The sequence below is a fragment of the Daphnia pulicaria genome, chromosome 1 (genome assembly GCF_021234035.1).
Source record: "Daphnia pulicaria isolate SC F1-1A chromosome 1, SC_F0-13Bv2, whole genome shotgun sequence".
NCBI lineage: Eukaryota > Metazoa > Arthropoda > Branchiopoda > Diplostraca > Daphniidae > Daphnia > Daphnia pulicaria.
In genome coordinates, this window is record NC_060913.1 from 39,121,657 (window position 1) to 39,182,604 (window position 60,948).

A 60,948-nucleotide genomic window follows, 5' to 3' on the forward strand; every position below is an offset into this window, starting at 1 on the left:
AAAAATGCTATGAAAATATAACTTGCATTTCGTCTGCTGTTATTGAGCCCAATTGTTGCATGAAAAAAGGGGGCACGTATGGTGTTCCCCGTATGTCGGTAAACCAACAAAATACACACACACACACACACACACCACCGAAAACTACACACACACTTTGTGTTTGTCATTGTTTGAACAGGACCGTTGAAACAAGAAACACACTACCCCCAACAAATCCTCCGGAATCGCCTTCCATCAACACACACGCAAATATTCACCAAAATATTTCAGTTGGAACGCCTTCCATAAACACACACACACACTAATTAGTTTGTCGACACACACAAAATTTAAAATAAGAGATAATAAAAAAACGACCGGCAGCAGTTCCTTCTCGCAACTTCGCCAACACGCGACTGATGGCCGCTATCTCAGCGTGGTGTGGTGGCGCTGGTATAGACTAGACTCATCTTCAAAGACGTTGCCACATAAATACGATTTCTAATTGTGTATAAATTTTTATCTCGTTTTATAAACGGCACGATAAGCGTTTATAAATCAGCTTGAGCAACATGAAATAAACAGCGTTTTCCATTCTCTAGTGAAACGAAGTTTTAAACGCGTTTGACAAGATAAAAGTAAAACTGCACTGATGTGTATTTTAGACGTTTAAACTTTCAGTCACAAGATACTTTTATTACGTTTTTGGGCCGTTCGATTCCAAAAACGGAAACCTAGAAGGAAGACAGCTTGTAGGGAAAGCACTATGATATGGACTAACCATTTTTCGGCATGGTAGTGGATTAAAGGCTCTGCGTTCCCCATCGCCGTGTCAACCCTGAGCTTGTTTACCGAACACCATTGGTTCTTAATTAGCAAGGACAGCATCCTAGAGGAACTGCTACTTCACACCACCACCTCTCCGATGCCTTGTTGGGTCATCTTCTATATTGGAAAACGCTTGAGTTTGCTGATGCTTGTTTTAGCTTACGTCTTATCTTACCCCCAAAATGCAAGATATTTTATTTTTAACAACTCGGCAAGCATTTTTGCCTAACACCCAATCCTGTCTATTTAAACAGATTCAGCCTAATTTAAGGAAGAGTATGGCTAGTGTAAATTTCGTCTTAATCTGATTCCAAATTACGACCGTCATTACCAGACAATATTCCAAGGACACTCTTATTTTGCTCAAACATTTTTCCGGCGAAAATGACTTTCAAAAGACCGACATAAAGTCCCGCTCTTACTGTTTAACTAGATTCATTTGAACACATTCCATGTCGTCTATTATCACCCAATGGTACGACGAAGGTGATCGCACCAAACAACTAAATGTTTCGATCCCAAATTTTCTTTTTCGCTGGACTCAACATATTTACACATGCAGTGTTAAATCAAAAGGAAGTATCTGAACGATTTGCCATAACGAAAATGTCTTGAGCGGAAAGTTTTTCTCATCTCCTTAAGCAAACAACATCCCAAACACAAACCTACCTTCCACGTTCAGTTAAGCAATTTACGAGTTCTATCCTCGATGACAATTTTCAGAGTTGAAGTCTCGATGAAATTTATCGAGTCCAATCCTCGAAGTATTCCGATTTTTAAAACATTGATGACTGTATTCCGAGTTCAAAACTCGATGACTGTATTCCGAGTTCAAACCTCGATGACTTTTTTCCGAGTTCAAACCTCGATGACTGTATTCCGAGTTCAAACCTCGATGGCTGTATTGCGACTTCAAACGTCGATGACTGTATTCTGAGTTCAAACCTCGATGACTGTATTCTGAGTTCAAACCTCGATTACTGTATTCTGAGTTCAAACCTCGATTACTGTAATCCGAGTTTGAACCTCGATGAAAATTTTATTGGATCATGTAAACGAATTTAAATGTCGTTTTTTACTTGTCCCAAGTGTAAATAAAATTCCAATAATTCTTTTATAAGTCCAAATGTAGGCGACCATAGGTGCTGAATCAATTTCTGCCGCCGTGGATCCAAACAAAAGTAACAAAATAGCTGTTATTATCATACATTTCCCCCCTGTACGCTTCGAACGAGAATGGGAGCAGGAATGATCGTTGAAGAACTTCATCGACACGTAGCATTGACTAACTACGCTCCAGGGAGAGCAGTATATACTACAAACTGAGCCTCGTTTAAGGGATGAGAGAGTATGCATTAAACGTCGTCTTCATTCACTACAGAATAACGACAGCCAATCCCAGAGAATCTCGAAGTCGCTCGTGGCACAAATATTCGAAATTTCTTTCTTTTCATACATTCTAAACTTGCTAAATTTGTTAATAGCTATTTTCTGATAAGCAGTCCTATATGAAACAGGCCATCCACCAGTTACTTCTGGTTTTCAGTTTAGTGCATGACTTTATTTTGCTGACACAGACTCTGAAGAAGACACAAGGAAGTCTTCAAAAACTCTATTGATTCTTACTACCTACTACATGGGAATACCTATCATCTTGTAAATCACAACCCGGCGTAAACGACAAAGACGATCGAACTTCAAAATATTCTTCCCCACATTCAATATTCTGTTTGAGGGAGAGTGTTGGAAATCATATTCAATCCAGATATTGAATGTACATATCTTCTTAATGATGAACCCTATAAGTGTAATCTGTAATCATATATGTTGTATTGTAACAGCCACCAGATGGCGCTGATTGTGAAGGTGAGGCAACCTATCTATAGTCTTCTTCGGTTGCTGTTTAGTAACACTTTCACTCTGACTTGACAGTTCTGATTTACAATGTACGTGTTTTTGTATCTCCTCGAATACTTCATGCAAGTTTAAACACTATCAACACTTTGTTAATTCTCTAACTTCAACAGTTTCTTCCACGCGCGGAAGACTAGGACTGCATGCGAAAAATGGAAAGAAATTAGACATTTGCACTAGAAAAGAAATGAAAACAAATGAAACCTATGACATCATCTGGATGCAAAGGCTCCTTAATGTTTCGCCCATGTTTTGCCACTTGGTTTATGAGTTTTCTTCCTCTGAGGTATTTGGCATCGAATAAGGTCTTCATCACCTCGGAAATGAAGGCGCTGGTCGTGTAAGTCTGGTTGTTCTTGAGAAAGTTGTGTGGAACCTTTTGCTTTGGATTTTTTCTCTGCCACGTTGCCATGGCTGCTATCAAGCGTTTTATTTCTTCCTTAGCACGCTCCTCGCACTCCCTAATGATCTCCATATCTGGCCGGAAGTGAGTGTCGGCCTAGAACAAATTTAGGAAAATGGAGTCACGATAACGTTTACATTGAACATGTCAAAATGCTTACCTTGCTTCCAGTGGGAGTGTGCTCCAATTCGGAAAGGGAAGATTGCGACCCAGATCTCGCCGAAACCTTTCTTCCGGAAGCCTTAGAATTTGACGATGCGGCCCGAGACACATGGGAGAAGCAACTGTCAGACGAGGTGGGCGAAGATGGCCGTAACAATTCCTTCTGCTCCGTACTCGTCTTACCATCCGCTGCCACACCTGAGTCGCTCGGCAATTCTTCACCAGCCGATGCCGCACCTGACTCTCTCGCCAATTTTTCACTGGCCTTTCCGGCGTTGGCCATTGGTGTTTTGGATGAACCGCGCCGTGGTGACAAGCTTGCGTTATCAGACGAGAAGCCATGATAACGGTAATTGCTAAGTTCGCTGTCGGCAGAAAGCTCTGGAGACGATCGGCGGCGCCTTTTCTTTGACACCTGCAAAGGTTAATAAAATGAAATGCAATTAGAAAACCAACGATAAAGAAAGTATAATCAAACTCACCCTTTCCAACAACTTTTCTAATCTATTTTCCAGACGGGCAATTTTACTATTTCTTTCTTGTTTGAATTTCTTGAACTCATCTTCGCATACCTGAAGCTTCTTCTTAAGCTCACTATTTTCTTAGTTGGCTGAGCTGGAACGACCCAGTCTTCTTTTGGAACGGAGTCTTCATGTTCCTGTGGTAGTTGGCCAGCTGGAAGAGAAACTGAAACAGTAGCCAAGGGATCACTTTCCTGAATAACTAGCTCTGCATTGCTAATTAGGGGTTGAGGGTCCGTAGACTTTGGTGGTCTCCCTCTTGGTCTATTTGTGGTCCCAGCCTGCGATGCAACAGCAGTCTTGTCTTTTGCTATGGTTTTTTTAGACTTTTGGCTGGCGCCCAGATGTATTCTTCTTCGGTTCGGTAGTTGCCGAGCCCTTCTTATGTTCCATTCGGTAAAATTTGAGATGAAAAGACAGGAAACGAAAAAAAGACGTACCATAAAGACCAATCAACCGGCAATAATAAAAGAGAGACACGCTACAACTATACGTGGAATATTCGACGTTACAACTGTACGATAGAAAGTTCTGTGGCTGCAGACGACCGACGCCACGCTACAGTGAGTATCGATATTTAAGAAACGAAATCGATGCGACATTGATTTGTAAAATAATTTATGAATTGTGTTATTTAAAATTCACTTTTAACTAAATCATTCAAAATCATACGAATTTGTAAACAATTTGATTTCGTCCCAATATCTCATTTTTGGAAACGCAGCGAAAGTGCCCCGCCCATTTCTTGTATGACTATTCAATTGCAACAATGCAAATGTTTATTAATATCAGTCCAGAAAGTAAAATTGATAGAAAAGTATAACTAAATAGGAGAGAAAGAATAGGGAATGAGAGACAGTACCTTTACTCAGTTGTAGTTGACGAGTTGCACAACACAATTATCACACACAATTGAAAGAGAGTTATTACTTGCACGGAATCGGAAACACCCGATCGGTCAAACTACAGAAAGGATCTGCGCCCAGAAGAGAAGAATATCGCACCCTTTTATACGAAAAGAGGAAGGTTGCGACATTGTATAAAGAAAACGATAGGAAAAGTATCCCATGGAAAACCCACCACCGAGTGAGTCGACAGTTCTGTCAACTCACTTAATTGAGGTTTAAAGAGCATTTAAATGGGGAAAAAGGGGTTTGAAATATGCGTGGAGGACGCGTAATTTAAGCGTGAAGATGCAATCTAGAAAGGGTCAAGAACCCGGCGACGGCAGAAAAGGAAAAGAGGTTGCACCGGAAGCTGTACAGGTGTGATGAGTCATCATAGCCGTAGGCCAAATGACGCACACGCCGTTCTATTACATGGCTCCGGGGCCCCTTGGATTACGTCCCGTAATCTACTAAATTGGTTGGTTGTTCAACGGAGAAAGAAGATCTTGAAGTGCTACCGCTGGCGATGAATCCAAAACCCCTTCACGGCGTCGGCGACAAACGCGGGATGAATGAAGTCGCGGGCGAGGCTTGCAGCACATGGCGAAGATAAGCGCGAAAATTCCAAAGTATCGTAAAAAGGCGATGAGACAGGCGAAAACGAATACCAAACTGGTGATGAATAAAATCAGTTTGAATGTTTTCCACCAACTCATTTGTCCAGATACGTGAGTTTTTTGGCCGCCGTCATGATGATTGTTTGTACGGGCGTAAGTGGAGTAATTTCTTGTACTCCACCCGAGTGAATGGATTGCTCTGCCATAGCTGCTGTCATATCCGCCATGATGTTCATTGGGCTGGTGATGAAAGCTTTATATCCGGGGTTTGTCGATGGTTGATATTTGTAGCTGTTGTCGTCGATGTAACGAAATGAGACCGGAAAATCTTTCTCCATTGGAATAACGGTTGCTTCTGCCAGCTTCCAGGTGTCTCTGCGGTACACGTAATGTTTACCGTTGAAGTTTACGTAATGGTCGGACCAGTAACAAGGCTGGGAGGTTGTAAGCTCCCATCCGTTTTGTGATATTGTAGAATTTTCATACCTGGGTTGAGGGCCGCAGGTAATAGTCTCAGTAGTGAAAGTTATTTTTTCGGCGCTGCATTCTTTCATTAAAACGGTCATCCCTTTTGCCTACAGGGTGACGCAGGTAGGCAATCCCAATATACTGGCTGCTAACCAGCCGTCATATTGTGCTGCCGCAACTGCCAACGAATGTTTTATCCTCGTTATTTACAATTCATGTCGTGGGCAGCGCGTAGAATTTCATTCTGGTGATCAAAGTTTTGTCCTTCAAATACTGCACATGAGATTGAAATAATTTGAGAAGAGCCATTTTTTTGTCTTCAGGATAGCTATAATAGTCTGATGTAATCGAGCTCTTATTTTGTAGGTTTGCTGGCCGTACGGTCGAGAATAAGGTCAGATGTTTTATTGCCTTCGCTTCCCAATTTGAGAATGACGATGAATAAATGTTTGTCACCAGCTACTGCGAAAGTATTGTTAGTAGATTCGCAGTTTACCATGATACAACGGTCAGTATGCGTGATGTGATATGCTAGTTGATTGGAGTCGTCTAACAATTTGAAAGTTGTTGCTGTAGATGTTTGAGTGATTGTTGCCTTGCCTTATTGTGTGAGAAGCACCGGTGTGTGTGCGATGCGATCTGCATCGGCCACATCCCAGATTAAAGTCATGTGGTTATGCGTGTGCACGCCATCTGAGATGTTGGCTCGTCCCAATGGAGTGTCAATCAAATCGTTTTCTTCTTGTATAATTATAGTGTCTTCCACCATGCAGTTCAATACTTGAGTCGATATAGTGCGCATCCACGCACCATTTTCCGATGGTTCCGGCACGTAAAGCCATTTGCCGTCGGAAAATTTCATCGGCATTTCTTCACAACGTTTGGTTTGTGCCATGATCTTACATTCGGCTTCCGTTGTGTCGACTGCACGTTTGTCGGGCACTACGATTTGTTGAAGAAAAAGATTTGTAGAGATGTGATTAATTTGTTCCCATCGGCTGCATACATAACCGCGCACTTTCAATCCATCTTTTCTATCGGTCCAAACAGCGTAGTCTGCGTTGCGTTGAGTCGGGCGACGAATTGGCTGACAATGGTCGTCATCGATGCGTAGATGTTCTTGTCGTATCGGATTTTTGCAGTTACAAATAATAGTCTCGAAGGTGACCGCGTAGACGCTCAGCAGTAGGAGGATATAGATAGTCATCCTTATTATTTTGTCTGCAACGGAAAGATTTTATAGAGGTAGGTCGCTGGGCACAACAAAATAAAAAAAGGATTTGGTTTGGGTAACATTGAAAGTGGCGAAACATCGGCTGAATGGCGCAATCTGGGTTGAATTGGTGTAGTCAACTCCACCATGTTGTCAATCTTCTTTTATTTAGTTGTCGAAATGGTGGCTGTTGTTTCAGTTCGAGTTTATTAGTCGAAATGGAGCCTTCGCAGAAACATACTCTTGAACTCGTGCTGCGATATTTTTATATTCCATACGATGTTCATTTGACTGTTACCGATCGTCTCCGTTTTGATTGGTTACTGCAGCAGCCGTTAGCGAGCTGGCAGTTCCTAACGTTGCAGGAATTCCGATCTCGGGATTTGGTTCCTCCTAATATGTTCGAGCGTCTTTACGAGTAAGTATTTTTGTCATGTGTTTTTTTGTTTTTTTCTTGTAATGTTTGTTGCAATGTTTGATCCTTTTTGTTTTCGAACTAATTATTTTTTTTTTCTGTATTATTTTTTGTTCATTTTAGGCAATATCCTGGTTATGCTAGGTATCGGGAACATTTCGATATCCGGTCAGCTCGTTTCTTATGGTATTGTGAGTCGGGAGTTGATGTGTTCTTCCCCGACGGAATTATCTTCGCTGGAGAAGAATTGGAGTTTATTGATATAAGCCGGCTTCACCTCGGCGATTGATATTTCTTGTAATGTGTCGATTTATTCCATCAATTCGTGTTTTTGTGTTTGAAAATACAATGTGGAATCATAGTTTGTGTCTTGTTTGTTTGTTTTTTCATTAACAGGAACATTAGGAGAAAAACTTATTACTACGAGTAGCCAAATAGGGGGGGAAAATATATGGTCAAATTGTATTACGGAAAGTGAAAGTATGTTGAATGGCGGGTAAAATAATAATTCCTAGTTGCTAATCGGGAGAGAAAATGAATGATAGAAAACGAAAATACGCTTGAATTGCGGGGGAAATCATAGAATAAAGGTTTTTTTTTTTACTTTACTCGACTGAAGAAAATGGATGGTTTTATGATATATTTAGGTTATTTTTTATTTGTAATATGATTAAATTTTGTATGGGAAAGGTTGAGTTTATTTCTACTTGCTGGTGCTGGTCATTTAAGGAAGGAGAGAAAATTTGACAATAAACTGCTATATGGCGGGGTGGTTTTTACTTTTTAGCGCTAGATGGCGAAGGTGTTCACTTCCCTGTGATAGTTTGGTTCGGGCAACGCTTTCACTTTCGTTAAGGTTTGTATATTGCCAGCGGGGTCATTGACTCAGTTTTGATTGCAAGTATAGAGAATTATTGAACTGTAGGCCTATGCCTAACGGAAAACGACTGTTTAACAAAATTGGGTTTTTATTGAATTGATTCGCTTGTTAGTTTTGATTTGTTCTTAATTTAGTTTACTGTCCATCCGGTTTTAGTTTTATGCACGTCGATTGAATTGTGCTTATTTTTCTATTTACTCTTGTATTTTATGCTATTATTTTAGTCATTCCCGCCGCATTTTATTTTCTTTATCCAGCCAAATAAAAGTTTTGACAACCAATTCGGAAATACTAAAAAACGAAAGAAAGGAGAGGGAAAATGAATACTAAGACAAGAATTCTAAAGTAAACGCTCTATAAGAAAAAGAAGTAATGTGAAAGAAACATAAACGATACGACAGGCGTTGGGCACGGAAAATAATCAGATACTCGTTGACAACACGTAGTACATGAAAACGAGAAAATCAAAACAGGTATCAATTACGAGGAAAAATAATGAAAAAAATGCAAATCTGGACGATAAGGCTAACTAAAAGTTTTAAAAGATTTCGAGAAGAAAGATTATAAAGTACTGGCAAAATAATGTTGTTTAAGATTAGCAGAAAAGAACAATAAAAAGGAATACGACATAAAAGATATGAAACGAGAAAAATTAAAAAGACGAGAAAATAATAAAAGAGACGAAAAATATTAAAGACAAAATATAAGGTAAGGAGTGATTAATAAAACGACGTGAAGATAGTAAGGAACGCGGCGAATGCCATATAAAAATAGAATGGAATTTGAGACGAGAAATAAAAATAAAAGACGAAAAAATGCACATTGAAAAAGAAAAAAAACTGGGACCATAACGATTTCAAGTTGGACACAAATCATCATTGGGGCAAAAATTGGTCCAGAGAATAATTGTTGGTGTGTTGGTCTTCCGGGGAAAAAGAATCAATTGGATAGCTTATTACTTCAGGGTTCATGCGGAATGTGTGTACTATACCATATGCTACGTACCCTCACATAAAAGTCATGAACATAACCCAAATGCTTAACAAAACTAACATACAACGATTTGAAAGAAGGTCGAATTCGCTGTGCTTGGAGTAGCTAGACGGGACGATTGAGGCCGGCCGGAACGAGTGAAGAACGACGTCCGGAAGTTCACACGGCTCCGTTTTGACACAGTTTAAGTGAGGTACCAACAGAAACGGGACCTGGTCAGACGCCAGCTTAGCAGTGGTTCTTCCGGAAGACCTGCTGCTTCCCCGACTTCTTGGTTCGCCGTCGTTTGCGTCTCGTCCGTCTCCCAAATTTTTTAAATCCCAGTACAGAGAAGCGTCGCTCGTACTATCAGTTTCACTCGTGTCTTCCTCTTCTGTGCTGTCATACTGCGGCACACACGAATCAAAAGATCTTTTACCACTACTGGATAAGTCCTTGTGATACTTTGGAGGCGACACCGAAAAAAGTTCTTGTGACCCCATAAAATGTGGGTAGTTCAGCACTTTTTGTCTCATTTCTTGTAGCGTAAACAAAACTCTAGGGGGAATTTGCGTGTCCATTTGTTGGTCACATTCGCGCATTTGACACATTTCTTCTTCCAAAATGCCATAAAACGAATGTTCCACTCGCGGACGACGATCGACACTTGCGCGTTGTGGCTTTGAAGCAGACATTTGCAGTACGAAAAATGAAATCAAGACACAGAATTAGAACTGTCCGTTTACAGTGTCCTGCTGGACGTTAGTAAAAAGATTGGACCGTCCGCTAAAAACGGGCGTCCTTTTAACCTTTTGGCTAATACGAATCACTTAGGAAGAGATGGTGGCTTGTGGACCCCCCAAATTGACTCTATAGTTTAAATCTGATACTCATCCCCTATGTCTAAATTTTGTCTTGGGTGTTCTTGTGTTTTTTTTTTTTTTTTTCTCTTTTGTTTTTCTACTTGTCTGTCTTTCTTTGATATTTTGTTCGATTTTACTATTTTTATGTTTCTTTAATTGCTGAGATTTTTTCAATTTTTTTTAAACACGGTTTTCGTGTGCAAGAGAAATATCAGATATGGTCCTTAAAACAAAATGTCGTTTCTTGTTTTAGGCTGGTAGGAAGAGAAAACAAATTTAAGGAACTGCTTATTCTTTTTCCTCTATAAGCCTTGTTGGAGCCTTTATAAGCCTTCTACTCCTTTCCATTCGGTTTTGCGGGGAAAGTTCTTCATTTGCTACCTTGTCAGGTATTGTTTCAACCGTTGGGTGGTCGCTTTCGCTTGCTTCCCACCCATGAAAAGGGGCAAGTTGCTCCATGTTTCCGTCACCAATACGGGTGATGGCATCCTCCTGTTCTGGCGTTGGATTGTTCACATATTCCTCTCCAATTTCCTCTATTGCCTGATCTTCCACGTCAGTTGGGACTGGTGGATCCGGAAAAATTATTGGATCTTAAAGATAAGGACAAAATTCGTCTCGCCAGACCGTGGTGTCGTAAAGTGGCCGGACACGTCTTTTAAAACTAATTCGTCTGGAAGATTTCCCTGTCTCCGGTTATCCAATTCCGAGTCTACCGATACTCTCTTTGAACTTTCTTCAAAAACTAATCCGTCCGGAAGATTTCGTGCTTCAAGATAGCGTCTATCCCAAAAATGCACAATTCCGTTATACCATTTGTAACAATAAACTCTTGTTCCAAATTTTTTTCACCGTATGTAATCCACAACGTGACTTTACCTAAATTACTTAACCGCCAATTCTGAACATCAAATAACGCTACTGAGGTCTCTGCGCTGGCCAGCTGCATATTCGGTGGTAGTGACCTATACACTTTCTCGTGTAACTTAAACTTCTCGCAGCAACCGTATCAAACAGTGCTTTTGTTTCGTTTCCGTTTATCCGTATCATTACTCGAGGGGCCGTGCTATTGTTCAACTGAGTTACATAAGCTACCTGCTGGGGTTTTAAAATTTCCGAGGCATCCATACCAACTGACCCAAAGCCGCAGTTGGTGTCTAAGCGTTTCCCTGTCGTAATGTAGGGGCAGGTATATTAGCCCCTTTATTTGGACAAGTATTTGAACGATGGCCTACTACTCCGCAGGTATAACAAGTCAACATTCTTTGTCTTTCATCCGTAGCAGCAGGCACTTTTGCGTATTCTGCTTGTCTTTGCCCGCATTCACTCCGATATTGCCCCTTGTTGCCGCACATGTAACAAGTTATTGATGAAAGTGGGGGCCTATCTGGAGGGTAACTAGCTTGTTGCGGAAGAATCTGGCGTGGTTGAGTTGGCGGCCCATACTGATTTCGAAACGATGGATAAGCTTGTCGCTGTTGATAACAACATGTCCTCTCCGACTTAAGACAAGGCTTTGTCTGAAACTTTTTCATGTAACAGACAAAGATATGTCTTAAGTTTTCCTTATTTTTATTACATTGCCTCCTTATATTTGTTATACATTTATTTTATCCCTTTTCAATTCACAGCATAAACGTCCAAACGTTTATATTCCCTTTCATAATTTTATAAAAAAAATTCTGTTTTAATGGTATGGGTGACATAAAAAATTTCAGACAAAGACATGTCTTAAGTTTTCCTTATTTTTATTACATTGCCTCCTTATATTTGTTATACATTTATTTTATCCCTTTTCAATTCACAGCATAAACGTCCAAACGTTTATATTCCCATTCATAATTTTCTAAAAAATTTTCTGTTTTAATAGTATGGGTGACATAAAAAATTTCAGACAAAGCCATGTCTTAAGTTTTCCTTATTTTTATTACATTGCCTCCTTATATTTGTTATACATTTATTTTATCCCTTTTCAATTTACAGCATAAACGTCTAAACGTTTATATTCCCTTTCATAATTTTATAAAAAAAATTCTGTTTTAATGGTATGGATGACATAAAAAATTTCAGACACAGCCTTATCTTAAGTCGCAGAGCATTTTGAGGGTTGCACATTTTGAGAATTTTTTTTCTTTTTATCTTAGCATTTCTTTAAAAAACTTAAACCTTAGCGTAAAGCAATTATCAAGTTTACTTCAAGATTTGAAAAAAACATTTTTTGAAAATTCTTCCCATTTTCATTGTTGGAGCTTGGATACGTTGCTTAAAAAGTCGGTAAATTTTTAATGTGTAGATATTCACACATGGCCTCCGGCGGTAAAATTTGCAGGGTAGAGGTTTTGTTATATTGACTCCGGCGGTAAATTTGCAGGATGGAGGATATTAACGCTTTGCCTCCGGCGGTAAATTAGTAGTGTAGAATTTTTCACGCATTGCTTCCGGCTGTTTTTTTTTCAATATGTATATTCTTTAATTTTACTGTTTAGTTTTGTGTAAATTTTTTTTTTTTTCGCGAAATTTTGACTTGTCTGAGTCATGGCTAACAAAAGCATCCGTAAAAAAAAATTATCCTTATAAAAAGGAAAGACTTTAACTGAAATTGAACCATCAATCTCTTTTTTACTAAGCCGGTGCTATAATCATTATGCTATTACAGATTACAAATTTTATCATTTAAAAAATAAATATATTGTTTTGCGTCAACACCGTGTTTTTTACGTGAAAAATTTTCTATCACGATATATCGTCGGTACCACATCTTGGCTGCGCGTACCCATCCCCTGAAACGCCGTTATTCACGATAAATTATGTAGGCGGGAGTGGGCTTGAACCACCATACTTGACATTTTATAACCAGAGCCATAGCCACTACACCGTCAGCTGCTATGATTATGTAACCTTTGCTAGATTCAATTGGCCTCCGGCGGTAAATTTGTAGGGTAGAGATTTTCACGCATTGCCTGACATAGGATATTCACGCACGATTGAATTAAACGGACGCGAAAACGAATACGATTGCGGTCACGGGGCAGACGAGTAGCGCACGATCGTTCATTATTTTAGTGCTTATTGCGGGTCCGTCCGTTATTTTAGCGCTAAGCGAAATCCGTCATCTGTTTTAAGCGGCTCGCACAGCAATAAACAGTTTCGTTGAATATTTTGTGCTAGATCTAGCACTAATCTAAGCGTGCGTGGCGATAATGATTGAATTTTGTTTAACTTTTGTGAATTGCGCTAAACGTAGCGCAATTAAGTTCATTGATAGCATTTACGAAACGAGGAGAACCAGCTAAAATAAAATTTTCAGCGAAAAATCGATAAGTCAAATATTTCGTGCTAGATCTAGCGCTATGTAAGCGCGCTTGTCGAAAATGATTTAATTGAGATTAACGCACGCGCGATGCGCTAAATTCTGTGCAATACATTTCACATATAATTTACGAAACGCTTAGCGCCACTTAACGCACATCGCATTTAAGTAAAATGAACGGGCGCACTTCTCGTAAATTTTGGCTTGAAATTAATGGCGCTAAATTTTGCGCATCTTGCAGACGCATACACATAGGCTAAAAGAGCGCCTGTAATTTGATCTATTGGCCTGTATAGAAATGTACAGTCACGCGCATGTCTATTTTTAGCGATTATTGCGGGCCAGTTCGCCATTTTAGCGCTAAGTACCGCCTGTCTACTGTTTTGGGCGGCTCGCTCTAAACAAATAATTAATTTAATAATATCGCGCTAGATCTATAGCGCTACTAAGCGCGCATTGCGCCAATTTTTTTCCTCTTAATAACTTACGCGTGATTAAAAAAATTTTGTGCGCTTCTTAACGCGCATCACACTAAACGAGCTCTCTCATCAATTTTCATATGAAATTTATCCCGCTAATATTTAAACTATAAAATTCACTTGCTGGCGACGACACGTACACAGATTAGTCCGATTATGGGTTTCACGACGGTCGATCTGTCCCGGTTGATCGGCTACCCGTCGTTGACGGCTTTTCTTTACGGCCGAGAGACCTCGCTACTCAATAAATAAAACAAATTATAATTTAAAACCAAAATTTGCGAGAAGCGCGCTTGTTGAATTTACTTAAATGCGATGTGCGTTAGCCTTAAGTAGCGCAGAATATTTAATTTAGCGCTTGCGCGTTTCGCTAATAAAATAATGAAAATAACCGCGCTAAATTTCGCTTATCGTGCACAAGTTTATCACAAGTAAATGACAAGCGCAATGCGAGCTTACATCGCGCAAGATCCAGTCTAGATCTAGCGCGAAATATTTGACTAATCTATATTTCGCGCTAAATATTTTTTTACCTGGATATCCGGGTTTCGTAAATTATATAATGAACTTGATAGCGCTACGTCTAGCGCATCCCGCAAAAGTTAAGCACAAATAAATCATTAGCGCCATGAGCGCTAAGAAAGATAGCCCTAATTCTTGCTCGAAATAATTGACTTCGTTATTTTTCGTGCAGTGAGCCGCCAAGAACGGGATGGGCGACGATTACGCTTAAATAACGGACGGGTGCGTGTGCTACTCGTCTGACCGCTGTCGCCACAATCGTTTTCCTTGTCTCGCCTGTTTAATAAATTTTTGTGCGATGCGCGTTAGGTAGTGCAATAACATATTTATTTAATCGCTTTCGCGTTTCGTAATAAATCTGACGAAATGGATTTTCGATAAAGTATAGCGCATCCGGCATCGCGTACTATAGTGAAGCGCAAGTAAATTATTAGAAGCCTACTACGCGTTTAAAAGTGTATGCTGTTATTTCCGCTTTGCCAGCAGCCTGAAATAGCGGACAGGCGACATAGCGCTAGATCTAGCACGAATTATTTGACTTTTTTAGCGCTAATGTCCATTTCTGAGCGAAGAACCACCTGTCTATACTGTTTTAGGCGGCTCACTCCGCGCAAATAATTAATTGAAAAATATCGTGCTAGATCTAGCTCATAAGCGCGCATTGCACTAATGATCTGGATAACTTGCTTGCGATAAGCTAAATAGCGCACGATAAATATCATCATAAAATTTAAGAAACGAGCAAGTGCTAAAAATAATATTTTACCCTTAAATTCCGTGCTGGCCAGACTAGTGAGACTACCGCTTGCTTGCAACGACACACATGTGGTTCATGTAGTCGCAAAGGGGCAGTACTGCAATCCCGGAATTAAACAGCGAAATATTACCGCAATAAATTTCAGCCCAAACTTTGCGGGATGTGCTTCCGTTGTATTTACTTTAATTCGAAGCGCGTTAAGTAGCTATATGAATTAATTTTTTTAATAGAATTGAATTTTTTCTTTAATATTATGATAAAATTCATGGCGAAGAATAATAAATAACAATAAATAGCAAATTGTGCGTAAGTTAATCTTAATTAAATCATAAGCGTCATGCACGCTTATTAGCGAGAAATCTAGCGCGAAATATTTAACGTAATTATTTTCATGGAGCGAGCTTCTGAAACAGTGGACAGGCGACGCTTAGCGATAAAGTAACGTGTGATGCTCAAAATTTGGCGCAATTTATTTCAGCCGGAAATTTGCCAGAAGTGCGACAGTTCAATTTAGCCTACTTGATTATGATGCGCGGTAAGCAGCGTTAAATATTTATTTCAGTGCTTGCGCGTTTCATAAATAATAGGATGAAATAAATTAGAATAAATTTAGCGCAACGTGCGCAAGTTAATCAAAAAAACATTAGCACAATTCGCGCTTACATAGCACTGGATCTAGCACGAATTAGCCTATTTGACTTCGTAATTTTTCGAGCTCAAGATTTATTATAGCGGTTTATCTTCGTTTCATAAATTATACTATATTAAACTTGATTGCGATTAATTTATCGCATCCCTCAAAAGTTAAGGAAAAATTTATCGTTATTAGCGCCATGCTCGCTTAGATAGCAATATAGATCTAGCGCGAAATATTTGACTTTGTTTTTTTTTGTTCACTGAGCAGACGGGCGGCACTTAGCGCTAAAATAATGGGTGGCCGGATCCGTGATAAGCACTAAAATAACGGACAAGCGTTCGGTACTCGTCCGACAAGTCACCGCAATCGTTTTCATTGTCGCGCCCATTTAATAATATTTGATACGATGCGCGTTTATTAGCGCAAACTATTTATTTCAGCGCTTGTGCGTTTCGTAAATTTACGAATTTAGCGCTTCGTTCACAAGTTAAGTACAAATAAATTATTAGAGCAATTGACTTGATTGCGATGCGCGTTATGTTTGTATGATATGTAGCGCTAAATATTTATTTTAGCGCTTATATCGCTCTTTTATAATATGATGGAATTAATTGCGCGTAATTTAGATCATCGCGCGAAAAATAATTTCAATTTATTTTTTAGCGCCATGCGCGCTTAATATACAGTACCCACCAAACTATTAGGTACACCCCCCTATTTTCAATGCATTCTTATGGCACTACGTGTACTAGAAAAATGCAATAACTCTTGAACCGCTTTGGCTAGATTTTTTTCCTTTTGGCCCTGAGTAGATCTAATGATGATCTACATTTTTTCTACACATGAAGTTGTCGTAGGATTAACCCCCACGGCGCTACGGTATCGTTCAGTTTATTAGGTACACCCGTTTTCCCCCCATATGTGCCGTGTTAAATACGGCGTTTTCAAAAATTTACAAAAAATACTAAAAATCAAGCTAAAATCTTTTTCTTTGTGCCAAAAGATGCAAAATTCTTCACTCTATACGAATATAAAGAATGATTTACAATCAAACCAACTCAGAGAACCCTTCCCTATACCCTAAAGTTTTCCACTTCAAAATTTGTACTTTTTACTACACACTTGCACTGTCGCCCCCATAGGCATTAGAAATTTCGACAAATTTTGAAGTGGAAAACTTTGAGGTATAGGGAAGGGTTCTCTGAGAAAATAGGGGGGTGTACCTAATAGTTTGGTGGGTACTGTATAGCGCTAGATCTAAAACGAATATATATATCTAAAACAACTTTCAGCATTCAAAAATTTTCTCATAAATAAAATATATCTAAAAAAAATCTGACTGGAAATAAAATATATCGCACATATGTAATCTTCGCGTTTACCTTTCGCTTAGTAGCGCTATATATAATAGTCCCTTGTCTATAAAGCGCAAAGGGCTAAAATGGGGAGGAGTTTGTTTGTGTATCTGTCTGTTTGTTTGTCTGTAGGTGTGAGCGCACGCTGTGATTGGTCGAGCTTACCACCGGAGGCAATACGTCATCACATCTATCTTACAAGGATACCGCCGGAGGCTATGCCACTCTACCCTGCGAATTTACCGCCGGAGGCCGTGCGGGATTTCTCTACCCTACAAATTTACCGCCGGAAGCCAAGCGTGAATATCCTATGTCAGGCAATGCGTGAACATCTCTACCCTACAAATTTACCGCCGGAGGCCAATTGAATCTAGCAAAGGTTACACAATTTTAGCAGCTGACGGTGTAATGGCTATGGCTCTGGCTTTAAGATGTCAAGTATGGTGGCAAGCCCACTCCCGTTTAAATCGTTTATCGTGAATAACGGCGTTTCAGGGGATGGATACGTGCAGCCAAGGTGCGGTGCCGACGATATATCGTGATAGAAAATTTTTCACGCAAAAAACACGGCGTTGACGCAAAACAATATATTTATTTTTTAAATGATAAAATTTGTAATCTGTAATAGCATAATGATTATAGCACCGGCTTAGTAAAAAAGAGATTGATGGTTCAATTTCAGTTAAAGTCTTTCCTTTTTATAAGGATAAATTTTTTTTACGGATGCTTTTGTTAGCCATGACTCAGACAAGTCAAAATTTGGCGAAAACAAAAATTTTTACACAAAACTAAACAGTAAAATAAAAGAATATACATATTGAAAAAAAAAACAGCCGGAAGCAATGCGTGAAAAATTCTACACTACTAATTTACCGCCGGAGGCAAAACGTTAATATCCTCTATCCTGCAAATTTACCGCCGGAGTCAATATAACACAACCTCTACCCTGCAAATTTACCGCCGGAGGCCATGTGTGAATATCTACACATTAAAAATTTACCGACTTTTTAAGCAGCGTATCCAAGCTCCAACAATGAAAATGGGAAGAATTTTCAAAAAATGTTTTTTTTCAAATCTTGAAGTAAACTTGATAATTGCTTTACGCTAAGGTTTAAGTTTTTTAAAGAAATGCTAAGATAAAAAGAAAAAAAATTCTCAAAATGTGCAACCCTCAACATATGCTCTGCGACTTAAGATAAGGCTGTGTCTGAAATTTTTTATGTCACCCATACCATTAAAACAGAAAATTTTTTAGAAAATTATGAAAGGAAATATAAACGTTTGGACGTTTATGCTGTGAATTGAAAAGGGATAAAATAAATGTATAACAAATATAAGGAGGCAATGTAATAAAAATAAGGAAAACTTAAGACATGTCTTTGTCTGTTACATGAAAAAGTTTCAGACAAAGCCTTGTCTTAAGTCGGAGAGGACATGTTGGTTGATAAGGAGGTCCTTTTGGCCGTTGCTGATTGATTATTGATTAGACAAAGCGATGGCAACTTTTTGAGTGATATCGTCCTGTAGGCCTACTGCTGGGGGTGCAACGCTTTCATTTGCTTGTGGAACTATCCGGGAGCCCGTCGTGATGGCATTTATAACCTCATTTTGCTTTTCAATCGCTGTCCAGATAAGCTGTGTGTCGGACGATGATTTTGCCGTTGTAATTGCATTAACAAATTCTTTCTTGCTACTTTCCTCTTTCTCCGCTTCTAATCGACGATTGTATTTATCTGTCTCACGTACAAGGTCTTCATAGTCTTTAAATTCTTTATAACTTACTCTATTTTTAAGCTTAAGATCAAGTCCCGACAGAAAATTTTGCCTTAACATTTGCCGACAAGTAGCTTCTTCCGCTTTTGACGAAAGTTTATTTTTCGGATACCCATATCAAAAATATTTTTCAATCGAAATCCGTACGCAATTATATTTTCGCCTAATTGACGTTCAACTTCTTCTAATTGTGCTTGAAAATAATCTTTATTTTCATTCCCGTGAAATCGCTCGTGTAATAATTTTTTAATTTCTTGATAATCTTTTGTAACGCTGTCTAAAATATTTTGAAGCATCTCGTGAGCTGGCCCCGTTAGCTTAGTTATTAAAATATTAACCGTTTCGTCGTCTGTCCAATTTGACATGGCTACTATATTGTCAAATAATTTTATCCATCTATCAAAACGAATAGACGTCGGCCCTCCACTAAAATTTGGTAGCTGTAAGAGCATCGTGAGTGCACGATTGCCTTTTTGTAAATCATTTAAATCACCCAACGCCATAACGTTAGCGATGGTTAATAAATTAACTGGAGAGTCCATGGCTACTGATCTTAATCCTGGGTTAGGGCTTGAGCAAGTTGTTCTAGCGTGACTTGGAGGCGTCTTAGGCTTACTGCAATCCTTATCAACTCGTGCTGTTGTACGTGGCGCGTTTCCTGAATTTGGTTTTTCCGGAGGTGTATTGTCCCAACCGTGTTCCGGAATTTCGTCCCAGATATCAACGAGGTCGCCGATTGAGGGGGCAAGGGGAGAGTGTCTCCTGGGCTGCGACGGACGAAGGGGGCTGCTGTGGCGCGAAGGTGCAACTGGGTGGTTCTATTTACTGGGCGCCTCTGGCCGTTTAACCTTTTCTGTACTCCCTCCAACTCCTTTCCCTTTCTGCGTATTCCTCCCCGCGGTTGTGATGGTTCGATGTTTGTTCTATCGGACGGGTCGCGTCGATCGCGGCTTGCGGTGGCGGTGGCTGTGAAAAAGGTAGTGGTGGTGGCTGTAAGAGGGGTTGTGGTGGTGGCGGTGGCGGTGGAGACGGCGGGTACGGTGGCGGTGTAACCGGTGAAAGCAAGGGTGTTACCGTCCCCGAGAGTCTGGCTGCAATACGTCGTAAATCTATTAGAAACAAGATGAGTCACTGCCAAGAGGGGCGACGGAATGTCTAGGTTCTGCTCTTTTCACCTCACTGGACGGAGGGTGCGAGAATAAACGGTCATTGAAACTGCTTTCAGGCTCAAGAAATCGCGGATGTCTACTATCGTCTTTGGTAGCCGACGAATAAATTGCTTCCCGTGCTGGAGATATACATAGACTTTCTGACTGCTCGTTGGACAGTTGGCGAAGGAGTCCGTGCAGAGTTTCGTCTCGAGAAAATTTTTCGTGAATGCTCACGAAGTGAAATTCAGGTTTCCGGTTTTTCACTAATTGGACGAAACGATTCACTTCTTCCAGGTAGGCTATGATAGTAATGGGTGCTTGAAGGTCGTTTCTGACGTGAATATTCAAATTCGCCAGAAAACGTTCGAGCAAGTTCTGCGTAGCGAGTGTCAACTAAGTCTTGTCGTAAGACGGACGCGTTTTTATCGCTGATATCGTTTCTTTTGCAAGACGGACACGGTTGGGTGGTGCAGGGTATATCTGAGCCTTTAAAAATGGGGATGCAAGTACTAGCTTTTTCTGGGTAATTAATGACTTGTATTCCGGATGCTGTGTCCCCTTTCCCGTATTCTGGTAAGCAGATACTGCGGTTCTCAACTCCCACAAATTGTTTTATTAGTTGTTTACTTGAACGGAATCGGAAACAACCGATCGGTCAAACTACAGAAAGGATCTGCGCCCAGAATAGAAGAATATCGCACCCTATACGAAAAGAGGAAGGTTACGAAATTGTATAAAGAAAACGATAGGAAAAGTATTCCATGTAAAAACCCACCACCGAGTGAGTTGACAGTTCTGTCAACTCACTTAATTGAGGTTTAAAGAGCATTTAAATGGGAAAAAGGGGGTTTGAAATATGCGTGGAGGACACGTAATTTATGCGTGAAGATGCAATCTAGAAAGGGTCAAGAACCTGGCGATGGCAGAAAAGAAAAAGGGGTTGCACCGGAAGCACACGCCGTTCTATTACATGAGTCAATTTTATGTTTTAACAACACAACATTACTTCACTACAATACGACACTAAACTACTACAATACCACAATACGTTTTAACACTACAACATCACCGGACCGTTCGATATCTCAGAAACGTAACGTGATAATGTGATTTTGCGCCAATTTTACACTACATTGTTACACTACATTATTACACTACATTGTTACGTTACGTTTCTTAGTTACTTCCCCACCCAAAACCCCATGTTTTAATCGAGCTACGAAAACGATCGTTAACGAAAACTTCGTTAACACTACCTCTTTCACATCGCGAATAGCCGAAGGAACTGGAGTAGCCGGAGGAGGCGGTTTCTTATGTACTCTGATATTAATTGAATGGCAACTGAAACTCGGTGATTCCCCATTAATTGTCTTAAGGATCCCGTACGCAAATGTAACATTGCATTGCTTACCATCTCCCATGATACCACAGCGTACATATGAAAAGTTAATTACTGAACCTTAGCCGACGTGCACTTATATAAGTAACTGAATTATATAAACTTATATATAGACACTATATAACACTTATATATAGACTGCTGACATGGAGAATACTCACCGACTTAAAAAACGGCACCTTCTTCATTGGTGTCATCAGAATAGTGGATATTGAGAGAGAATGCTGGAAAACAATGCTGAATTTGAAACAATGTATCATCAGCGTGTTCCGTTGCGTGTTCCGTATCTTCACCGGAATCTTCAGGCTCCCTTTAGTTAGAGATTCCAGATTAAGCTCCGTGTGGTTGTAAAAAGGGATTTGGTAGAGACTGCTGGTCATCAGATTGAGAAGAGTGAAGATGTAGAGATGAAGCCTCCTCTACTTCAGATGCAGTATTTTCATTGGAAACTTCAGGCTCCTAGAGGAATGGATATGTTACCATCAACTCAACTGGTGCACGTTGGATTTTTGGAAGCTGTAACATATAACAAGGTACATAATAGCTGAGGTTAAAATAATAATAAAAAAAACACTTACTCTTCCATGAATTTTCTCATTAGGTAACAACATCCTTCGCCCACATCTTTGTAAAATGTCCAAGTTGCTTCGTACCCAAGCCACTTGAGAAGGTACCACGTTTTGCCTTTTGGACATATTCTACAATAGTTAAACATAATGAAACTTAAATGGTATTTTAATTTATAAATATTGAAAGAAACTGACCCAGTATAAAGAATTGTCTCAACGTCGTAATCCTCATTATTGTCCATTGTTTGTTTATAACATGTGCAAATTTGAATGGTATAAAAAAAAAAATTTTATCTTGTCCCAGTTGGACGCTAACTGATCGCCTCGTTCGTTATTTTGTCAAACCCGTATCAATGAAAACCGAAAAAGTCAACACACTCAATCTCGTGTTCGTCGACGAGACTGGCGAAATTCGCGTCGAGGCCTGGCGTGATATTTCGGCAAAATGGATCGACAAACTTCCAGTAACAAAACACATGTTAGAAAAATAATAATAAAAAAATACTCGCGTTTTTCTTTTAAAAAGGTGGGCAGCATCTACAAATTAACGGCGTGTACTATGAAACAAGTTGAAGAACATTACAAACAATTCATTCGTTTATCGCATCCCTTTAAAATCTACATCAACGAAAAATCGCACATCGACATCGTCAAAATGGACCAAAAGGCGAAAGACGCATTTGCCAACCTACGTTTCCAATTCCAGGACTTCAGCCTCAACAGGAACTGTAACTGGTAAGAAAATTTTCGCTCCAATACTCCTTAAAACAAACTATTTATACTTTCCTTTTAACCCAAGATGTCTACGGATTGATATGCAATTTATCTCTCCACTCGGAACAGCAATCCATAGTGATCCGACAACGCAATTCCGATATCAATGTAACTTTCGTCAAATTTTCAAATTACAATTCCATTCAAACACTTAATTATTACCAGATCCTTGTCAAAGACATCCATTGGATGTTTAATGATGCTACCATCAAAGATACTCCCCAACATCATCCATACCAAGTTATATGAAGATTCAAGTTTCATGGTGAGCAACATACCTGTTTAAAAGAAAAAAATTTAAAATCACTAATATCACTTGTTTTCACCACCTAGATCAATCCGAGAAACAAGGGAATACTCCCAGCAGTCATGGATGACTGGATTGATGAAATTCTAAGCAGCGACACAGATGAAGACTCGAAAGATGAAGAGAACCAACCTGAAACAAAACCATCATGTTCAAGCAATGTCCAAAATTAATCAAGCTATAATCAAAACCTGCAAAGAAAAATGATTGTTGTTCTTACCTTCAAGAAAACAATTCAGAAATTTATCGATGACTTAACTCATTGCTCTACATTTTCTCTCTGCTTAATATTTTCACAAACTTTCACTAGAAAATGTTTGATTTCCCCAATTCACTAAAAAAATTTGTAAACAAGAAATCAGTCTTCAAAAAGAATACAAAAACAATCTTCTTTATTCCATAAACAAGATAGACCTATCCCCATTACTTACTGAATTTCTTCATTTAAATCAGAAGGTGACTTTCACTGTAAACTTGAACGAAAACATTTTTTTTAACATCCCTAAAATAAAAACTAAACAAAAAATGGAAAAGTTCCCTTCTACTTTTGTCAGCCAGCCCTTTTACTAATTGTCAGCTACTTGCTAACGCAGGTAGCTGCCAATTTGTTTATAACATGTGCAAATTTGAATGGTAAACAAAACTTTTAGTCTAAACTAAATTTTAAACAAATTAAATATTATTAACGTTAGATGGCATTAAAATCGTGTTTTTTTTTCAGTCGACGGCGAGGACTAAAACCAACCTTTTCAAAGATGTTTCTGGTATTATTTTACTTTGGTGAAATTATGTAGGTCTAGAATAAAATAAACACTTGAAATTTTATCGATTCACAGCTCCAACATTGAGAACAATTAAGGAATCCTATAGTTCAGAGGAAAAAACCAAATGAGAATTTGAATTTGACGAGTCAAGGGTCTGCTCAGTGTAAGTGTACAAATTGCAATTTTTTTTATTTTTTGTTACACATCTGAAGTTTAAGGAGTGACATACCATCATTGATAAAACGTCACACTGCCATCATAAGTCTGAAACATCCCATCAACATGAGTGACAGTGGTGAAACTTGCCAAGATTTTCAGCTCTTAAACAGGCTCGTTTAGGGTAAAAAGGGTAGCAATGTAACATCCGTCCACATTAAATCTAGATTGGTACACTGATGGCATCTAACAAGTAAAAAAAATATATCAGTATATGCCTAAATTTAACGTTAAAGGACCATTTACTTTTTATGTGATGAGTCCCTTTCTTGTTTTTTCACTTACACGTTGAAGAACAGTAGAAGTAGAGTGTGACAGATCCCACAATAAAGGGGACTCAGAAGGTACACCCATCATATTCGAGTACTCAATAGCCTGTTTCTTTATTGCGCCTGCAAACTTGCTTACTTGACTTAAAATTTGATTCGTTAGATGTTCAAACAAATCGATTGTAGTTCTTCCAAGGCGTAGTAACATATTTGGATCCACCTCATATTTACTGATGAATTTTCGAATACAAAATACCAAACTGCATACATCCAGAGGCGAAAGAATGGGCGTCCTCAGTAGTTGGCCTTAGTTTCTCAAGAATGGAAATGACTTGATGTACGACATATTAACAGGGATTGGTAACTGGGCATCCATTACTCTTAAGGCTGCTGGGATTGGACGATGTAGAGAGCTGTTCCTTTTTCAGACGAATTTTTCGGCCAACTCGATGACGGCTTCATGCACTTTGTTGTGAGCTGAGGTGAAACCAGTTAAGGCGGTAGCAGTGGGCGACCAAAATTCGAAGTAAGTGCATCTGTGCAAAATACAACAGATAGCACGCAGTATAAGGCAAACATGCCATTGAAAGCGTTTTTTGAAAGCTCCATGAAAAGACTAGAAGAGTCCAATTCGATGCCCTTAAACAGTAAATAATTTTAAAAGTATGTTAGAACCACAAGGAATTATTAAAAATATTTTTGAAAATTACCTGCATCACAAAATCTAACGCATTTTCAGTCCTTTTCTGGATTCAGTGACAGTATTTGACCAATCGTTTCGTAAACTCGAAATAACTTCTCTCTAAGAAAACATATAGAATCCACTAATAGCCTACATGAAACATTGATTGGAGAGAATTGGAGTTGGCAACGAGTCCAATGGCAAAAGTTGCATTGCGATGAGGGTCATCCCACAATAACTGAAGGGAAGAGGCCATGTGACCAAAGGTTGAAATCAAGCAATCGCAAAACAGGAAGACTAAAATTCCGACAAGTGGCCCCCACCTCCGCGTCGAAGTTAAATGACGTCCGGGAAGCAAAGGTGAGTGCAATGGAGAGTTGGAGGCTTCCTGTCAACGGCCGATGGATTTCATCCTAGTCTTTCAGTCTAAAATAAGTAAATGAAGGGGAAAGCAATAAGTTGGAAACGGAAGAGAAAAAGAGGCTGCCTAGAAAAAACACCTCCTTATCGTTTATAAATGTACCTAAACTAGGCTATAATCAATATACACTTATATTAAAGAAGGATTCAAATATTTTTGTATTTCAACCGTTTTAAAGCTTTTTCTAGCTTTACAAAAAAATCAAAAGGGTAAAAGTAAAAAAACAAAACCCTTGACATAACTTTTGTTCGATACACAACAAGAATATAAATTATTGTCAAAATAACTTTAAGCTTTTCCTTCCCAAATTCTTTTAATTTTTTATGGATTCAAATTAACGGAATGACTTCAACTTTTTGTTACAGATGAGGCTTTTTTAGATTTTTCTACCTGTCAAACAATTGTCTGATTATTTTCAAGTGTTATTCAGTGATTAAAGACATAGGGGATGGGAAGCCAAAGTTGCTCCCTTCCGAAATATTAGGGGGCTGAAAGGGGATCTAGCTAGCGCACTCACTAGGAATACGCATTCTTGAAAAAAAAACAGGTTTGCGGTTTATATCAATAGTTAGTTTTGTACTAGCTAGAGAATTCATACTTCTTATGTCCTGCAAACTGATAAGCGCTATACTTACTTAAATAGAAAATGGTTTTATGCCAACACGAACTAACTTATTACTAGTTTACACGGGCATATACGTAAAATACGAACGTACAGATTTTTGTTGTTTACAAGCTTTTAACGCATTATCATACACACTGATCAAATCAGTTAATACATATTCCTGACTTGTATTAAAAAGTTTATTGCAGACTTGTTTATGGCAGCGTTAATACCAGCAATACTTTTCCAATCTTTACGCCCCATAATGACGATTGTAAACCCTAAAACAAACTCATATTGTAAGTTCAAAAATTTTATTCTGCCATCTTATTAATCAGTTTTCAAGGTATTTGTTAGGGCCTTAACAATAAAGGAAGAAAGCAAAGAAAAATATGCTCCTACTACACATTTTCTTACTATTTCATATGGCAGTATTGCTTCTTTGTCCATTATAAGGAAATAGAATAACGTATATCAGTCTTATAGATAGTTTATATTTACCACCCACATATATTTGAGAAACTTCCAAATTAACCGGACTTATACTGCCACAAATATTTCTGCTTGATTGATCATGTAACATAACCATATCTTCGATATCTAAAAAGAAACGACGTTCAGCTATTTGTCGTGAAATCACATTCATTGTCCTTTTAAAGCTCCCGGTAAGACACTTTCGCTTACAAAATTGTTATCATCGTCACTTCGCTGACGAGCTATATTTTTACACTAAGCCCACTGTCGATGCAAAAAAAACTTATAATCTAGTACTGGTGCAAAGTCACTTAACTAGCATAGATAATGCAAATAATTAATTTTTTATTGCACACAGGCAGCAGACGGTTCCAATTTCTATGTTCAGGGATGCTTTCGGAATAGAGATCATAGTTGTCTCACTTTTTGCGGGAAGTGAATCGGCTGTTTATATGCCACCATACCTTTAGTTGAATAAGTGCAAGGACTTTTTAATACGTTTTTAAATTTTCCTTCAATTAGCAATACGAAGAATGTGAAGAAGAAGAAGAAACAGATGATGTCGAAGAGAATCCGGAAGAAACAATCGGTCATGGTTGAGGTATAGATGGAGGAAAAATTTCGGAAAATACTGTGTTCAGTCAAGACGACAATCCATTAAAGCACAATGGACCTCTCGTCCTATCAAAGAGTCTCCTGAACTTTGATATAACCGAATTAAAGAAGAGATACTCCGCTCTAGTTTGCTGTTGGCAATTGGCGAAGCTATCTGGAAGACAGCTATTTTTCCTTTCTATTCATGTCATGAAAAAACTTGAAGAACTAAGATTTAAAGCGGACAGAATTGTTGGAGATAATGCAAACGTTAATGTAAAGCTGTTTAAGTTACAAGAAGAGCAACTGATAGGAAATACTTCAAAGTAACGCATACTGCAGATTCATATAGAATTTTTTTTTTTCGTTCGATCACACGCAATTTCTAAAAAATGTCAGGAATAAAATGATAGACCGTCACTTGAAAAGCAATGGGGGATTTATTGATTTGTCCTTGATGAAGTTATTGTTTGCAAATACAATAAATGATGGATTTTCTTTATGTCGATGTGACGATATCTAACCAGAAAACATGTTGATCGAACAAACTTTGATCGAATGAAAGTTACATGTGCGAGGAATCTTTTCAGGACGGAAATGGTTTCAGCATTGCGAAGTATGCATGATTCGAAGGAAGTTGGTTTCGAAAATGAACAACCGCTCGTGAATTTCCTTGAATTTGTCTGAAAACGGTACAACTACCACGAGTTTGCAACATGACTCAGAATTATCGCTAGAATGAAGCTTCGAAGAAGCCGTTTTCTGATTGCACCCAACCATTACGTCAACCTCAACGGTGTTGACACAGTGTATTAGCTCCTTCAAAGAAAACACAAATCAGTCCCTCTAGTGGCAACGCTGAGAGTTGCCCCTCTCCCTAACGGCCTATCCTCAGACCAGTTAAAGCTCTTGGTGCACACGGTCATGCCTAGCTCTACCTCTCGTTCTCGTTCTCTTGACATCGATATCCGTCGATATCGAGGCAATCCTCGTGCTTCTTTGGATTCTCGCGTTGAGAATGTGGTTCTTCCACCAGATAATATCAGTGTCGTGACTCGTTCAGTGGTTTCTTTGTCGCCAGCTCGAGATAGCCGTTCGCGTGGCCCATCTCGAAGTTGGTCGCGTGGTGGTCCATCTCAAAGCCGGTCGCGTGGTCCATCTCGTAGCCGATCGCGTGAGCCTTCTAGCTCAATTTCTTCACGAAGTTCCAGATCTCCACGGCGTAATCGACGATCGCGTTCCAGATCTTCTAGACTCAGCTACCGTTTACCTCCCAGTAATGCACGACGAAATGATCGTTCACGGTCCCCGCTTCGCAGGCGTCAGAGATCCCCCATTAGTGATCGCATTAGGGCTCCTCGTCAGTCTCTTGCATCAGATACGGCTACTGTGCTTTCCCAGCCGAAGCTAAAGCTCTTCGCGAAATTTTGAAACCGTCGTACGAAGGTTCGTTCACGTTTCAATGCCCTATTTTTGACGAATCTATGGGTCGTACATTGAAGAGGTTGAAAGTTTCCTCTGGCTCTGTGATCGACTTCGTCGAGAAGACTTGGCTTTCGACCCACTACAAAATTTTTGACATTGCTCGTCCCTTAATTCAACTTTGGAGCTCATTGCCGCCGAACTATCCTCATCTACAACATGTCGAATCAGCCCTTCGTTTGTGGGGAGTAGCCTTTCATGACGTCACTATGAACCGGCGAAAAAATATTCTCCGCCAGACGGCTCCTGATTCAACCTCTTGTCTGATCCGACAATGTTTTCAAACCGTGAAATTTCACGTTTATTTGGAGTCCATTTTCTCAATGCTATGGCCAAGGAAGCTGATGAGAAGAATAAAATAACCAAAATCGGGCGCAGTGCCGGTCATCCTCAATCGTCTAAACGTCCCTTCAATAAATTTGCTCGCAATGGCGGAGCAACTACTCAGAAATCGTCTGCTGGGCCTTCATCCGGGAGTCATCGCGGAACTGAAAGCAATTCTCAACGCGCGTCTGGGTCAGTATATTACGCTTTTTCCGCTATTATTAGTTGCCCTTATCCACCGGTAGGTGGCCGCTTGTCTCAGTTTGCCCCCGTGTGGCGCTCTATTTCTTCGGACCCTTTATTATCTTGAATATGGTTTCTATGGGAGTCTCGCTAGATTTTTTGTCGCTTCCATCTCAATCCAATTTTCCCACAAATTGCAAAATGTCCTCGGAGATGGAGCGTGCCTGTGACGTAGAAATTTCGGAATTAATTGTTAAACGTTTTTTTTTCTATTCCCGAGTCATCCGGCAAATTCTTCAGCAGCATATTTTTGGTTCCCAAAAAACGGGGGGATATCGCCCAATCCTCAATCTTAAGAACTTAAATTCCCACATTCGTTTTGAACATTTTAAAATGGAGGGTATGGATTCGGTACGGCACCTTATTCGTCCCGGGGATTGGATGGTTAAATTCGACCTAAAAGACGCCTACCTGTCGGTACCAGTTTGTTTGGAACATCAGCCCTTTTTATGTTTTCGTTGGCGGGATATTTGCTATCAGTTTACTTGCCTCGCTTTCGGTCTTTCTCCTGCTCCTCGACTTTTCACTAAATTGCTCAAGCCAGTTATCGGAGCCCTTCGTAGAAAGGGAATTCGTTTGGTTATTTACCTGGACGATATTATCTTTATGAACGAAAGTCGTGAAGGTGTTATTGCAGATGTGTCGACTGCTATCGACTTGCTTACTAGCTTGGGTTTTCTTATCAATTGGAAAAATGTCTGTGCTTTTACCTTCTCAGCCTTTAGAATTTTTGGGATTGTTGATTGATTCCATCGCGCTCTCTCTGGCGTTCCCTTCTAACAAGGTCCTATCTATGTTGAAAATGTGCCGTCGGTCCCTATTGAAAGGTGTCGTCTCTCTTCATGATTTATCTTCGTTGATTGGTAGTTTTTCATGGGCCATTCCAACTATACCTTTTGCTCAGGCACATTATCGTCATCTACAGCGTCTTTACATTTTCCATTCGAAATTCTTTAATTATAATTTGTTTCGTTACGTGTCGCTTTCGTCTTCTGCGCGTGACGACATTCGTTGGTAGGTGGAAAATCTCTCTTCTTCCAATGGCTTGTGTTCTCTTAAAAAAGATCCGGATCTCATCATTTATTCGGATGCGTCCCTTTACGGTTTTCATATGTGACGGGGTCTGTTCAAGGGGTCCCAGGGCAGGATCGATTGGCGGCTTTTTCTGCTCTTAAATCACTAACTGCGCAATCCACTGATCTTGAGATAAATCTCATCCTCGATAACTCCACAGCCGTTAGTTAAATCAATAAGCGCGGAGGCACACGCTCACGCGCCTTATGCGATATTTCCTCCTCAATAGTAAGCTGGTGCGAATCTCACAATTTATCCCTTACCGCTACACATTTACCTGGCGTTCTAAATTCCGTTGCAGACGAACAGTCCAGGACATCGCTCGACGCAAGCGTTTTGATGCTCTGCCGGTCGACCTTTCTGAAGTTGTCAGCAGTATGGAAGACAGAAGTCGATTTATTTGCGAACAAATGGAATGCCCAATTGCCAACCTTCGTGTCATGGATGATCCAACCAGATGCATTTGCTCTGAACGCCTTTTCGCTCAATTGGAGCAGATTCAAAGGATACGCCTTTACCCCATTCGCCCTCATAGCCAGGTGTCTGGCGAAAATGAGGAAGGAGAAAGCGGAACTGGTGCTAGTATGCCCACTATGGTTCAGCCAACCTTGGTTCCCCCTCCTGTTGAATTTGCCCTGCGACATTCCCCGAATCTTCCGCTTCCGGCCGTATCTCCTCGTCTCCTGCCTGAATGCTCCACATCCGCTGACAATCAACAATTAATTGATACTATCCGCTTGGAAGTTGTCCGGGGACGGCTCATTGGGAAGGGCCTTTCGGAAGACGTGGTTCACTTATTGCTGGCAACTAACAGAGACTCCACGTCAGCTGCTTATCAGTCAGCATGGAGGTCCTGGTGTCATTGGAACCATCGAAGGAATTCAAATCCCTTGTCTGGTTCTGTAAACTTGATTCTGCAATATCTGGCCGATCTCCATAGTGAAGGCAAGTCCTATTCCACGATCAATCTCCACCGCCTCATGTTATCTGGCACATTTGATTCTGTTGACGGGGTACCAATCGGTAAAAATGGATTAGTTATGGGGCTCATGAAAGTTTGTTTTCATTCTCGACCACCGAATCCCCGCTATTCTAGCATGTGGGACCCTGATATTGTTTTGGATTTTATGTTTTGATCTGGAGCCAATTCGGATTTAAATTTCGCCGACCTGTCTAAAAAACTAGTGACCTCCATAGCCTTGGCGACCCTGTTCCGGGTTTCAGAAATTGCTTCCATTGCCAGAGACTCGGTTGTTTTCTCTAACGATGGCGTTTCTTTTTCTCTTTCTCGTCTTCGTAAGACGCAGAAATCCGGGGGATTTCAATCTTTCAGCTTGCGCCGCATTAACAATACGCTCATTTTCCCAGTTGATTGTTTAGGCCAATATGTCTTCCGTACCGATTTTTTAAGAAATGCTCATAATCAATCTAAATTATTAATTTGTCTTCGTAAACCACATAAGGAGGTTTCTGGCTCAACGGTTGGCCGTTGGGTCAAAAATTATCTTTCTTTAGCTGGAGTGAATCCCCTTTTTTCCGCTCATTCTACGCGGGGGCAGCATCTTCCAAGGCGGCGTCTATGGGCGTCCCAATAGACTTCATTTTGGCGACGGCGAGTTGGTCCAGCCAGTCCACATTTGTACGATTTTATCATCGTTCTCCGGACACTCCCACCGTGGCTGGGGCCGTCTTTAATTCCTTAGAGCGCCTCGTGCTTTAAAGTCACCGTTGAGTTTGACGTAATGGTTGGGTGCAATTGTCGATTGCTCGAGGAAGCGCGAAGCCCTTCCGAAGAGCAATCTTAATTGCACAAAATGAATGGAGGAGACCTCGACGGTCTCCTAATCCTACCCACATCCAGCCCTCGCTAAAATTTATATTTTTTCCTCTGTCTGTTTTACAGTTTCCGTGGTCGCCGTGGTGGTTTTCGTGGCGTGCGTTAATTAATCTCTTCGGCGTTCCACCTTATAACGCGGCCCTAGTTGGAGCCAAGCGGATCTTCTTTCAATTATTTTCACCTTATCTTGCCTTATTGCGCGGTTTGATGTTTTGAGCTAGGCAGACCGTCTATGGATTATTTATTTTTATTTTGATCTCTAGTCCCTCTAGTACCGGTTTGTCCAAGACTTAAGGTCTGAGGATGCGAAGCGCTTCCGAAGAGCAATCGACAATTAAAACAACGAATGTCTATAAGTCGAATAAAAAAAGAAAAATGCAATAGAATACTTCTCGAAAGAAACGCTAGAAGCAATCATTGGTTGAATATATTGATATGGAAGTTACATGCAATGGCTCCCAAGCGAGTTGAAACAGAAATTTAATTAAGCCTTTACTAATTATCTTGCTCAAGGACATAAATTGGCTCTATTTTACTCATATTGATTGGAATACTATAAGTACTAAGTGTCTTGAAGGTAGAAATTTCATCAGGGAATAAGAATTGAGTTGGTGCCATTTCTATTGGATTGTTTATTTTTTATTCGTTTCGTTCCCTTACGGTTTTTCTATCTCATCCATGTTTCAATGTCGTTTCTTTCTGCTGTTTTCTAGATATTGGGTACTATCCGTCTCCAACTTGAAAAAAAAAACCAAGATGGAAAACCTGGCGGACTTAACCTATGAAGCGATGCGTATCTGTCTGTCAATTTCGGTTGTTATCCTGCTGATGTATTCAACTTGGAAGAACGGCCACTCTACACGTCAAAGATTAAGTCAACCCATAAACCTTCATTTTCGAGTTGAAACAGTCCAATGCTTGTTAAAACAGCAACATTGAATTAAAAAAGACGATTATGAAATATTTTCAATTGTTTATACAATGTGTTGTAGCTAGTTGCAGCCCAAATTATCCTAAAGGATACTTATTACCAAATTTGTGGTCAATGGCAAATGCACCCTTTTCATTTTCGTGAAAATCTGAATAATTTGTTAGGCAGCACAATCAATTGTATTTTTGAAATATTACATTGCGACAGGGCTAGGATTTTATTAAGTGGAATGAGCTTTTCAATCAATGATTTTGATAATACATTGAAGGTTCTCGTTTTTGCGTGCCTTGAGAAAAGAACGGACAGTTCGAATCATACATCCAGATGTTTTCTACATCCGTCTTGATTTTGAATTGTTCAAGTAGTGGAACAAGGGCTTCCAAATTTATTTTGGGTTGACAGTTGCACGAAAAATGAAGAGCATTCCAACCATATTTGTCCGCGAAGTTGACGATTATTTTCCTTTCCAGAAAAAGCCGTTATTGAATTTTGACTACAAAGTGGGTGGCCATTGTTTTCACCTGATCGACAATATCTGGATAAGAAATATTAACTAACTTGCTCTTGTCGATTTCCTTGAATGCTGTGTGGTGTTTGCACGTAACGTAAATGCTGGAATTATAATTACTATAAGTACTCCTGTTATTATAAAGGAAATCCGCCGATCATTTAAGGGCAATCATTCCGGCTAGGATTTAAAAAGTTCAACTGCTGTAAATTTTCCCAAAATTTCGTCTCTCGCTGCATGTGCCGGTTGTACGGTTCGTAAAATGCAGAAAAACTTCAGAACAGTATATTATGTTGATCATGACCATGATGTTGAACAACTTCTAACAGTTCCCTATTTAGTCTCTCCATGGAGATGGAGTGTGGTCGAGTTTTGTTGTAGTGAATTGAGACGAATTTGATATCCATGTCATCTCCCGTGAGTTTATTTTTGTTGATTTAGTCTGATTTCTTTCGTGTCAACTCTCTAGTTCGTAATCATCTACTTTCCTGTTCAAATATACTAGTTTATTAGAATCCAGTTGAAGAGTAAGGCATGTCGCATGTCAGTACGTACATGCTCGTACGTCGTCTCAACTGTCCAATCAAACCAAACGTCTTTGTTATCTGCCCTTTTACCGCCAGTGCAATATCCAAAATGTACTCTAGTGCACTGGCGGCTAGATGGTGTAATGAACAAAAAAAATGTAATTTGAATTCATGAATTTTGATTAAAAAAACAACAAAATTTCGTCCAAGCTTCATCTTGCTTGATTAGCTAGATTTCCCATGGAATAAAAAACGAGACAAATAGAAAATTTACACCGCCAGTGCAGTAGCCAAAATGGACCTTAGTGCACTGGCGGTCCGCAAGTGCAATAGAAATGATCTTAATTAAGGTATATTCGAGTTTTATCTGTTATATGGATTAGTTATTTATTGTGCGTTTGTGATGCTTCAATTTTTTGTGACATGAAATATTGGCATTTTGCTGTCGGTGATCAGTGAAATGGAAAGCAGTTGATAATTTTCATATTGATATACTTGTAACCTGCTAACTTACTGAGTAATGATAACTATTTATTCATGTAAACTATTTAAATGGATCCTTGCTTTCTCCTCTTTGTGAATGGGTTTCATCGGTGAAAAAATATCTTGCAGACTGTGATGGATGAAATTCTCAAGCACCTTACTGCGATGCATGGACAGCAGATGCCAACCCGTGTGAGCACACCAGGTAGGAAAATAATTAAAGCATATCAAGTATTGCGATAGACTGATAGATGTGATAGTCGGGAGTCAACAGGTTTTTGTCATAGGATTTAACTAAATTGGTATAGGTAGAAGAAGAACGGCAGGCCAATCTGATGCAAGAATATTTGACACGTTTGCCGTACTCGGAATCAACTTTTTATTTTCTTATTTAAATAATATATTGCGTAAGCAGCATAGAATTACAGCAAGAAAGGTCGGGTTTTTTGTAAAGACACAGATAACATGAGTTGGCTATCGGCTGACTTTGTGGAGGAAAGGCCATTTTTTTTTAAACACGGGTGATGAAAATATTGATGTGCAGACATTGCAGGACCACTCGTAACCTTCTAGTTCCATTGAATCTGCAATTTCGTGTGTCACGTCAACGCAGCTTCCGTGAAACCATTTGTGGCACGTTACACATCTCAAGGCAAATGTTCTTCCGAGATTGGTTTCACAAGTACTCAAGGCACATATTTCGTCTTCAAAGTTTTCCATCTCGTCTTTCTGCAATTAAATTTTTTTTAATTCAAAGAATTTGAGAAAATTAAATTTTCGTCGGGACACTAACCTTTCTGTTTTTTTGCGAGAGAGGAATAGTCTCCACTGTTGAAACTGCCATATTTCGCCCTCTTCTCGTCCCTTTATTACGCTGCTCTACTCCTTTAATTTACGAAAGAAACAAAAGTTACTATCCTATTAACGGTTATTCGTTCGTTTTCTTTCTTTTTCTTTTTCTCTTCGGGAAGTTTTGTGGATAGGAGACAGGCCCCCCCTCCATTGCTTTTGGGTTTCTTACACAAGAAAAATAGCGATAGACGGTAACGGGTTGGGCGCTGTGTCTGTTTGTCTATGCCGTGCATTTATTTCTTAATTAACAACTGTATTATATATATCTTGGAGAGAGAGAGGCTTTTCTATACCGAGTATTTTTCTTTTTCTTTAAAGAAAGAAGGGGGTGGCGCTTCTCTCTCTCCGTTTTCCAAATTTCACACGTCAGGAGAAGCACTTGTCTGGCGATGGAGGTTGAAAATTGTGTGGTAGAAGAAGTTGTTACTAAATAAAGAGAGTCGGCGGTTGGTTCATATTGGAGGAGGCCGCTTGGAGAAGAGGAAGAAATGAAAAAAGAGGTCGCTCGGTTGTTTTTCATAAAGTCAATTCCAATTTTCTGAAAGGCAAAAAGGAAAAAGGTGATGGCCCAATCGGTGGGCCTCACATTTTTCAAGGATTTATACACGAATAAGAAAAAAATCTCATTTTTTCTTTTCTTTGAAAGTTACATAGTAGGGCGAGGTCTCTCACACACACATACACACCTGGGAATATCTCCTGGACACACGTAAACTTGAACGAACTAGAAATTTAAAAAAAAAAAGAAAAGGAGAACAAATTTTCTACTTGGCATACGGAATTAGATCGATGGCTGTTCTGGTCCCGTTTTTCGGGGAAGGGGGCTACTTGTATATATCGACAGAGAAAAGATTTTTTTTTCTTTTTAAAGGGATAACCAGCACGCGCTGGGAAAATATCCTTTTTGTAAAAACTTACCTTTTAACATTGCGTTAATATAGCCATTAACTTGAGGACGTAATCCACAGGGCGTTACGTTGCTTCTGATTGCGGATAGCAGCTCAGCACCAAAACGACAGTTTCATACCTGGGTGTGACGTTGTTGACAGAATTTAATCCGTGACAAAAAATGTAGAAGCTGTCTTTCGGTATGCCTCGCGACAATATTTCAGACAAAAAAGATGCCTAAACATGAAAAAATCATGTTATTGTAACTTTTTTAATCACTATTTCATTTATTGTAATTTTTTTTCTTACCATATATCGGGGAGAGATAGTTAGACTTGCAGGTTGTGAAACAAGAATCACTGCTGTATCACCCGGGTAGTAGTTACCGATCATATGATCTGGCAAGGTGCAAAGTGGTTGTATTTCACAATTAAATGAGCCTCTAATATCAAACATTTCCGATATAGGAGACATTGCACATGCGTTTAGTGCACTAAATCTTCCTACAAATTTAATTGGCGTTGGATAACCAGCACGGTTAACTATTCCAAATGGGCCGTCACTTCTGAATATGGCAATAAAGTTAAATAATGGAAATTTAACATGTTAAGAAATTTTAAACCTTTGAGATTCTCTGAATGACATTTCCAGATTTTTAAAAGTTTCTTCTTCGTTTGTTAACATATCAGACCCGGAATGTCGTGTACAAGTGAAGACCAGGGTTAAACTTTGTCTCTTCTCTTCTTTAGCGAAGTACAAATAACCGGGCATTATTTGAGAAGCTGGATTCAACAATTCAACAAAGCTGGATTCAACAAAGAACAGTTATTCCAACAGCGAGCACAAATTCCCTTTTTCGTATCGTATAATGTTGAGGTTGGTTTTTCGCATCTCTTGCTGATGGGTCCAAGAACTTCTGGCAAAATAAATGGTGGTAAAGCTTCCTCAGATTGCAAAATAATTTTTAGTCCTGCTTCCGGTAGTACTGTCCTGTATTGTTTTGAGTGGTTATTGAAGATTATGTAAATAGTAGTATAATTATTACTAAAATGTTTACCATTGCAGCGTTTCAAGTAGATATTCCACTGAATTCTTAATTTCTTCCCCGAGCATATTCTCCAATAAAGAACGATGTAATATCTTCCACATATAGCGAAACATCTCGCAAATGCCGTTGATATTTTGTTCATTTAAGCACTTGAAGACCATTGTCCCCATACAAGGTATCGCTGAAAGCTCGATTACTTGATCGACTGCATCGTTGTGTAGAAGATCTAGAAAATAGAAAAAATATTAAAAATCAACTTTGGCAACTAAATTAATAATTCATTTATAATACCAATAGCAATTTGTTCCAATATTGCCTCATCTTCATTTCGCAAATTTTCGGAAAATATTTTCTCTTCTTCAGTGAGGCCTGTTGTATCACTTTCAACTAATTCCATGACTTTTCTTACAGTTAAGTTGTAGAAGGAATTTTTTTTTTTTTTTTTGTTCTCTTTGCGTTTAAAATTTGGTCCCCAATTGATTTTATGAGACTCCTTGCTTAGCGCATTAGCTTTACTACATTCCGCTTCTTTCGCCATGTATTCTGTTACCGAATCATAGTCCTTCACATGAAAACTTATCTTTGGTATCAAATACCTTAAATTTGGATTTTTTCAACATAATTGAGAAATTTTCCTTTGTGGTCAAAAATTTTTCCAAATCTAAAATAATGATTTAAAGTGATTTTTATAAACATTTTTAGTCACGTAATGATTTGTGACTGAAAATTACATGTTGATGACAATTCTCTGTTTAACTAAATTTTTTTTTCTCCAATAGCGTTTCCATTTGTGAAACTGACAACAGCAGACAAACAAGCAGCAGGCAATCCTGGAATTTGCCGCCAACTAAGTGCCTCTTGCGTAATACGTGAATTCATTTCCTACCAAACAAAATCCAACAGAAAAAGAAAAGAACGCCAAACATAAATCATATTAATCAAGTTTTTCCCTTCAAATCTTTCTCCAGGCCACTTTCAACCAATACACGCGCAAAGGCGGCGACAATTGCGCCAACAACAATCCTGTACGACCCGAAATAGAATTTCATTTAAAACATTTCCAAGACCAACTAAATGAATTTACCTTTTTTAACAAAAAAAATTTTGACTTGACGTCGTTGATGATATAATTTCTCTTTTTATGGACAGGTGTCAGCGAGCCGAGAATCTCAGTGAAGGTAAAGAGCTGCAGACGGCCTACTACGTTTCGGCCAACAACCATCGCGATTTCGAATTTCACGATCACGTCGTCACCATCTATCTGCCAGCCTGGGACCAGTTGATCGATTACGACATGACGAAGGGAGCAAAGAGCAATGGTATTGACACACAAAGGAATACAATTAATGCCTGCTAATTCCTGCAAACGACATGGGGTTCACCAACTTGTCACGGACGCCCAACATCAAGACCAAGTTCACCGTCATATGGGGTATATCAAAACCCGATAGCTAGCCAGCCTCAAGAACAGAAACACCCACCAGGCCCGTCATCGTCCGTGTCTCCAACTCTAAAGGAAAATCGGCCGACTACTACAAATTCGTCAATCCCGTCATCGAGTCGATCCACCCGAGTCGCGGCTCCCTCTCTTTAGCGGCACCCAACTGATCATCCGCGGACAATTTATGAACGCCGGTAGCTCCATTCAGGTCTTCATTGATCCGTCGCTCGACTGCGCCATCGCCTCGACCAACTCGAGCCACGCCGTCTGCAAGACCAACACCTACCATCTACTCCTCAGCGGCGAACTGCACATGTCGTTCGACCGTGGCGTCCGCCACTACACCCGTCCAATGTACCAGTACGTAGAGGATCCCACCATCATATACGCCAAGTCGGGCGTCGTCAGCCAAGCCAAAATGGCCGGCAACAATTTGGAATAGATTCAAGCAAGTGTCGAAATCATCGACAAATTTTCAATTGGGATGGCCATTAATTTTTTATTTATTTGAATAGACAGAACATTCAGGCATATGCCAATTATAGGGCGGCCTCCCCAAGACCAAATCGGCCAATCACCATCTAGGCCTTAAGAATCTTTTTTTCCACCCCCACCCCCCACCCAAATTGGAAAGTCCTTCTTAAAAAAGATAGTTGTTCTTACCTTTAATGTTTGTAATGAGTGGCAGGAAGAGGAATTAGTGATTTGATTGTGGCAAATCAGGCTAAGCGAAATGTTGAAGTGCGTTGATGTCCGAAGTGTTGAACGTCTTCTCCGGATACAGTGGCGGTCCAGTCATCGGGCCACCTGGTGCAGTGGCCCCATGAGCGGTTGGCTCTATAACCGAGCACCCGATCCCAGAGCCACCACGGGGCGAAAGAGGGAAATACATACAATTTACGGTCCCCTATACTATATATGGATGGCTGTTAAATACTGAAGTAAATTGCCGATAAGGAGTATTTAAGCAATATATTTTGGTAGTCTCTTCTTAAAAATTAAAAGAGAAATCATCTGAGACGGGGAGAGAAAATGACGGGGAGGGACTAAGAGTAAGATCATCTTTTTTGTTTGGTGTGAATTCTGATTCTTCAACATCTTACGACGGCCGACGGGATTTATCATTTCACGAAGCCAACTGTAAACAGAATCTTCGAGATCAGAATTGAGAGATCTTTTGCTGTGGATTGGAAAACTTAAACGTCCAATTTTCTTTCAAGATTTCCTGATTCTGTTTACTCGTGAATGAAAACGCCCATTATTTCAGCAACACACCTCTCACTTTTGTTTTCATTTAGCAATTCATGAATTGCCTTTAGACTTTAACACTTGAGAATAAATAACTTATTCTCAAATGTTAAAGTCCTCACGAGTTTTTCTTGGTTTCTTAAACGTTGGCGGATTCCCTAATTTCCGCCACTAGAGCTATTCATCAAATTTCCCATAGCTCCCCCTTGATGGCGCTGACCTGGTGCAGCCCTTTACCTGGCCCGATAACCGGGTTGGCCCGATGAGCGGGTGGCCCGATGACTGGACCGCCACTGTAACTGTTGCTTCGGGCGAGGAAATAATATATGGGACATAAGAAAAAAGGTTAGTTAAATTTTGTATATTATAAAGATTGGAGAGCATAGGAAGAAATGTAATGAAAGGGATAAAAGTAACGTCAAAGTCTATGTAGACCAAGATTGGATAGGTTCGGCGTGAGAATTAGTTGGTGTAGCGGGCAAAGATGTTAGTCGTGTTGAACATATAATATATTGAAAACTAATCGTAGCTGGATAAAAAAATTTTTCCATCGATGTAATATATATCAGCAGTCGTAAAACGCTATTGTTTCAGAATACTGTAATAGAAAAGAGCTTATACCCCAACTAATTAATAGGTGAGAAATTATCTCAAGGATGTCATCAAAGCAGAGTTTCACACAACTGGAAAATGAAACTTGCATATGGCAAAAGAAAGATTCTTTCCATTATTTGAAACATCTCTACTACCGAAAAACAGTCCCTACACTAAAAGTGTTCGCCTCGATTAAGACAAAATTAATCCTATTGCTCTTGTACGCATACATGTTGAAATTCTAAATTTTGATTATACACGTTTTCAAATTCAAAAAGACTAATGAATCTGAATCAAACTTGTCTGATCGATTTCTGTGACACGTGGTTCTGATCTGAGTTCTGATCTTCGTGTACTGATCCTGTCTCTTGTGGCTTTTATTTTAGAGCGAATATTATTGATTTCTGAACGCCAGCATCGTCGACGTAATAAGTTACAACTGGAATAACCGACAGTCGTCGTCGAGAATTCACCCTAAATCACCGAGAAAGAGAAACACAAATTCATCCGTGACTGAGCATGGCAGACGGAATTGCGCACGATTAACTATATATTTAGAAGAACAATTTCACAAACTAAAAATTATTCGATAAGCCAAGTTCGGGCAGCCAGAAAGATGGCAAAGATGGATCTACCACACGCGTCGAAATGGAGTGTCGAACTAAGCCATTAGAATTCAACGCAATTAGCATATCGAAACACATGTAGTTGTTGAATTACCGTTTCGCAAGAAGGAGAAATTCAACAAGATGTGATTAACTGTAAACACTATATTATTTTATATTATTTACGAGAAATAGGCCTAAGTGAAGTTCCGTAGAAGAAAGAACTTTGTATACTTGGCGCGTGACCGAAGCACACTGGTGAACAAAGGCGAGAGGCTATTGAAGTAGTGTGGGAATGGTCACCTTTTTGGCGGCCATTTTAGTACTAGGTGGCGCCCTTTTTTTGGGCGACAATAGATGTCGTGTGGAAGGGGTTACTTTTTGGGCGGGAATTGATTTTGTTTGGAATAAGGATTGCGAATCTCACACTTTAATCTAACAGCTGATTCTCTTATTTTCCTTTTCGAATGTACTCCACCCACCAACCGGTTTGGGCTCCTCCAACTTCCACTCGATTTGAATGTCAACTTGTGTGTGAGACGCACGAGACTTTTCATCGTTGTGCTCTTTAAAACCAAATCGGAATTTTCACTTGTTTTATTGTCTATTCACACAGAAAACTAATTTTAATGTTTCTTGTTTTAATTTGAAATTTTGCAGATTTTGACAGAACGAAAATTATGTGCCACATTTACGGAGATAAAGCTTCCAGCTTCCATTATGGCGTCCATTAGTGTGAAGGCTGCAAGGTAAGCAAAAATGTTTTTTTTTAAATAATTTGTAGATTAAGAGAGAAATAAAAATTGTGAAGTTGTTACCGATGTGAAATGATTCGGTAAAAGTCTATTTTAGAAGACCCAGTTTTACTGAACTCGACTTAACTTAACTGCACTGTAACTTAATGCAGGAACTAATAAATACACGTCATTCCATGAGAATGCTTTGTACTGATACTAAATAGTGGCCGCAGCAGTCGCTAAGCGGTGTTGCCAAAACTTGTATTATAGCGTCGCCGCTATGTAAAATAAAATAAATGTTAAGTAAAGTAGAGTAAAGTAACATTCTAACTGGACTACAAATACTTAACTTTACTAAACGCACATACTTAACTCTACTAAACTAAACTAAACTAAACTAGTACAATTACTTTACTTTGCGTCACTACTATACTAAACTGTACTTACTGTACTGAACTTAAACTAAGATTAATTGTATTATTTAGCGCCAACTTGCCATCGGTTTGTGGTTGTGTGGTAAAGCACTGAACTGTGGATCGAAAGGTTAATGGTTCGAATCTCGAACTAGTAAATGTTTTCATAAACAATGTTATAACTATTGAAAATATCGAAATTGCAGTAAACATTTTTTTTGGGGGGGGGAGACCCCCTTAACCCCCCCTCATTTTTAAAATTTTTTTTCCGGTTTAACTTTAACTTAACATTAATAATCCTAAACCTGTGTACGTAGCCTACGTGCTCTGTACTGATACTGAATAGTGGCCGCAGCAGTGACTAAGCGGTGTTGCCAAAAATTGTATTGTAACGTTGCTACTATGTAAAATAAAGTAAATGTTAAGTAACAAGGAATGTTAAGTACAGTAAAGTAAAATTTTTACTGGACTACAAATACTTAACTTTACTAAACGCACATACTTTACTCTACTAAACTGAACTGAACTAAACTAGTACTACTACTTTACTTTACGTTACTACTATACTTAACTGTACTGACTATACTGAACTTTAACTAAAATTAATTCTATTATTTTGCACCAATTTCTCATCGATTTATGGTTGTGAAGTAAAGCACTGTTCTGTGAATTTAAAGGTGGATGGTTCGAATCTCGAACCAATAAAAATTTACACTAACTATGTTATAACTGTTGAAAACATCAAAATTGCAGTAAAAAAAATTTTGTGGGGGGGGAGACCCCCCAAACCCCCCCCCTCATTTTTTTTATCATTTTTTTAACTCGAACTAATAAAAGTTTACAAAAACGACGTTATTACTCTTGAAAATATCAAAATTGCAGTAGAAATCTTTTTTGTGGGGGGAGACCCTCATTTTTTATAATTTTTTTTATCTCGAACTAATAAAAGTTTACACAAACGATGTTATAACTGTTGAAAATATCAAAATTGCAGTAAAAATATTTTTTGTGGGGGGGAGACCCCCCCAACCCAACAAAACTAACTACTAATCAACACGAAATGTTTCTTGTACTATCTTACTATACCCATACTTAACTAGTTGCAAATGATGTAATTACAAATTTGCAACTTTAACTTATAATAAAAACATGTCAGTGTGGCAGTTAAATAATTATGAGAGCTTCTCGGGGTTTGAACCATTATCTACAAGTTTCACAGCTCAGTACTCTTCCACACAACCACAAGACGACGTTTAATGTGCGGCAAATAGTAGAATACATTTTCTTTAACACATTGTAAAGTTAGTACAGTATAGTATGTAGTAAAGTAAAGTTTATGCAGTATAGTAGAGTATTTAGAAAAGTTAAGTATTTAGTAAAGTTAAGTATTTGTAGTACAGAAAGAACAGTACACTTTACTTAACATTTACTTAACATTTACTAAACTGAACTGAACTAAACTAGTACTACTACTTTACTTTACGTTACTACTATACTTAACTGTACTGACTATACTGAACTTTAACTAAAATTAATTCTATTATTTTGCACCAATTTCTCATCGATTTATGGTTGTGAAGTAAAGCACTGTTCTGTGAATTTAAAGGTGGATGGTTCGAATCTCGAACCAATAAAAATTTACACTAACTATGTTATAACTGTTGAAAACATCAAAATTGCAGTAAAAAAAATTTTGTGGGGGGGGAGACCCCCCAAACCCCCCCCTCATTTTTTTTATCATTTTTTTAACTCGAACTAATAAAAGTTTACAAAAACGACGTTATTACTCTTGAAAATATCAAAATTGCAATAGAAATCTTTTTTGTGGGGGGAGACCCTCATTTTTTATAATTTTTTTTTATCTCGAACTAATAAAAGTTTACACAAACGATGTTATAACTGTTGAAAATATCAAAATTGCAGTAAAAATATTTTTTGTGGGGGGGAGACCCCCCCAACCCAACAAAACTAACTACTAATCAACACGAAATGTTTCTTGTACTATCTTACTATACCCATACTTAACTAGTTGCAAATGATGTAATTACAAATTTGCAACTTTAACTTATAATAAAAACATGTCAGTGTGGCAGTTAAATAATTATGAGAGCTTCTCGGGGTTTGAACCATTATCTACAAGTTTCACAGCTCAGTACTCTTCCACACAACCACAAGACGACGTTTAATGTGCGGCAAATAGTAGAATACATTTTCTTTAACACATTGTAAAGTTAGTACAGTATAGTATGTAGTAAAGTAAAGTTTATGCAGTATAGTAGAGTATTTAGAAAAGTTAAGTATTTAGTAAAGTTAAGTATTTGTAGTACAGAAAGAACAGTACACTTTACTTAACATTTACTTTATATTAGAGAGCGGCAACGTTGCATTATTTTTTGGCAACACTGCTTTAGTTGTCAATATTCCAATATTCAGTACAGCACACACCATCCTTATACGAATTTGAAACTAAACATGAATTTTTGGCGGTTTCATTCATTACTTTCTTTATTAGGTTACAGTGTAGTTCAGTTTAAGTAGAGTAGAGTGAAAATTAAGTAAAACTGGGTCCTCTAAAATAGACTTTATCCAATGATTCAAATTCTTTAGTACGATGTCTTCAGTGACGGTATCAGAAACTAGGATATAATAATTCATCATAAAAATTATGTAAAATTATTTAAAAAATGTACAAACATAAAAAAATTTACCAAGAAAAGGGCATTGTTTCTTGAAAGTAAAAAAATCCTTTGTTGCCATCTTAATGAAATCTGATCTTTTTTCAACACTTAAAGAATGCCATTTCGCCAATTTGCTTTCTTTTTCTTCGCTCGTATTTTGAAGCCATTCAACATTCATGGAATTTTGATATGATTTGTGGTGAGCAGATAATTCCATCCTATACATCAAGGTGTAATAAAAAATAACTAATATCCAACATATAATTTATAATGCTCGTTAAATAAATGTAACTTACCAAGTTACAGGGTTGAATGTGATTTTTTTATCTGGCACCTTGTCCATTTCTTTTTTGGGTATCTGCCGCGGAAAGCCTGCCGAAACCCGAGCACCCTCCCTTAGCTTTGTGATGTCTTCATCAATTTTCTTTATTTTGATTTCAATTTCGGCATTATGTTGATCCATAAGACGGATAAAAGTAAAACGCTTATCATCAGCCCATTTCTGTTTACATAAATATAAAAAATATTTAAATTTAGCCAAATTTCATTAAAACAATAAAATTTAAACTTACCCCCCAGCGTTGTATGGCTTCATGCTCCAATGTCTTCTGGAGAATCTTGCCAGGATGATTATTTTGAAACCAACGCTGTATCACTTCTAAATAAATTGTGATAGCATCTTTTTTAGTTTTCATTAACACGTTGCGTTCGTAAATTAACTGGCTCATTGGCAAAATGATTGCAATGGGTGTTCCAATTGGTGTTTTTTTTAAACTCTATTTTAGAAAGATTTCATATTAGTAAATTAATGATGCATGTCGAAAATGGTCTATTTAAAAAAACTTTACTTACTCGTCCACAAGCTCTGGATGATATTTAGCTAAATGTACCTTTAATTTCCTGAAATAACTCCCATTATCAATCTTTGTCTCGAACTTTTGAAAACACATCTTGCAAATGGCACATTCTCGGTTTGGAATTTCAGATTAATCATTAATCGGCTGAAAACCGAAATATCTCCATAAAACCAGTAAAGGGCTTGGATGATCAATTATACGTGTCTTGCTTGCATTTTTAGATGAAGCCATAGTTCTTTAGGGTAAATACACGGCGAAACTGAAAACCGCACAGCCGGGAAGACAAAACCACGAAAGAGACAGACCGACAACAGAGATAATGATGAATCCAAATTTCAAACAGGAAAGGCAAGATGGCGAAGTAGAACACTAGTCGTGTGGGAAAAGGTATCCCCAACCCAACATTTTCAAGGACCTTCAAAAGGTCACCCAAACTCCAAATCAACAATCCAGAAAGGGAGAAAAGAAAAGTCTGGTCCCCTCTTTTTTCCATTCTTTCCTTTCCTCCCTTTTCTTCCCTCGGGCACGATTAACCCGAAAAGCCGACCTTCTTGTACTGTGGGGCGAGCCAAATAGAAATCTTCTGTTCACGGCACTCACGGGTGACTCACGGGTTCACGGGTGAGCGTAAAAATCTTTCGATTTTCTTCTTTTTCGAAAGAAGGAAACAAATGATCATTCAATCGAAACAGTGGTCACTGGTCAACCCTCCTGTGACTTTCATCGTTGTCCAGAAGCGCCACTATACTCGTCTTTTTCCGGAAGATCAGAGGGTTGAGGTATTATTGTAAATGATCAAGTTTAGTGTTGGTACAAATTTGACATTTATTCCCTTCAAAACAGTGTGGACGTGGAAAGAACGTCCCACCTGGAACAATTGTGCTGAAGCAAAAAAGGGTGCTGAGCGCCGCTTCCTTGCCGCTTCGTCCTCTTCTGCTTCTAACTGGAGCTCTTCTTCTGAGTCCGGGCCTGAATTAATGCGTTGCCCTGATCGTCTTATTAGGACCAGGCATGGCTGTTGGTCGTCTTCCGCCTGGGCTGTCGTGGCAGTCGCTGGTGTGATGGCCTGGGTCGAAGCCGGGACCGGGACTGGGGTCTCCTTGAGGAGCTCGTTCTCCCTGTCACTTGGCAGCTCGTCCAAGTCGTCTCCAGCAATTTGGCCGAGTCTTACAAGTGGATTGTCTCAGAATCTTTCGCCGATCTGAGGATTTTCCGCCGAGCCGACTGCTTAGCTGCCGCTTCCACCAATTCTTTGGATGTTGGGTTGAAGAGAGGCTTCTTTAGGGCGCTTGGAGCTTTCTCTGGCGTTTGGTGTTTCCCCATTTTCATTGCGTGTGATGAAAAACTGTCCAATAAATCGAACGCATAGTAACTGTTTTTAACTAATTGACACTGTTAAAAATGATTACCAATTTTTGGGAATTAGCCATACCCAAAACAGGTAACTATCCGCATCTTGGGAATAATATCTAAATCAAAGCTATTCTTATAACCAACGAGGTATTTATCAATAAGAGTCTCCAATTGCGCCATTTGAAAACTAGATATTGACGAAGCAAAAACTAATCTGCATATATTTAAAAGTGTGGTAAAACAAGTCCACGCAATATCATCTTCTGGAATATTAACACCAACCATTCAAGGCAGATTAACTCCAAGAAGCCACAACTGAGTAGCAGACTGTTTAAGTTTTTTTTTCTATTTTTTAGGTTTAGAGTTCTTTTTGTTTTTTTGTCAGAAAATTTCAAATGAAGGGGTTCAATTTTTGATGGCTTATCTCTCGCTTCTACTTTAACGTACTGAAAATTTGCTAATATGTTATTTAATTGCCCTAAAGTAAAGTACTTTTTCTTAAAAATGCAACATTCAAGAAGTGCACAAATTGTGACAGAAAGAATACCTTCTAAAGTGTCGTGCATCAAATCTGAAACACAGCCGCCAATAACATGAAATCCCCGTAAGTCATTCAAAATGCAACGATTCTTAATACCATACAATGTGGACCAACGAGCTTGTAAATCAGGATCTTCGAGATCGAGTCCATCACACTGCATGTCATGGTTTTCTTTTGTTCTTGGAATGTGTTCTGTATCAAAACACTTTTCTTGGATGTCTTCTCGGGTCGTAAGGCAAAACCTACACTTTCGAAACCCGTTGGAGAACCCAACATTAAAACCTCCTGATGGCTTGATGGCTTGTCGAATTGTCTGCTACCAGGGCTACTAGAGTTCCATGAATAATTTTTCGTTCTCCACCGATGACAAATTCGTAACCAGCTTCTAGTTTTTTTATGTTGTCCAAAATGGGTTGAAGTATGAAATTAGCTCCATGTTGCAATAATGTTATGTTGTAACAAATTGCCAATACATTGATGAATTTGAAGGCAGAACGAAACTTTGTTGGTAAATTTCCAACTGTGAAGTAGAAAAAGACTAGTTTGTTCTTCTTTGTGTGATGTCCAACTTCAACACACATCTGCACCTCGTCGATGTAAACTTGTAACTGAAGGCCGAATGGGTTCTCCTGGAATACAGTTGAATTCCGGTATGCTTCTCCATCTTCAAATGTTGAATACAGCCTACGTTTCGTTTCCTTCTCTTTGTAAATCTCTGCCATCACATCAGGCAAATTTAAAATTTTTTTAAGTTGGTCTAATAAGGAAATGACCATGTACTTCTGATGTTTAAACACTTGCTGCTCTTCTTGCCGAACTCGTCTAAAGTCACTGATGCGTAGCGGTAGTACGATTTCTCTAGGGGCAATCATGCCAAAATGCCGTGTGAAATATTTGTTTTGTTTATACGGATTCTTCACATCAATAAAAATAGTACTTTTTGCAGAAGTCATGGCATCACCAAGTAGCAATTTAGTATCCAAATTATTGTCCCTTAAGATTTCTTGGACAGCTCTAAACTTTTCCTTGATTACAATATCAATTAGTTTTTCAGTTTCTTGAATGATGAACCCGACATTAACTTGATTTATCTTTTCTTCTGAATACAGCTGTAGAACATAACGGGTGGCAGCATCTAGTTTAATAACAATTTTAAGTTTGTGATAACATATTGTGTTGTAAATATTACACATAGCAAGGCATGCATCAATAAATACCTTCACCGTTAAGTTGTTCATCCTACAAATCTAAATGTAGTGGTTGTTGTTCATGCTGATAGGCAACAACTTCATCAGCACCAAATTCTCTGTCCTCAACATCTGTGAATAACAATTAGAATGTATAATAAATTGAAAAACATGAAGCTTGTAACACTCAGAGTACCATTATTCATGATAATTCCTTGTTCATTTTGTTGGACATCTGTAGTCACATTAACTTTTTCAAAAAAAACTGTCATGGTATTGCTTTAGATGTTGGTACAATGCATGGTAACTTTTGAAATACTCTTGATGATAACAATTTTTGCTGAATAAACATTTACTCTTAAACTCAGGTGAACCTTTGTGCATTTGTGAATAATGGTGAAGAAGTTATCTTCCTGTTCTGAAAACAGAACCACAATTCTCACATTCATAAACATTCCATTTTTCTTGTGGTGTGTTTAATTTAGCAAAATAATCCATTTTTCACTTGTAATAAAGTCAACTTTAGCAAAGAATTCTTTAACTTTAATGGCGTCAGGTTAACCGTTAACTCATAACACTCATAACTCATAACTCATCAGGTTAATGGCATTCTCAATTAACTTTCATTCCGCATAACCTCATCAAAATTTATATTGTGCAACGCCAATGCAGTTTGCAATATATTTACAAATCAGTCAATTAATTGAAAATTATTTTTTTCAATGGCAAGATATTTATAGTAATTAATTTTCAACATAATTTAATTGTACTCCCATTCAATTCCATTGACTTTTTTAAGTGAAAACTTAGCTTATGCGGAATGAACGTGAGACAATTGAATTGAAGATTGAAGGAATCCACCATCTTGGATGCACTGGTACATTTGCCAAATAATAGAATTTAAGAATGGCTGAAAAATTTGTGTCAGTAGATGTAATCGGCGGCGTGGATAACAATTTAACATTTGAAATAACATTTAGTAATTGTGATGAAAAAGAAAAGTCGGACACCACTTGTATTGCAAATAAAATTAAAACTAATTAAAAAATAGGTTTTTGAAATCTGCAATGAAAGATGGACTTTTTCACTTTGAACGACAGAGTAATTTCAATAAAAACAAGTGGGTTGTAATCGGGGATGACTCTCCTGTTAAGACAGACTCCATCCTTAGATGTGTAATTAATCATAAATCTGTTAAAGTTAGTCGTTTACCTACTGATTTCACTGATAATAATGGTAAGCATAATTTGTAAAAAAAATTTACACGCAAGAGAAAAATAATTTTGTATTTATTTCAGGTGATCATCTTGCTAATAACATATCAGGTACATCATTTTTCAGTCATATGAATTCAAAGATTATAATAATTAAAACTTTGGTTCGTTTTTTTTAGGAACTGAGTTTCATGATACTGAATCCCTTTCAAGAAAAGAGAAATCTTATGGTCAGCATAACAAAAAAGATTGCAACACTTCAGTAGATGAATCTCTAGCAATGTCATCTCGTAACTCATCTACTCAATCCTCTACATGTGACGCAGCCTCAAGTATTTCTCAGCGATCATTACCCCAACCAGGTCCATCTAAAAAACGTTCACGTAATTCAACTATAGAAGTCGTTAGTAGTTAGAAAATGTCTAATATGTGTTTGTTTGTAAAATGTGTGGATGTAGATGGATCTATTGTCATTTCGGAATACACTTCAAGTAGTTAATGAAGTCTTTCTAGACTATCATCAACCCAGCCTGGATCTTCTAATGGAAGTTGTCTAAGATCTATTCGACAGAGATATGGTATACCTTTAACTACAATTTTTTGAAAGTATCACTTAAACAGCCTTACTTACATGTATTTTTTAATGAAATGCATGGATGTAGATGAATCTTCGAACATGTTGGAATCCCCTACACGTATTGATAGAACTAGTTCTAGACTATCATCACCCCAGCCTGGTCCTTCTAATGGAAGTTGTCTAAGATCTATTCAACAAACAAATCGTATTTCTTCAACTTTATTTTATTGAAATATCACTTTAGGAGCAATCGAGCACTACAAATATGTTTTTGTTTTTCAGAGGTATGGATGTATCAATTGTCATTTCGGAACCCTCGACACGTAACGATACAATTCGTTCTTGACGATCGCACAAACAAGGACATTCGAGACGTTCTCATACATCTCACGAACAGAACAAAAGTATGAATACAAGCAATTTACATTAGCACCTTGGCAACTTACGATATATGTATCGTCTGCTGCTGGAATTATTCAAACAATTTTTAAATTGCAGGCAATGAAGATTCTTGCACCACCGACTCGGATAATAATGAAAACCAGGGAAAACAACAACCGAGTAGTAATATATATGTGAATTGTATTTATGTGATGTCAACACTAACAAAATATTCATTTTAGGACAATTTGATCACGTTACGATTTATATGCAAAAATATCGTTTGCCCGAGGGATTAGGCTATCTTGTTACACACAAACTTGATAACAAAATACCTTTGCATGCCAATGAATATTCGGGTGTGTGTATAAAGATGGCAGATTCGATCGAGTTGTTCACTTTACATCCTGGAAGGGATAGTGTAGAGAATGTCGTCTTAAAGTTCCTCTCAAAATATCCCAACACTGTGTTAAACGAGATAGAACCAGGACAAACAAAGGTACTGTAACTATTACATTTAAAAAACTTACTTTTGCTAACATCTTTCTTTTTTAACCATCTTTAGAGATTTATTATGTGAAAAATTGATCGCAGAATGTCTGTTAAAAGGATAGAAGCCAACCAGCAATTTACGAAGAAGGAAGGAAAGCCTGCTACGAAGATTGTAAGCCGAGGACCAGGCAGAACAGTATTTGACGCATCTGTTAGAGTTGGTAAATTTTTCATGTTTGGATTCTATTAACTTTGGAGTAACAACCCACAATTCTATTTAGATATGGTGTCTTATTCTGCCAACGTCGAAATTATGTTGCAACTAATTGCTAAATTTGGAAGCCCAGACGGGATAAAGAAGATATGGAGGTCAATGTTTGAAGGGAGAAGATATGAAATTACAAGAAAAAGGACTAAAACAGATCTGCTTTTGTATACCTTGGACATTCTCAAGCAGTGCTGTCCGCTGTTAAACCAGTCTTATTTCGTGAGTTAATAGTTTTTTTTACCCTTTTACTAAAAACTCCATTTTTTTAAGCAACATTTCTTTTTAGATCCGTGGTGAAATGGACATGATCTTTGGTGATGGAACCTGTGCAGCATTTATTGCGAATTGGACCAGAATTGCTCCAGCCATTGTTGAAATTGCGAAAACGTCGACAAACAAACATGTTAAGGCTCTAATGATTCAATATTCAAAAACATTGCTTCAAAATAACGATAATGGTATAATATTCAATTAAGATTAACATATTATAAAATAAATAGTGAAAATTCATTACACATTTTCTTTAACAGATACTGTTCAGTGAGCAGCCTTGGAACTTATCCCTTTCCTCATTCAAGGAAGGAAAAAAAACATGGAAGCAAAACTTCATCTCCTTGACGTGAGAGAGGTATTACGTGGTTTATTAAACTTCCCTCTCAAATAATTTAACATGTTTGAATATGAATTAATTTTTCATGTTAAGGACACGGCCAGCTTTGAAGAATTTCTCTCAACCCCTAAACGGCTGTTCCCATACATACTTCAATTTGGGAAAACCTTTCACATCATAGCAGATAACGCCCCGTTTATGGAAGAATTGGATTCATGTTGCACTGCTTTGCTTCATTTGTTTTGTTATCTATACGTATTTAATGTTGGGTATAGTCCCGAAGTTACCCCTGCTTTCCTGTTTATTCAACACGCCATTCTTGGCGCGGTTGATGATCTGTCTACGAAATCTGTAGCGTTAAAAATGTTTTTAAAACAATTAGGAAAAGTTGTGACTAGTTCTAACTTTTCTTAACTTTTCCTAATTGTTTGAATACTAAATGGTATTCAGCTGCTTTCTCGCATTCTTTCATTTTATACAATTTTCGCGTTACTTATATAACAAATGTTGTAACAAGTATCGTGACAATAAACAAATGAATCAAGATCATAATTGTACATCGTTATAGTAGCCTATTTATTTTTATTATGTATATCCCAAATTCAAAATATATAGGGTGTTTTTAGTGCATAGTTCTGTTAGTTATTACTCACAAAAAGTTGTAGATTAAACTCCCAAAAACTGGTTGTAAAAAAGCTTCCCGATTTTTGGGAGTTAAAATTACCAGTCCTGTTAAAACAATTTTTGGGAGTTTCCACAACCAGAAATCGGGAATTTTTTTTTACAGTGGAAACTTGGAAATTGAGTTTTCATTCACTGATTTAAACAAAAGACATTTGCAGTCTTCTACTGAGGCCGAAGCCATTTCTGTAAATTTTAATTTCACTAGCCTACAGTGTACAAAACGTATTCCTAGATCAAGAGCAGCAGCACCAGTACTAGTACCAGAACGTATCTTCCATTGAATTGGTGACGAACCCACTCAACTTCGAAGTTGTGTGGGTGGGTGGTTGTTTGATGAGATAAGAGAGAGAGAGAGAGAGAGAGATACGACATTGCTGAGACATAAGACATTGGACTTGATGATTGGCATACTAAAGTACGCGTCAAGGACGTTGCCGTGCGTCAGGGTTGACACACTAGCGGTGTTGTACCCAAGGCGCAACAGCCGCTTCGGCCCCAACCCTACTGTCCCGATGAAAGAGTGAAAAATATCTAATTGTTGCTTTTAGGCGGGAAATGTATGGTTGTCAAAGGTGGGACAATAAAAAGAATTTTTTTCAAATTTCAAAATTCAAAGTTAAATTCACACATTTATTTCTAAAAGTTTCTGCACAATAATTTTGTGATTGCCTGATCAAATATTTCTCATTAATTTATTCGCAAAAAGCGAATTAAAATTTAATATACCCAACAAATCAACAAATGTTTAAGCTATGACGCCTATCATCCAACTGTGTCAATATAAACATTTGGGGGAAATTATTATTACCAATAAAGGTACTACTCTCAAGTCACCTTCTAGACTTTCAGTAGAATCAAATGTTGCCATTTTTATATTACTTATTATTGTTATTGCAGAACTTACAGCAAAACCATGTAGCGGTAGAGACTGATAGCAAAACTTCATTCTGTGTAGTTCTTTGATCCATCTCACTTGTAATGGCAATGTTGAGCAAATGAATCAATGATGGTACCTTAAGTACTATAAACAATATATTTGCAGTTGAAATCTTAAGAAACAAAACTTGATAAAACATTAACCCAATCCGAGAAACTGAATAAGAATGTAACTTTAGTCTTAACGACCCAATAATGGTATTATCCCATAGTGTAATTAAATACCAAGTGGAAACGGATGCTTCGAAGTTGAGAAATTAAAGTTGAGAAACGGAGGATATACCTGTAAAATGTAATACAAAAACAAACAAAAAAAGCATTAGCAGTCAAGTTAAATTACTCTGTAACTGATGAAAACCCAACTCGTAGAGGATACTAGTTCAATTATTTAAAAGACGCATTCGTCGTATGCAGGTTTCTATCCAACGAAAGAACCAACTGACGGGCGTTAGATTTCAAAACGAGAACACTTAACGTGTCTCCCTTTTTTCTGTTGTTTTCATTTGCAGTTTCAGTTGTATATGTACTACAGTGAAGGGAATTTAAAAAACACTCACTGGAGACGGGAATATAACGCGTTCGGAGATTTCTTTCAACAACACTTTCATTCTCGACAACCTCTTCCCTATATAGGAAATGAGTGGGTGTTCCGGGCAGACTTGAATGTTACACCACAGCCTACGCTTAATGCTTACTACAAGAAGGCTCTTTAAAGTGAGATCCAAAATTTTTGTCTGATGTTCAGATATTGTCACATCTCAATAGTTATTGTTTATTGGAAATTGATTGTTGATTTTAAATGAGTAAATGGGAGGAAATAAAATTTTTAATGGGAGTAATCATCGTGTACGACTTTTCAACTACACGTGGAGAGATTGTTTTAGTCTAGAGTACAGTCTCAGTCTAGAGATAAAAAAACAAGCTCATTAGTAATTTTCCAAGAAAAACTGAAGTCTTTAGTTACCTTGGGAAGCACTGTGACGAGCAACAAATTCACGGAGATGAACAACACCTTCCGCATTACAACGAATTCCATGTTGACTGATAACTCAAGAACAAAGGCAAGACAAAGGAAACACAGTATTGATCAGTGTTTTGTAATATTGGTGGACATACGCGATCCGGCTGTTGTTTTTGCACTCTTCTAAATTTGCTTTGCGACACTGATCACAGTTTTACCACTATCTGATACTGCATCGAGATGATCTCCTCCATCCAACAGAATTTGAAATAAGGACACACTTTCCTCCGAATAAGTGACAAAACAACAAACTGCAACAACAAACAACACAACATCAGACAACACAAACAAACAACAAAAACAACAAAAAAAAAAACAACACAGCAAACTGCCTGATGCTGCCAGAGTGTGAAGCGGGGTTTGGTCGTTCTCTTCGGTGGCCGTTACTTCAGCTCCGAGTCTCAGGATTAGTTTAATAGGCCTTAGTCTCACTCTGAAATTGATAATCGCCGTTTGAAGAACAGTGGTCGTTCTTTTCTGAAACAAATTTGGAGTAACATTCTTCCAGTTGCTGCTTTTCTTCGTTGCTCAATTGATGGGAATCCAAAACAAACAGTAAACCTGTGTTTTGGGTTCGAAATCGCACAAACTGCTAAGATTGTTTACGAAATTTTACGATGCCACCAAGTTCAGAATGGTAAAGGAAAAACATTTCTTATCGTATACTTTTCTGCCTGAGGTGACTTAAATACAGTTCCTCTGTGCTCCGGAATGAGACAATAATAGTCCATGGACGACTTCGACCTTTGACTCGTTTTAACGGAGGAACCGGACAATGTCGATCTTTATTTTAGTACGAGTAACCTGAGCCCCGTTCAAATCCGGGGAACTTTGGTCTAGCGTAAAGTCGGACTGTTTTGCTATTCGCTTTTCTGTAGCTTAATCATCTGCCCGTAATAGATTTTATCGTGGGAAATCTGCCCAGTCAGTTTCTTACTTGAAGATTGCGTCATCATGGCGACGCTATAGACATCTGGTGGTGATTGGCATGTTTGGGCATGTTTTGACATGAATAAGCTCCTCCCCCAAAATGTTCGTGACATTATCCGTGACATTATGCGTGACATGAATAAGCTCCTCCCACAAAAGCTTGTTCTTTTATTATATATGGATTTTTTTTCAAATTTTTGCTCACTTAATGAGCGTAAACTCTGTGTCGTTTTATCTATTGCTTATCGATTGAAAATATATAGGTTTTACATTACAATACATTTGCATACGTAATTTTTTTCAGATTCTGAATTCGTTTAATTTTCATCCAGCTGTCTGTGACTCTGTCCAGGATTCAGGAAAAATTTGTCGTTGTTATATTTTGTTTGCTCATTTGAAAAAAATTGGCAGCGAAATTCTGTGGAAAGAAGGGTATTTGGGAGGTAGAGAGAGAAAAAATCCATGATGGCCGCTTTTGTCTCTTTCGTCTGCTTTCGTCTAGTCACTTGTCCTGTCTTTCTCTAACTCTCCAGTCGTCATACTCGTTAATTTGAATTACGGCCTCTTTGGTTATACGTGTTGTCGATTTCTACCTTTTTTTGTTGAAATTCTCCCTTATTCTGAATCACTTTTATTGCTATTTATGGGTTTACAGACGTGATGGCCGAGTGGTTAAGGTGACAGACTGCTACTATGTTGTGCTCTGCACGCAGGAATTCAAAACTCATCCATGTTGACGCTGTAAAATTTACTTTAAGTTTTTATTTATTTGTGTATGTTTCCATTTGTGTGTAGAGTTAATAGAACCTCTTCTCTGATAATAGATGAGAGAAGGAAGAGGAGAGAATGCCTCCCCTCATCGGCTGACATAATAATCTGGGTGTGGTATGACCTCGAATTTTTTCATATTCATGACCGATTTCCCATTCTGTACTAGTCTACTGATGTCCAATGTAAATATTATTCGTCAGGTGAACTTTTTGGTTTTCAGTTGCTACATATTTATTTATTTTTTTGTAACTCTTAAGGAGATTGAAATCAGCTCATAACTTGTCTCATAACATGTGTTTGAACAAGTCAATTCCTTTTTACATCCAAGAAATCATGGTCACACCCATATGTACTTGTTTTTTTTTAATTTTAATGTTAACCTGTTTTGAATAATTTTATAGGCAGCAGGGTTATGTAATCTAATGTTGGAGAAACTTTTTGTCGTGGTATTTTGTCACTTTTCATGACCTCCTTGTTTGTTATTGTTGTTCGTTATTTACTGATAGAATCATTTGAATGGCTCTTTAGGTTTCTACAGCCATAGGCGTTTGAGTTGAGTTGTGGTCATTTTCCAATGATATCTTATTTCGTTTCAAGACGTACAGTTTGTTGTCAACGTCAAAACTAAATCTTTTTGGTTTCAATCATGATTTAGTTTCGAGGCAATTTTTCGTGGACAAATGGAGACTGAAGGCCTGGTGGTCATTTCGTCAGATCCTATGAAAGCCATCAGACGGGATTCCCGTTTGCTATATATTAAAAGTTGGCGGGTTCAGGAGTTTGAAATGCAATTATCAAACTAAGAAGTGGAAACAAGAAACAAGTAAGGTTTGTTTATTTTCCTTTTCTTTTTTAAAAATAGATTCTGCGTACAACAGCTGTTTTAAAGAGAGGCAATCAGCTAGAAAAACCATTAGTTATGAAGGAAAATTTGGCTCATGGGTTCTTCTTTTTGTAATGTAAGCAGGGCTTGGTGTATGTAGTCGAGATTTTCAGTAATGACAATTGCAAAATGACACTACACTGGGGTTTGTGGTGTAAACTGACAGCAGAATTCACTTCCAACGGTCGTTTTGATTGACAACTGGTTTAGAAAATAACCCGTTTAGTGGCACCGTGCGTACCATGTCTTCCTATTTAAAAGGGGCTGCAAACAGATAATAAAATAATAGTAAACAACATTGTTAGGCTTTGACCTCGGACATAAACCTAATGACCTATAAAAAGAATCCCCAAAGAAGGAATAAAAGGGTTACTGGCGTTACATTCCAAACAATATAGGTCTTCTATGACGACGTCCAAGTGACCCTACTATACTTATCGTTGCGGCGGATTCATATCCTTCGCTTGTTGGCGTTTTTTTATTGACTTGCGAGCCAACTGGATAAACAATCAACTAAATTTTGCCTTTTGTTGTTTAAATAATAGCGTGTGGTTGAATTATGCTGAAACGGTGGCAATTGATCGAAATTGTCCAGCTGAAAAAAAAAACATCTTTTACAATTTAGTTTATTTGCCCACTGCTAAAAGATTTTTTAACTGGTTACAATCAAATTGTAACAAATCAACATTTAAATTTTAAACTTTTTGCAAATTTCCTGCGCAATGCTTCAATTTTTCAATGGTGTGCCACACTATTGATTTTTTCCCATTCTGTTATCCACAGTATTGTCGATGTTCAAGCAAATAAAAGTGGTGCCACTGCTTTTCTCCCTCTTCTTTGAAATTCTTCTCGTTATAGACTAGGCGACCAGTTACAAATGTGTTAGTTTAGTCCCCAGGTATTTGACGGGGTATTTGACTAATTTGAACAAGATTACGCTGGAAAAGAAATTGGTGAGGGTATTTCTTCTGTAAATGTTTTTGCAATAGAATTTAATCATCATTTAAAACTATTTTGACTATCCTAGTAGTACCCACACATCACTCTTAAAGATGTACCATTTAAGGTTTTGACTTAACACACCATTTTTTTGTTATTAAGGATTATGGGGTCATTTGGAGATCTGATAGTGATTTAGATATTTGAAATTATCTGGATATTTTTCTCCGTTAATACTCATCATATTTTATTTCCCGCCACTGTTTTCTTTCTGCAACTGCCACCACAGCTGCAACTGCAAAACAATAAAATAGAAAACCGGAGCCTTTCAGTTGGAAACATCTTTTGTTAGCCATAAACCTGTGGGACTAATGCAACTTTTAAATTATTGAAGCGGTTGCAATTCTCATGTTGGAACCAGAAAATTTTGGACAATTGCGTGCCGACTCTCTATCTATCATAGGCAGCAGTTGTTGCGGTTGCCGATACCCGAGAATGCGCGTAATCGTCGTTTCAATCGCGTTTTGAAAACACAATCTGCGTACTTTGACAGTGTAGTGTATTCTGCAGAAGGCAAAACAATAAAGCACCTTTAGTATGTGGGAAACTATAAGTCCTTCGTATTCCTATACATACGAAGAACCTCCTTACTAGTTAGTTCCCTCTCAGCGCTATTCTCCAAAAAAAGGGGAATAGAAAAAGGTTCTTAGTAGCACCTCCAAAAATTTTGAATCAGCAAATGGGAGACTTTTTGGCCAATGGGAGCGAGAATTTTTTTCCTTCTACGTGGAACGACACGTAGCTCGAACGGGTAACGATATTCCAATGAGTTGTGCTGCTTCTCTTGAATCGATACAAAACTGGCACTTATACCTTAATTATCGATATAGAAAGTCGTAAATGGGTGTAAAAGGCGGCCCTTTTCGCTTGCAAATCCTACACTTCAAAATTTTATTCAGAAAAATGAAATCGTTCAATTTTGTTCTTTCTAGTCTCGTTGGCTGTCGCCGCGGTAAGTGTTTCACACTTCTAATTTTATTTTGAAAATTTGACATCTTTTAACTAAAAATATTCCGACCAATTTAACTGTTTCGAACAGGAGGCTTTTTAGGCTTTAACAGGAGGCCATATTTATTCTGGTTATTAAGTAACAACACTCTTTTTTATAAATTATGCAGACAAATAAATGAAGATCTACGATGCTCTCGTTATTTTCTCCAACGTCCGGTTGAAGCCATTCTGGGAAATACTTTTCAGCTATTATCTAGAACAAAAGTATGGTAGTATTATTTTCTATTTCATACGAATTTGCTTCAAGTTCAATAAGGAACATTTTGTAAAAATTTCTTGCGGTGGTGTAGTAGTAAATTTCTAGTTGGGTGAGTAAGAAAATTATCAAGTAGGTAGACTTGCCGCAATTCTTGAGTTGAGAGTTGAGTCAGGGTGAGAAAAAGTCGTATAAAAGGAGAGAGAAAAGGCGATCGAATTCAGTACTTAACGGACTAAATTTCATTCTGAAACAACGGAATGAATTGGGCGTATGGAAAATAGTCCATGCTGCTTCCATATTCCTTCGCCCCCTAAATCACGTTATGCTATGATCGAGCTCGATTGCATGGAGGCATCAAAGTGGGGCATGAAATGGGGTGGGGCATCAAAATGCAGCCAATTACTAGAAGGGTTCTCTAATTTCAATCTAGTAACAGAACATCGCCCATTAATTCCCATACTAAACGATAATTCATTAAATAAATTGGACAACCCTCGGCTACTCCGCCTCCGCCTCAAAATGCCACGCCATAATTTCACAGCTCGCTGAGTACCATAAAACTGCAACATCGGAGCTGACGCTCTTTTACGTTCTCCTTCCTTTCGTTCTCCTCTTTCATTTCTCCCGGTAAAGCAGCAAATGAACTCGGAGAAGGCTCTCAATCTTTCACAGCCAGAGTCGCCATCATGGGAAATATCGCCGAATAACCTGCTACCATTGTGGACGCTACACTAGAAAAGGTGAAAGTGGAAGCTCAGCTGACCCGATATTAACGGCCTTGTGCCCCCCGACTATACAAGAAGGCTTTCCAAATGAAAAGTGAAATCTTCCACTTGCACTCAGACCGTTTTGGAACGTGCGTCACGGAATAACCCTTAACTAAAGTGATGATATGTTGGTGTATGGCCCGCGGATCGTTCTCTTGTGCTCTCTAATTCA

The 60,948-nt window shown here is 38.4% G+C and overlaps 2 protein-coding genes across 2 annotated transcripts; both read right to left on the reverse strand.

Moving 5' to 3' along the window:
• Nucleotides 1-36,959: 36,959 nt before the first annotated feature.
• LOC124330129 lies at nucleotides 36,960-37,877 on the reverse strand. The gene is made up of 3 exons (XM_046788688.1): nucleotides 37,671-37,877; nucleotides 37,389-37,605; nucleotides 36,960-37,321 (listed from the first exon to the last, which is right to left on the reverse strand). The coding sequence occupies exons 1-3, from the start codon at nucleotides 37,774-37,776 to the stop codon at nucleotides 37,120-37,122; spliced, it is 525 nt and encodes a 174-aa protein (XP_046644644.1). The 5' UTR covers nucleotides 37,777-37,877; the 3' UTR covers nucleotides 36,960-37,119.
• A 7,131-nt stretch (nucleotides 37,878-45,008) lies between these two features.
• LOC124335938 lies at nucleotides 45,009-45,969 on the reverse strand. The gene is made up of 4 exons (XM_046789861.1): nucleotides 45,948-45,969; nucleotides 45,668-45,871; nucleotides 45,392-45,597; nucleotides 45,009-45,313 (listed from the first exon to the last, which is right to left on the reverse strand). The coding sequence occupies exons 2-4, from the start codon at nucleotides 45,821-45,823 to the stop codon at nucleotides 45,091-45,093; spliced, it is 585 nt and encodes a 194-aa protein (XP_046645817.1). The 5' UTR covers nucleotides 45,824-45,871; nucleotides 45,948-45,969; the 3' UTR covers nucleotides 45,009-45,090.
• Nucleotides 45,970-60,948: the final 14,979 nt, after the last annotated feature.

What these genes read in the sequence shown, in the direction of transcription:
- LOC124335938 (XM_046789861.1), bottom strand. Translation starts at nt 45,823, where the DNA reads ATGAGCCAGTTAATTTACGAACGCAACGTGTTAATGAAAACTAAAAAA. An exon ending in AAGCCATACAACGCTGGGGG is followed by an intron (nt 45,598 to 45,667) that starts GTAAGTTTAAAT and finishes TTATGTAAACAG; the next exon opens with AAATGGGCTGATGATAAGCG. An exon ending in ACATTCAACCCTGTAACTTG is followed by an intron (nt 45,314 to 45,391) that starts GTAAGTTACATT and finishes CTTGATGTATAG; the next exon opens with GATGGAATTATCTGCTCACC.
- LOC124330129 (XM_046788688.1), bottom strand. Translation starts at nt 37,776, where the DNA reads ATGGAATTAGTTGAAAGTGATACAACAGGCCTCACTGAAGAAGAGAAA. An exon ending in ATTGGAACAAATTGCTATTG is followed by an intron (nt 37,606 to 37,670) that starts GTATTATAAATG and finishes TCTATTTTCTAG; the next exon opens with ATCTTCTACACAACGATGCA. An exon ending in CTACTTGAAACGCTGCAATG is followed by an intron (nt 37,322 to 37,388) that starts GTAAACATTTTA and finishes AAAACAATACAG; the next exon opens with GACAGTACTACCGGAAGCAG.